This window comes from Daucus carota, chromosome 9, assembly GCF_001625215.2.
Source record: "Daucus carota subsp. sativus chromosome 9, DH1 v3.0, whole genome shotgun sequence".
NCBI classification, from domain to species: Eukaryota; Viridiplantae; Streptophyta; class Magnoliopsida; order Apiales; family Apiaceae; genus Daucus; species Daucus carota.
Window position 1 is genome coordinate 39,754,256 of NC_030389.2, and position 62,882 is coordinate 39,817,137.

The window sequence follows — 62,882 nt, forward strand, 5'->3', positions numbered from 1 at the left end:
ATTGATTATTCTAAAACCCAAACCATAAACCCAAAGTTAACGAGTTTAAATTTATTTATTCCGCTACGTCGCGGCTTCAGGGCCTTCGGCCCTTCAGCCTCGCCTTAATTAGGGTTTAGGCTCGAGGAGTAGGGCCTACCGGCCCTACACCCTCAATCCTAAACCCTAACCGTCGGGCAATTTAATATACAGTAGGAATTAATTATTCTAAAACCCAACCATAAACCCCAAATGTTAACGATTTTAAATTAATTTTATTAAACTGGTTTTCTTGCCTGTAAGACTAAACTTATTTACCAATGCTAAAATAATTATTACAAAAATTCATTAAATAATATTTTTTAAAATTTAAATTTAAGTAATAAATTAAGAATTTCTTTCCCCTAAACAAATAATTCAAAACCAACAAAATTGCGCTAATTTTAAAAAAAATTCAAGGAGAACCAGTTTGTTTGGATTTAATCAGTTATCAAAAAAATGATGATCAAAAATTGAGAAAGAACGAGGGGGAAAATGAGAAGGTTCTACCTCAAGGTACTAATTATTCCGTGAATTTTTGGACTTGTAGTTTTTTGTGAAAAGTTGTATAAGAAAATGCGTATGTATGTGTTTTTTTATAGGTTTTGGTATGATTCTACATGCAGAGAAGTTTTTAAGAGACTGAAATTTTTTTCATAATATAGATTCTAGATACAATAATCTAATCAATTTGATTTATGTGTGTTATTTAAAAGTTTTGGGGTTGAATCATATTCCTTGTAAAATATATGGTTCCAGGGTAGAAGCATTAATGTGCTTTTGTGGATAATTGTTGTCGGAAATTAATGCTTGTTTTTTTTTAAATATAATTGCTGTAGTGCAAGCAAAATTTGTGTAAGTTGTGCGTTACGATAGATGCAATAGTGTATATCATGCCTTTATGTAAAAAATTGATGTTTGAGGTGTAACGTAGTTGTGTGATAAATTCAAGGTACTAAGGAATGATACCAAGATAATTGATAGCTGGAAGAGGCGCGCCAAGTATTTTCAGAAATTCAAAACTGAATATGGAGAAGAAGTGTTCGTGTATGAAACAGTGAGAAGGCTTTAAATATAATGAACAAAGAGCAACAATTATTGCGTAGCTGAAGATTATGCGACTTGACTGAGGAAGAATATAGGAGACTCAAGAAGAAAGGTATAAAGAATTGAAAGCTGGAGAAAGGCGCGGAGGAACTCAGGGAGAGTAGAGGAAGAGGAAAAGGAAGAGGAAGAGGTCAAAAACAGATCGAAGAAAAATGAACCAAATGCGAAACAAAGACTGACAATAAAGATCGCAACTCAAGAAAATCCATTCACAGACTTATCAATTCAATCCAAAAATTGTTCAAATAATGATGCCTAGAGTTGCAATGATGATTAGAAGAAAGAATAAATGTGATTAGAAATAGAAAATCAAAGATTCAAAACGGTCAACCATAATATTTAATTCTTGATGAGTGACAGTTACTCATGCACATGATCAATCAGAAATGATTCCCAGGGGGGGATGGGGGGGGGGGGTCTCTGTGATAATTGATTCCTTGCACTTGGCGTCAGCAAAATGCTCTCTTCAATCCTGATATGAACTCAGATCCTGAGAGACAATTCCTCTAAAAGATTTTGAATGCTGGTGAAAAATGGTCCCTGAAATTTGTTCCGCATGCTGAAACTGATTAGGCAATGAATCCTGAAAATTCAAAGGTAAATCCCATTATCATTTTACTTTCAATAGGCGCATGAGGTTATGACTATAATGATCAATGCTGGATTTTAAAAATTATGATTCTTTGTTAGAGTCATTTGGAAAACATTTCCATTCCTTTAAGTTAAATAAAATGAATATCTTATAGAATCATATTTAGCATATCAGTATTTTCTTATCTTCTTTCTGACAGTATTGGATATGACTGTGTTGTTCACAGCTATCAAATTAAGATATCAGTATTTTGATCTTGGAGTATGTTTATATATGCATTTAACTCCTTAGATATGATCTTCTTATAGACCTAGAAGTTTTTTGAAATCACAGTATTTAACCGTTAAGAAATAATTCTCTTATTAAAATCAAATTGACGCATCACAGTTTTCAGTCCTGACATTATTTCACTGCAATCTCTGACGTATTTACTCTTAATACATATTCTATATAATCAAATGGACATCATCAGTATTTCCAAGCCTGACAGTACTCACTCAATCCTCACAGTATGTTCACTCTTAAGACGTGATCTCTTATAGAATGGAAATTGACATCAACAGTATGTTCCAATCCGACAGAGTCCTGAACTAATAATATGTTGTTCATTGCACTTTGGCGCTACAGCAAATGCTTCTCTTCACAATCCTGAAATAACCTCAGATCCTGAAAAGCCCAAGTTTAAGATATGTTGGATGCGGTGAAGAATTTATCCATGAAAATGTTCCTCATGCTGAAACTTGAGTTTGGGCAATGATCTGAAATTCAGGTTAAATACAATTATTAAAACTGTGCACGTTAATGGACAACTTATTTGCTATGATTGGGTAACTGATTTAATTCCCAAAAATATTCTGATGCTTGAAACTGTTTTAGTAATTGGACTTGTCATACAGGCAAAACTGTCAAGATTAAAAGATGTGACGTTCAGTTGCTACACTAACACAAGTTCCTGGACCGACACAAAAGGTTAAAGATTCTGGGAAGTATTCATGTTTATTAAGGATTGCGACTACATGAAAAGTATTGAGACCATAAGTGGTTATGTTAATCTAGAAGCTATTATTGAGAAGAGAGAGTAAGAATGAAAAGTTGACAAACAGAAAGAAATTCAAGAAAGGTTCGGGCGAATTAAAAATTTTAATATCTGCGTAAAGTGTGTGAAACAAATCCCAAGATGTGGGATGATCCTTCTAGAGCTGAATCTGAACCCTCCCAATAGTGCACTGCCAGAGCAGAAAAGATACTAAAAGATAGAAGGGGCGTAGAAACAGAGAAATGAATAATGAAAGCATGGGCTTTTTCCAGAGACAAATAAACTTCACTCTCTTGGAGGAATGAGACTGAATAGCCTTCTATAAAGGACAACCTCAAGATTAGAATTTCTGACTTAAAATTATTATCATTCCCACAAAAGCTGGACTTGGTTCGCATTTAATTGAATAGTGAGAATGCAATCTACATTGATCCTGACAGTTTCATTACATGTAAATAAACTCTTAACACATAATTCTCTGTGTAGAATTAAATTTGTGATTACAAAGTGGGACTGACTTGTTAAAAAGTTTTTGTTTAAGCTTGGTTAATGTGTTGGCCATCTAATGTCCTTCCAAACAGTACTGGATACCACTGGTTTTCAAATCTGTCAAATTATAAATCATCAGTAGTTTGATCCTGACAGTATACATATATGTATTGTTAACTCTTAACAACAATGGTTCTCTTGTAGAACCAAATGTCATCAAGTATTTGACTTTTAAAGACAGAGATCGCCGTTGTAGAATGAAATTCATGGCATCGTATTTCCAATCACGGACAGTGATTTAATCCTTAAGACATGATTGCTCTTATAGATCAAACTACACATCAGTAATTGATTTTTTAACATATCTGTAGGTCAAAAAACATAGACAGATTCGCTTGCTAGAATCAAATTAAATCACAGTATTTTTGGATCCTGACAGTATTAAATCTAACACAGGATTCTATTGTATAATCAAATAACGTCATCAGTATTTAATTCCTTAAAGACATGATTCTCGTATATAGAATCATATTTGACAGCATCAGTATTTTGGAATCTGGGTAGTTTTTTCATAGCAGCGTCAGTAATTCAACTTTTAGCATCATAAGTAAATGTGAATTTAAACACATTAACTTTCTCAAGTCAAAACATGATTCATTTTGTATTTCACGTAAAACGAAGTAAGAAGTAGATCAGAGAGTCTCTTGTTTTCTATAATAGAGTTTCCACTCAGTTTACTTTTTCTCACTTCTTCATCACCAATATCACCATGGTACTGGTCCTGCTAAAGGGAAAAAAAAAAAAATCGTCGCAAGAAGGTAGTTACTCCAGAGGGCATTGAAAAGCGTGATTCAGGAGTTCAAACTGAAAAGGAAATAAACACTGATGCTGCTGAACCAGTTTGTTGGGATTTAATCCCATTCTCTTATCAACATAATGCTGATCAAGCAATTAATAAAGACGAGGGGGAACATGAGAAGCTTATGGAAATGATGAAAATGTCCAGAAAGGTACTAATCATTCCTTTAATTCTGACTTGTATTATTGTGAAAAGTTGTAGAAGATATATGCGTGTGTATGTGTTTTATAGGTTTGATATGTTCTACATGCATATATGTTTTTAAGATTTAATTATTTTCATAATTTAGATTCTATATACAAATTATCTAATCAATTTGATTTATGTGTGTTATTTAAAAGTTTAGGTTGTGAATCATATATTTTAAAATTATGGTTCCAAGGTATAGGCATTAATGTTCTTTTGTGAAATAATTTATGTATGAAATTAATGTTTTTTTTTGTTTTAAAATTAATGTTCAGTAATGCACTCAAAATTTGTGTAGTTGTGCTTCTACATAGATGCATATGTATATCATGCCTTTATTAAAAATTGATATTGAGGTTAACGTAGTTTGTGTATAAATTCAAGGAACTAATGATGATGACAAGATAATTTATAATACTGAAGAGGCCGCCAATTATTTTCAAAAATTCAAAACCAATGATGGAGAAGAAGTCTTGCTGTATGCAAACAGTGAGAAGGCTCTGAATATAAATGAACAAAGAGCAACAACTGTTGCTATGGCTGAAGATGATCCAGACATGAGTGAGGAAGAATACAGGATACTTCAACAAGAAAGGTATAATGAATTGCAAGCTGGAGAAGGTCAGAAGGATTCAGGAAGAGGGAAAGGGAGAGGGAGAGGAAGAGGAAGAGGAAGAGGAAGAGGTCAGAAACAAATCAAACAAAATGATTCAAATGAGGAACCAGTTTGTTTGGATTTAATCAGTTATCAAAAAAATGATGATCAAAAAATTGATAAAGACGAGGGGGAAAATGAGAAGGTTCTCCTCAAAGGTACTAATTATTCCTTGAATTTTGACTTGTATTTTTGTGAAAATTGTATAAGATATATACGTATGTATGTGTTTTATAGGTTTGGTATGATTCTACATGCATATATGTTTTTAAGACTGAAATTTTTTTCATAATATAGATTCTATATACAAATTATCTAATCAATTTGATTTATGTGTGTTATTTAAAAGTTTAGGGTGTTAATCATATTCTTTAAAATTATGGTTCCAGGGTAGAAGCATTAATGTTCTTTTGTGATATAATTTTTGTCTGAAATTAATGCTTTTTTTTTTAAATTAATGTTCTGTAATGCACTCAAAATTTGTGTAGTTGTGCTTCTACGATAGATGCATATGTATATCATGCCTTTATTAAAAATTGATATTGAGGTTAACGTAGTTTGTGTATAAATTCAAGGTACTAATGATGATGACAAGATAATTTATAATACTGAAGAGGCCGCCAATTATTTTCAAAATTCAAAACCAATGATGGAGAAGAAGTCTTGCTGTATGCAAACAGTGAGAAGGCTCTGAATATAAATGAACAAAGAGCAACAATTATTGCTATAGCTGAAGATAATGCAGACTTGACTGAGGAAGAATATAGGAGACTTCAAGAAGAAAGGTATAAGAATTGAAAGCTGGAGAAGGTCAGGAGGACTCAGGGAGAGGTAGAGGAAGAGGAAAAGGAAGAGGAAGAGGTCAAAACAGATCGAAGAAAATGAACCAAATGAGGAAACAAGTACTACAATAAAGATCGCAACTCAAGAAAATCCAATTCCTTCAACATCAATTCCAATTCCAAAAATTGTTCAATATAATGATGCCTTAGAAGTTGCAATTGATGAAGAAGAACAGAATAAATTGATTAGAAATAGAAAATCAAAAGATTCAAAACAGGTAAACCATAATATTTAAATTCTTGATGAGTTGACAGTTACTAATGGACATATCAATCTAGAATATATTCCTGATGCTAATAATATGTTATTCATTGCACTTGGCGTACAGCAAAATGCTTCTCTTCAAATCCTGATATGAACTCAGATCCTGAGAAGACAATTTCTAAAGATATTTTGAATGCTGGTGAAGAATTGTCCCTGAAATTGTTCCTCATGCTGAAACTGAATTAGGCAATGATCCTAAAATTCAGGTAAATCCAATTATTCATTTTACTTTCAAATAGCAGATGGTTATTGACTATAATGAATCAATGCTGATTTGTAAAAAATTATGATTCTGTGTTAGAGTCATTTGGAAAACATTCCATTCCTTTAAGTAATAATACATGAATATCTTCTAGAATCATATTTAGCATCATCAGTATTTCCTTTCCTGACAGTATTTGGATACTGACTGTGTTTCACAGCTATCAAATTAAGATCATCAGTATTTTGATATTCACTCAATCCAATTTTAACTCTTAATTCAAATTGTCATATAATCAAATTGCATTGATCAGTATTTTAATAGACAGATTCAAAAAAGTAAACCTAATATTTAAATCTTGATGATTTCTTATAGAATGAAATTGACATCAACAGTATTTCAATCCTGACAGTATTCCTGATGCTAATAATATGTTATTCATTGCACTTGGCGTACAGCAAAATGCTTCTCTTCAAAATCCTGAATAACCAGATCCTGAAAACAATTTCTAAAGATATTTTGATGCTGGTGAAGAAATTGTCCCTGAAATGTTCCTCATGCTGAAACTGAATTGGCAATGATCCTAAATTCAGGTAAATCAATTATTATTTTACTTTAATGCAATTATTGCTAATGATTGCTGATTTGTAAAAAATTTGATCTGTGTTAGTATTGGACTTCATTCCTTTAAGTAATAATACATGAATATCTTCTAGAATCAATTTAGATCATATATGTATTTCTGACTAAGTTTTTATATATGCATTTAACTCTTAAGATATGATTCTCTTATAGAACTAGATTGAAATCATCAGTATTTAACTCTTAAGACATAATTCTCTTATTAAATCAAATTGACCATCATCAGTATTTTCAGTCCTGACATTATTTCACTCAATCCTGACAGTATTTAACTCTTAATACATAATTCTCTTATATAATCAAATTGACATCATCAGTATTTCCAATCCTGACAGTACTTCACTCAATCCTCACAGTATTTCACTCTTAAGACATGATTCTCTTATAGAATGAAATTGACATCAACAGTATTTCCAATCCTGACAGTATTCCTGATACTAATAATATGTTGTTCATTGCACTTGGCGTACAGCAAAATGCTTCTCTTCACAATCCTGAAATAACCTCAGATCCTGAAAAGCCAATTTCTAAAGATATTTTGGATGCTGGTGAAGAAATTGTCCATGAAAATGTTCCTCATGCTGAAACTGAGTTGGGCAATGATCCTGAAATTCAGGTAAAATACAATTATTAAAACTTGGCACGTTTAATGACAACTTATTTGCTAATGATTTGGTAACTGATTTAATTCCCAAAAATATTTCTGATGCTGAAACTGTTTTAGTAATTGGACTTGTCATACAGGCAAAAACTGTCAAAGTAATTGAAGATGTGACTTCAGTTGCTCACTACAAAGTTACTGACGCGGTACAACAAAATGTTAAAGATTCTGGGAATATTCATGGTGTTATTAAGGATGCTGACTACATGAAAAGTATTGAGACCATAGTGGCTTATGTATATCTAGAAAGCTATTATGAAGAAGATGATGTAGAAGTGAAGAAAGTTGACAAACGAGAAAGAGAAATTCAAAGAAAGGTTCGGGCGAATGAAAATTTTTATCTGCGTAAAGTGTTGAAATCAAATCGCAAGATCTGGGATGATCCTTCTAGGCTGAAATCTGACCTCCCAATGAGTCACTGCCCCAGAGCAGAAAAGATACTAAAAGATAGAAGGCGTAGAAACAGAGAAATGAATAATGACAGCATGGCTCAGAGACAAATAAACTTCATCTCTGGAGGAATGATGACTGAAATGCCTTCTATTAAAGGAGCAACCTCAAAGATTAGAATTTCTGACTTAAAATTGATTAGTCATTCCACAAAAGCTGGACTTGGTTCTCATTTAATTAAATATGAGAATGCAATCTACATTGATCCTGACAGTTTCATACATGTAAATAACTCTTAACACATAATTCTCTTGTAGAATTAAATTTGTGAATCAGAAGTGGACTGAGCTTGTAAAAATATTTTGTTTAAGCTTGGTTAATTGTGTTGCATCAATATGTCCATTCCAAACAGTACTTGGATACTCACTGTGTTTCAAATCTGTCAAATTATAAATCATCAGTATTTTGATCCTGACAGTATTACATATATGTATTTTAACTCTTAACACATGGTTCTCTTGTAGAACCAAATTGTCATCATCAGTATTTTACTTTTAAGACATGATTCCCTTGTAGAATGAAATTCATGTCATCAGTATTTCCAATCCTGACAGTATTTAATCCTTAAGACATGATTCTCTTATAGAATCAAACTAACATCATCAGTAATTGATTTTTAACATATTCTGTATGTTCAAAAGACATGATTCTCTTGTAGAATCAAATTTAAATCATCAGTATTTTTGGATCCTGACAGTATTTAAATCTTAACACATGATTCTATTGTATAATCAAATAAACGTCATCAGTATTTAATCCTTAAAGACATGATTCTCTTATAGAATCATATTTGACATCATCAGTATTTTGGATCCTGGTAGTTTTTCACAGCTGTCAGTAATTCACTTTTAGCATCATAAGTAAATTGAATTTAAACACATTAACTTTACTCATCAAAACATGATTCTTTTGTATTTCACTGAAAACGAAGTCAGAATTCAGAGAGTCTCTTGTTTTCTATAAATAGAGTTTCATCTCAGTTTACTTTTTCTCACTTCTTCATCACCATCTCACCATGTCTGCTAAAGATCTTCTCGCCGAGTTTGATAGGGCAGTGGAGTCTGATCCTCCGCCACTTATGCCAGATCCGAACGCGGTTCCTCCGCCTCCTCCTCGCCCAACCTTAGGCGAACTTCAGGTCCTCATCACCGAGCTTCAGGCGAGGATAAGGATGCTTGAAAGGCGAAACGACCGCCTTGAAGACAAAATAGATGAGCTGCAGGAAGAAGTGAAGGAGTTGAAGATGGAGAACTCCTTCTTAAGGGATAAAACTGATAACGACTACTAAGTCGTTTGCTTGTAATCCTCGCCCCATCACGGGCTTCTATTAATGAAAATATTTCCATTGTGTAACTTTTACTTCTTTCGTCTTCGACTTTTATTTTCATAGCAATCGATGATTATACCATTGGCTTTTATACTTAATCAACCACAATAGATTAAAATAAATTATTCAAAAACACAACATACCAAAAAAGATTAGATGCAATCAAACATTCATTTTTCATTAATAATAATATATTTAAAAAAGAAGACAGTACATAAAGGAAGACCTATCTAGCCCTATCAACTAGAAGACTCTTCCTCTGCCTTCTTCTCCTCCTCCTCCTGCTTGTGGAGGATACTGGACATCATCCCCGCGAATCGAATGATCCATTCGCGGCGTCTGATGGCAGCAAGCCTCCTTGCCTCGGCTTCTTCACGGAGGCGCTCCTCATGAAGGTAACAGTTCATTGTCAGAAACTGGACCTCGAGATGTGTCTCGAAGTCCATTTCTTCAACAACCTCATCAGGGAGGCTGAGAACATGGTAGCGAACACCCCAAACAGTGACGCTGAAGCAGCGCTGGCAGATGCGGACGGAACCGTCAGAGAGAGACATTTTCAAAAAACAAAAGGGTTGGAGAAGAAGATGAAAGGTTTTAGAGAAGAAAGGGTTTCTGATATGAGTGTTACAGTACGCTTACATGCATGCCTTTTTATAGAAAAATGTATTAAAGAACTGAAGAGACATTTATTTAAAAGGAGGAGGAACATTTAATCAATACGTATTGGGAAGAAACATGAATACTGGTGCAAGTAATTATGATTCCGTAACAGAAGCAAAATTTTGATTTTCATTTTCATCCAAACGACCGTTTATATTATCTATGATTTAAATTAGTAATTATGAATAAAACAACTAATTTAATAAAAACCATGTATGATTTTATTTAGTTTTAAAACTTATCTTTCTTAAAACCAAAAAAAACAAAAAAAATTATTAACAATTGTAATAATGTTTTTATTTAAATAATAAAATATACAGTAGGAATTAATTATTCTAAAACCCAAACCATAAACCCCAAATGTTAACGATTTTAAAATTAATTTATTCCGCCTACGTCTCGGCTTCAGGGCCTTCGGCCCTTCAGCCTCGCCTTAATTAGGGTTTAGGCTCGAGGGAGTAGGGCCTACCGGCCCTACACCCTCAATCCTAAACCCTAACCGTCGGGCAATTTAATATACAGTAGGAATTGATTATTCTAAAACCCAAACCATAAACCCCAAATGTTAACGATTTTAAAATTAATTTATTCCGCCTACGTCTCGGCTTCAGGGCCTTCGGCCCTTCAGCCTCGCCTTAATTAGGGTTTAGGCTCGAGGGAGTAGGGCCTACCGGCCCTACACCCTCAATCCTAAACCCTAACCGTCGGGCAATTTAATATACAGTAGGAATTGATTATTCTAAAACCCAAACCATAAACCCCAAATGTTAACGATTTTAAAATTAATTTATTCCGCCTACGTCTCGGCTTCAGGGCCTTCGGCCCTTCAGCCTCGCCTTAATTAGGGTTTAGGCTCGAGGGAGTAGGGCCTACCGGCCCTACACCCTCAATCCTAAACCCTAACCGTCGGGCAATTTAATATACAGTAGGAATTGATTATTCTAAAACCCAAACCATAAACCCCAAATGTTAACGATTTTAAAATTAATTTATTCCGCCTACGTCTCGGCTTCAGGGCCTTCGGCCCTTCAGCCTCGCCTTAATTAGGGTTTAGGCTCGAGGGAGTAGGGCCTACCGGCCCTACACCCTCAATCCTAAACCCTAACCGTCGGGCAATTTAATATACAGTAGGAATTGATTATTCTAAAACCCAAACCATAAACCCCAAATGTTAACGATTTTAAATTTATTTATTCCGCCTACGTCTCGGCTTCAGGGCCTTCGGCCCTTCAGCCTCGCCTTAATTAGGGTTTAGGCTCGAGGGAGTAGGGCCTACCGGCCCTACACCCTCAATCCTAAACCCTAACCGTCGGGCAATTTAATATACAGTAGGAATTAATTATTCTAAAACCCAAACCATAAACCCCAAATGTTAACGATTTTAAATTAATTTTATTAAACTGGTTTCTTGCCTGTAAGACTAAACTTATTTACCAAATGCTAAAAATAATTATTACAAAAAATTCATTAAATAATATTTATTTAAAATTTAAATTTAAGTAATAAATTAAGAATTTCTTTCCCCTAAACAAATAATTCAAAACAAACAAAATTGCGCTAATTTTAAAAAAAACAAAGAAGCGGGAAAACAAATCAGCATTTATCAGAAACTACAGAACCAACTTAACACACTCTTTCATAACTTCCACTCCACTACACAATCGGCGGTTTTCAAATTCAATTCTCCAACTAAGCTTTCTCATCTCTTTCAGATTAACATCTTCAATCTTCAAATTCTAGTAAAATCTAAATCACATTTCACTAACTTCATCAAAATGCAGACCTCTCCTTTCATGAACACCAAGTGTTCGATAAAAGGGTACGAGTTTGCCCCAAACAATTTCTGTGCACCTTTAGAGAAATCTGTGTTTCCTGATGATTTTCATATCATTATAGACTTTTTGACTTGTAGTCCAATTTATTACGCATTGACTCAACCTACTAAGGTTACTTTCAAAAGTGTAATGCAAATTTGGAGCACTTTAAAGTTTATAAATGGAGGCCAAACAGAGAAATCAAAATTGACGTTCAATTACAATGGCAAGGAGTATGTCATCACACCGGAGGTGGTGGAGGAAGCACTGCATCTTCCAAAATTAGAAGAAAAAACTCCAGAATATATTACAGCTGATGTGCTTATTGCGTTTTTGAAATTACTGGGATATAATGGTGATCCTGACAGGATTGGAGTACTGCAGAGATCTCGCCTGAAGAAGCAATGGAACTTGTACTTTGATTATATCACTAGATGCTTCTTGAACAAGGTTTCAAACTTTGATGCTATTCCATCAGGATCACTTGAAATTGGGTATTCTCTTATCTACAACACTGTGTTTGATTATGGAAATTTCATCCTTAACTTGATAGGTACTAGAAAAGAGGATAAGCTTAAGTATATCTGTTATGTTAGGTTTTTACAGTTGATTTTCAATCATATGTGCCCCTCTGCTGATTTTCCTGATGACGAATTAGTACCTATTAGTAAGATTTCAGAAACAGGGATTAAAGCCATAATAAATGGTGATAAGAAAAATAATTTAGAAGGTGAATGTTTCGTTCCTAAAGAAGTGTGGCAATTTCTTAGCACAAACATGGCAGAAAAATATAATTTGGTTACTACTAGTGTTCCATCATCAACTACTGATATGGCACTAGACAGTTCACCAATTCGTCAAAGCCCAAAGAGAAAAATCAAGGACATCACTAAACAGAAATCAAAAGTAAAAAAAAAGAAGGTTGTGGCATCAGGAATGGCATCAGATAATAAAAAAAAAGAGATGGACTCAACAGATACACAAATGCAGAAACCTCCTAGAAAAAGGAAGCTTAGAATTCTGGATGTTGATTCAGATCGTGATGAAAGCACACCTCCTTCAGTGAATATCAGCAATACAGAAACGATTGATCCTGCAAATTCTGGGAAAAAGGCAGAGACCAATGTGTATAAGAGGAAAAGACTTGTGAAGTGCTCAAACTACGTTCCTACATTACAATTCAATGAACTTGTTGAGGAAAAAGTCAATCCCCTTCCTGAACTTGATGAAATGATGATTCAAGACATGAACAAGACAACTGAAATTGCTGACACTGAAGAACGGATTATGACGCAAGAGGTTTCAACTCAATTACAGGAAGCAGCTGGAAATTTGGATATGGTCATTTATCAACCTCTAATCAGTGTGAACCCTATTCATGAAGTTCCTGTAGAGAAAAATCTTCAAAGTAAGAATTTAAATATCAAGCATGATTTTCATTAAATGGTTTATTTATATAGAATGGATAATTTTATATGATTCAATGCATACTCTTTTTGCCAAACCGTTATTAGTATCAAATTTTATATGTATTTATAGATTTTTTCATATGATTCTATAGTATAATCATCTCATTAAGATAATTTCATTCTATGTCAGTTCCTGATGAGGATATTCATCAGGAACTGGTAACAGCTCATCACTTTTGGAGAATAAAAATTTATATACAATTTATAGATTCTGTAATAGAAGCATTCATATAAAGAATTTTGATTCTATCATATGATCATATAATATAATCACCTAATTAAGATAATTTCATTCTATGTCAGCTCCTGATGAGAATAATCATCAGCAACTGTTAACATCTCATCAGTATTGGAGAATACAAATCTATAAACAAATTATAGATTCTGTAATAGAAGCATTCATATACAGAATTTTATTTCTATCATATGATTCTATAATATAATCATCTAATTAAGATAATTCCATTTTATGTCAGTTCCTGATGAGACTAATCATCAGGAATTGTTAACATCTCATCAGTATTGTAGAATACAAATTTAAAAAAAATTTATAGATTCTGTAATAGAAGCATTCATATACAGAATTTTGATTCTATCATATGACTCTATTATATAATCATCTAATTAAGATAATTTCACTCTGTCAGTCCTGATGAGAGTAATCATCAGGAACTGTTAACAGATCATCAGTATTGGAGAATAAAAATTTAAAAACAATTTATAGATTCTGTAATAGAAGCATTCATATACAGAATTATGATTGTATTATATGATTCTATAACATAATCATCTCATTAACATAAATTTCATTCTATGTCAGTTCCTGATGAAGCTACAACTACAACAAAAACGGACAAAAATGACAAGGGAAAAAATCCTATTGTCGAAGATGAAGATGTCCATGACAATTCTGATTCCTCTGAAGATGAGTCTGACCCAGAGTTGGCTGAAGTTCTTAGAATTTCAAGGAAAAGTATTTCTGGAAGCAGCAGCAAATTTATGCAAGAGCAAATATCTTTTGACAGCTCAGACTTAAAGAAAAAAATGGAAGCAACAACAATACTACACCAAGGTCTTAGGTCTGAGCTCAAAGATTTGCATACTGTAACAGATAAGCTTCAAGAAAATATCAAATCTTCAGAAAACACTTTCGCAACAAAAAGTGAGATGAGCACTTTGTCTATGAGAGTAGATAGTCTTGAATCAAAGTTCACAGATATTACAGGGAAACTTGATGAAATTCTTCAATTGCTCAAAGGCAAGAAGGTAGTTACTCCAGAGGGCATTGAAAAGCGTGATTCAGGAGTTCAAACTGAAAAGGAAATAAACACTGATGCTGCTGAACCAGTTTGTTGGGATTTAATCCCATTCTCTTATCAACATAATGCTGATCAAGCAATTAATAAAGACGAGGGGGAACATGAGAAGCTTATGGAAAATGATGAAAATGTCCAGAAAGGTACTAATCATTCCTTTAATTCTGACTTGTATTATTGTGAAAAGTTGTAGAAGATATATGCGTGTGTATGTGTTTTATAGGTTTGATATGTTCTACATGCATATATGTTTTTAAGATTTAATTATTTTCATAATTTAGATTCTATATACAAATTATCTAATCAATTTGATTTATGTGTGTTATTTAAAAGTTTAGGTTGTGAATCATATATTTTAAAATTATGGTTCCAAGGTATAGGCATTAATGTTCTTTTGTGAAATAATTTATGTATGAAATTAATGTTTTTTTTTGTTTTAAAATTAATGTTCAGTAATGCACTCAAAATTTGTGTAGTTGTGCTTCTACAATAGATGCATATGTATATCATGCCTTTATTAAAAATTGATATTGAGGTTAACGTAGTTTGTGTATAAATTCAAGGAACTAATGATGATGACAAGATAATTTATAATACTGAAGAGGCCGCCAATTATTTTCAAAAATTCAAAACCAATGATGGAGAAGAAGTCTTGCTGTATGCAAACAGTGAGAAGGCTCTGAATATAAATGAACAAAGAGCAACAACTGTTGCTATGGCTGAAGATGATCCAGACATGAGTGAGGAAGAATACAGGATACTTCAACAAGAAAGGTATAATGAATTGCAAGCTGGAGAAGGTCAGAAGGATTCAGGAAGAGGGAAAGGGAGAGGGAGAGGAAGAGGAAGAGGAAGAGGAAGAGGTCAGAAACAAATCAAACAAAATGATTCAAATGAGGAACCAGTTTGTTTGGATTTAATCAGTTATCAAAAAAATGATGATCAAAAAATTGATAAAGACGAGGGGGAAAATGAGAAGGTTCTCCTCAAAGGTACTAATTATTCCTTGAATTTTGACTTGTATTTTTGTGAAAAATTGTATAAGATATATACGTATGTATGTGTTTTATAGGTTTGGTATGATTCTACATGCATATATGTTTTTAAGACTGAAATTTTTTTCATAATATAGATTCTATATACAAATTATCTAATCAATTTGATTTATGTGTGTTATTTAAAAGTTTAGGGTGTTAATCATATTCTTTAAAATTATGGTTCCAGGGTAGAAGCATTAATGTTCTTTTGTGATATAATTTTTGTCTGAAATTAATGCTTTTTTTTTTTAAATTAATGTTCTGTAATGCACTCAAAATTTGTGTAGTTGTGCTTCTACGATAGATGCATATGTATATCATGCCTTTATTAAAAATTGATATTGAGGTTAACGTAGTTTGTGTATAAATTCAAGGTACTAATGATGATGACAAGATAATTTATAATACTGAAGAGGCCGCCAATTATTTTCAAAAATTCAAAACCAATGATGGAGAAGAAGTCTTGCTGTATGCAAACAGTGAGAAGGCTCTGAATATAAATGAACAAAGAGCAACAACTGTTGCTATGGCTGAAGATAATCCAGACATGAGTGAGGAAGAATACAGGATACTTCAACAAGAAAGGTATAATGAATTGCAAGCTGGAGAAGGTCAGAAGGATTCAGGAAGAGGGAAAGGGAGAGGGAGAGGAAGAGGAAGAGGAAGAGGAAGAGGTCAGAAACAAATCAAACAAAATGATTCAAATGAGGAACCAGTTTGTTTGGATTTAATCAGTTATCAAAAAAATGATGATCAAAAAATTGATAAAGACGAGGGGGAAAATGAGAAGGTTCTCCTCAAAGGTACTAATTATTCCTTGAATTTTGACTTGTATTTTTGTGAAAAGTTGTATAAGATAAATGCGTATGTATGTGTTTTATAGGTTTGGTATGATTCTACATGCATATATGTTTTTAAGACTGAAATTTTTTTCATAATATAGATTCTATATACAAATTATCTAATCAATTTGATTTATGTGTGTTATTTAAAAGTTTAGGGTGTTAATCATATTCTTTAAAATTATGGTTCCAGGGTAGAAGCATTAATGTTCTTTTGTGATATAATTTTTGTCTGAAATTAATGCTTTTTTTTTTAAATTAATGTTCTGTAATGCAATCAAAATTTGTGTAGTTGTGCTTCTACGATAGATGCATATGTATATCATGCCTTTATTAAAAATTGATGTTGAGGTTAACGTAGTTTGTGTATAAATTCAAGGTACTAAGGATGATTACAAGATAATTGATAATGCTGAAGAGGCCGCCAAGTATTTTCAGAAATTCAAAACTAATGATGGAGAAGAAGTGTTGCTGTATGCAAACAGTGAGAAGGCTTTAAATATAAATGAACAAAGAGCAACAATTATTGCTATAGCTGAAGATAATGCAGACTTGACTGAGGAAGAATATAGGAGACTTCAAGAAGAAAGGTATAAAGAATTGAAAGCTGGAGAAGGTCAGGAGGACTCAGGGAGAGGTAGAGGAAGAGGAAAAGGAAGAGGAAGAGGTCAAAAACAGATCGAAGAAAATGAACCAAATGAGGAAACAAGTACTACAATAAAGATCGCAACTCAAGAAAATCCAATTCCTTCAACATCAATTCCAATTCCAAAAATTGTTCAATATAATGATGCCTTAGAAGTTGCAATTGATGAAGAAGAACAGAATAAATTGATTAGAAATAGAAAATCAAAAGATTCAAAACAGGTAAACCATAATATTTAAATTCTTGATGAGTTGACAGTTACTAATGGACATATCAATCTAGAATATATTCCTGATGCTAATAATATGTTATTCATTGCACTTGGCGTACAGCAAAATGCTTCTCTTCAAAATCCTGATATGAACTCAGATCCTGAGAAGACAATTTCTAAAGATATTTTGAATGCTGGTGAAGAAATTGTCCCTGAAATTGTTCCTCATGCTGAAACTGAATTAGGCAATGATCCTAAAATTCAGGTAAATCCAATTATTCATTTTACTTTCAAATAGCAGATGGTTATTGACTATAATGAATCAATGCTGATTTGTAAAAAATTATGATTCTGTGTTAGAGTCATTTGGAAAACATTCCATTCCTTTAAGTAATAATACATGAATATCTTCTAGAATCATATTTAGCATCATCAGTATTTCCTTTCCTGACAGTATTTGGATACTGACTGTGTTTCACAGCTATCAAATTAAGATCATCAGTATTTTGATCTTGGGAGTATTTTATATATGCATTTAACTCTTAAGATATGATTCTCTTATAGAACTAGATTGAAATCATCAGTATTTAACTCTTAAGACATAATTCTCTTATTAAATCAAATTGACCATCATCAGTATTTTCAGTCCTGACATTATTTCACTCAATCCTGACAGTATTTAACTCTTAATACATAATTCTCTTATATAATCAAATTGACATCATCAGTATTTCCAATCCTGACAGTACTTCACTCAATCCTCACAGTATTTCACTCTTAAGACATGATTCTCTTATAGAATGAAATTGACATCAACAGTATTTCCAATCCTGACAGTATTCCTGATACTAATAATATGTTGTTCATTGCACTTGGCGTACAGCAAAATGCTTCTCTTCACAATCCTGAAATAACCTCAGATCCTGAAAAGCCAATTTCTAAAGATATTTTGGATGCTGGTGAAGAAATTGTCCATGAAAATGTTCCTCATGCTGAAACTGAGTTGGGCAATGATCCTGAAATTCAGGTAAAATACAATTATTAAAACTTGGCACGTTTAATGACAACTTATTTGCTAATGATTTGGTAACTGATTTAATTCCCAAAAATATTTCTGATGCTGAAACTGTTTTAGTAATTGGACTTGTCATACAGGCAAAAACTGTCAAAGTAATTGAAGATGTGACTTCAGTTGCTCACTACAAAGTTACTGACGCGGTACAACAAAATGTTAAAGATTCTGGGAATATTCATGGTGTTATTAAGGATGCTGACTACATGAAAAGTATTGAGACCATAGTGGCTTATGTATATCTAGAAAGCTATTATGAAGAAGATGATGTAGAAGTGAAGAAAGTTGACAAACGAGAAAGAGAAATTCAAAGAAAGGTTCGGGCGAATGAAAATTTTTATCTGCGTAAAGTGTTGAAATCAAATCGCAAGATCTGGGATGATCCTTCTAGGCTGAAATCTGACCTCCCAATGAGTCACTGCCCCAGAGCAGAAAAGATACTAAAAGATAGAAGGCGTAGAAACAGAGAAATGAATAATGACAGCATGGCTCAGAGACAAATAAACTTCATCTCTGGAGGAATGATGACTGAAATGCCTTCTATTAAAGGAGCAACCTCAAAGATTAGAATTTCTGACTTAAAATTGATTAGTCATTCCACAAAAGCTGGACTTGGTTCTCATTTAATTAAATATGAGAATGCAATCTACATTGATCCATGTCCCCTTAAAGATAGTCCTGATGAGAAGTTAACTGCAGAACATCTTGAGAAAATTGAAAGTGTAGCCATTGTTGAGGATCACTGGGATACAAAGGACATAAAGCAGAAAATGATATATTTTCTACATGATAATACAACCAGGGTGCTGCCAATTGAAGATCTCTTAATCAAGTCCAATAAGGAGCTAAAGTTTGTACAGTATTTACTAAGAGTGACAAATGAAACAACAGCCCTATGGTCTAGGATGATCCTGAATACTATAAGAAGAAGAATGGTGGATGGAGATGGATCTTATACTGGTGAATACACTCCAAGTTATACTGATTACTCGCTGAAAGAAGTCCCTATGCAAAAGAAGAGTGCAAAGGTTTCGGATTCAGAAGGTTCAAAATATCTGCATCTTAATCCAAGAGGGACAATGCCTACGTATATCAGTTTTGATGAAATCAAGTTTCAATTCAGTACAAACACAACCATCAGAGCAGCTCTATTTCAAATAGATGATGATGATGAAGAACAGAAAATCTTGAAAGACAAACTGATCAAATATCTGAAATCAAGGGAGGATAAACGTCTTGCAAGATTTCTAAGTGAAAGCAATGTTTTTCAAGTTGTAAATGAACAAAGAACAGAAGATCTATAAATCATTCTTTGTCTCCATCTGTAAGTATTATTTTTCATCATTAATTTTTGCATCAGTAATTATCATTGTTAATTTGTGCATCTTGGTCCCTTGATAGAAGCAATAAAATAAAATCATATATTTGTACTTGTTCATACTTAACCATGTTCATAATAAAAGATATTTTGAAAAATAAAACATAAAAAATAGACATATAAAGTCTGATTCTATAACATAACCAAATATTGCCAGTTTTTTTTTTAATAAATGTAGTTGATTCCACTTTAGAAGCAAAAAAATAAAATAAAATAATATTCTATATTATTCATGTGTTTCATCAGTATTTGATTACTACATCAGTATTTTATAATTCATATACTATGATGCAACTATAGAGTCAATTAGAAATCACTGTCTCTAGAATAGTTTTTTGTGCATCAGGAATAGATACATCAGTATTTCTCATCAGTATTTTTCATCAGTATTACAACATGACAAGTCAACTGACTCTACATTAGAATCAACAAATCAACTCCAACACAATGATACTTGAAAAATCAATACACAAAATTAATCTAATAAAAAAAATACTGATTATATCAGAAATATTAAAAATCTTCACATTCTGAATCGCCAAACAACAATATTTCTTCATCACAAAATACTAACAACACAAAACATATCTACATTTTGAGAGTAACTACTAACTATACATACTAACTAGTCATATTTTGAGAGTAGAAGCTAGGACTAAGAGATACTTGTATATTAGGAATAGTTGGAATCTGGTGATTAACAAGGAGTTTCTTCGGACAGTTGCGTGAATCATGATACCCAAGAGTATGACAAAATTTACATGTCCTGGTTGGTCTTTTCTTCCCATCACGACTTAACTCTGCACCACCAACAATTCTTTTACGACATCCTTTGTTGTTACTTGGCAGTGGTGGAAGTACATTACTTGAACCTGAAGGCCTCACACCAAAAATCTCTTCCAGCATATCATCTTTTGTTGCCGGACGTTTATCAAATTTCTCTTCAACTCTAATCCTCAAGCACTTCATCTCATCCAACAAATACTCTAAACCTTTCAGGTTATTGCAAACATTATCAACACAAGCTTGATACTCTGTCCATATCCTCATTGCAATTTCTCTACTGATATGCCCATCAGTAGCACATTCGCTTTCATCAGTAAACTTCAATTTGCAAAATCTCTCTGCATTCCTCATCCAACGCTTACATATGAACTGATGTGGGATTTTATCAACACCCCACAAACTCAAACAATAGAAACAATGACGACACAGATAGCCTACTCTGGTAAACAGCTTGCAGGAACAGCTAATATCATATGTTGACAAACAAAATTCAACCTCAAACAACTTACCATTCAAGCTCTTATCACAAAGTAAATATTTATTCACGCCATCAGTAACAATTGGTTGCCCACCAAGACTGATATGAAAGCAACTGGCTTTTATTTGTTTTTGAACCTTATAAAACATACTTCGAGTATAAAGGCAAGCTGCATGCTTTTCAATAGCCTTCTTAGTAATAGATTGTGGAATACAATTCTTGTCAGTGGTGTTCAATTTGTTTTGGTCATGAATTTGTTTGTCAATAGCACTCTCATAACACAAGTAGAACTCTGAAAGAGTATCCCCTTTTTGGACGAAATGATTAAAGTAGAAATTACTGCTCTCTGACCTTGAGGTTGTTCTCAATAAGGCTCCCATTGGCTTGTCCGCAAAGAAAGCAGGAATCCATGATTCCCTCATTGCATATATCTCTTTCAACCAGACATGTTCACTTAATCCAAATTCCTTAAGCACATCATCCCAACCTTTTTCAAACTCAGGAACAGTCAAATGTGATGACCAAACAAACTTATTGAGTTTTTCCATAAATCCCGTTTCTGCACAGTTGACAGGACCAACCTACATTCACAATATCAAAAACAACTGATAAGGGACCATGCAGAGAATTAATCATAAATAACAAAAAATTAACTTAAAATAATACAATATATGATTCTGAAGTGGAATTTTTTCCTAAAACATTTTCATACAAATATGTAATAAGAGAAATCAATAAATTCTACAATAGAATCAAGGATGATTATACCTTGGCAGGGAACTTTTGCATTATATGCCACATACAATAACGATGAATAGAATGTGGGAATGTGTTAGCAATTGCAACTTTCATCCCAAGACACTGATCAGTTATTATACATTTTGGTGGACGGCCAAATGCTTGAAGAAACATCTCACAAGCCCACGTGAAATTTGTTGCATCCTCATGATTTAGTAATGCAGAAGCAAAAGTAACACTCTTCCAATGATTATCTACTCCAATAAAAGGCACGAATACCATTCCATACCTTTCACACCAAAAAAATTGTAAAATTAGATAACAATGAAATTATTCAAAAAACTCATAATTTGCAAAATAAAATTAAACTGCATATCAAACTTACTTATTGGTACGGTATGTTGCATCAAAAGATACAACATCACCAAATACTTCATAACTCCTACGTCCTTGAATATCAGCCCAAAAAAGACGGGTAAGATGACCGTTTGAATCCGTCTGATATTCGAAAAAAAATCCTCCATCTGATACGTCCCTTTTGTTTTGAAACTTCTGTATCAGCATATCAGAATCATGTTTGCCGATATATAATTTTATATCTCTCATCCAGTTTTGAAAATCAACAGCGGTTGCCCCAACTTCAGAGTAGGATCCTGATATCGACTTGAACAAATTGTGAGCTCTATACGAGCCAATGTTTGATTTCGCAGCATCTAGAACAAATCGGCGCTGAAATGAAGTCATAGATCGATTACAAAGTAGAAATTCTTTTCCTGATGGCGATGCTAGACGATGGTTGTGAACTTCGATAAATGACGAAATAACATACGCATTGAAACCATTGTACTTCAGAATAATTTTTGCTCGACAGTCACATCTCTTTGTCACCGTCTTCCTCCTCTTGACTTGCAGTTGAACACTAGTTGATGCATGAGATGATTCTGAATTAACATCAACATCCTTTGTCATGGATGTATCGTGATGACCTCCTTTAGAACAAATTATGTACTTGGTAACTATAATACCATTCCTGACTTTTTGTGTTGATTTACGAACCTCAAATCCACCATCTCTGCCATAATCAGTATAGAACTTAAAAGCCGACTCAATGTCTTTAAACAATTGACCAGGATATGGTTTAAGTTTGTCATCAGAAACTTTAGGATTCCACACTTTAGAGCTTCTACTAATTGACTCATCAAAACCTTCTAAGCAATCCTCAACAAAATCATGAACAGTAGTATCACAAACATTATCAACAACATCAATACAAACAGAATTGCCTGCAAAAATAATAAAAAAATATGTCATCATATAACATTCTAACATATACAGAATTTTGAATATATCATATGATTCTATAATATAATAATCTCATTAATATAATTTCATTCTATGTCAAATCCTGATGAGAATAATCATCAGGACCTGATAACAACTCATCAGTATTGGAGAATAAAAATATATATTCAATTTATAGATTCTATAATAGAAGCATTCATATACAAAATTTTGATTGTATTATATGATTCTATAACATAATCATCTCATTAACATAATTTGATTCTATGTCAGTTCCTGATGAGAATAATCATCAGGAACTGGTAACAACTCATCAGTATCTACAAACAACAACAATATTAAACATCAAAAAATGAATACAAAAAGTATAAATTTGAAAGTTCCTAGCTGTTTCTTACAATAATCATCAGTATCTCATATAATCTCATCAACATTATCTATCAGCAACAACACACACGGATAATTCGGAAAAGCTTATATGATTCTACAGCGGCAACAAAATTTAATAACAAAATCTTATTCGATTCTATAGTAGCACCATAAAAATCAAATTTTTATCTTCAAAAACTTATTTCAGTATTATTTATGCATAAAGTAGATCTATTGATTCGAACCTGATGATGATTGAATGTCAGCAACTTCGCGAAAATTAGCTTGATTTGAGGAAAACTGAGCTTGATTCGAGCAAAACACAGTTTGATTTGACGAAATCTCCATATCCGATAGCTTCAATCCACTGACAACGACGAAGTTGGAGAAACAAAGATTCAGCGCGAGGATGATGAGAGATAGATTGAGAGATAGAAAGAAAGCGAGATGGAGAGCAGAGATCACAATCGCGCGAGATCAGAAATCGCGCGAGATATAGAGAGAGAGAGAGATGAAATAACGGCAAATAACGAAAATAACGGACAGAGCGAGAGAGAGAAAGAGTCAGTTTCCTAATTGAACATTGTTTATGAACAGCCGTTAGATTTGATTTAGATCTAACGGTCCAGATTAATGGAGGGGGTTCTCCACGAGACTCCATATAAGATGGTTCTCCATAGAACAAAGGCCTATATATATATATATATATATATATATATATATATATATATATATATATATATATGTAAATACATATACATATATATATATGTATATATGTATATATATATATATATATATATATGTAAATACATATACATATATATATATGTATATATGTATATGTATATGTATGATTGTATTATCTTCAAAGATGCGTACACAAACATTTATATTAATACAGAAATAGTGCTTATTCTTATAATAACTAAAGTTCTTAAAAACCCCTTTTTAAAATGGTTTTTGTCATTTCCTTGAGAAAAAATACAATTTTAATTCTTGATAAATAAAAACAGTCAATGGTGCCTCTTAGCTTAAATAAGATATTAGTGAAAATATAAATATATTATTGCAATCATTTTGACATGATATGATATGAAGATATCATATTGATTTTATCAATGAGCTTATAATAATGAATCTAAACTTATATAATTGTTATATTTTCTCAGGTAACTATAACCGTCCATTACAACCTTTCATTACATTCTTCCTAAACAATGAAGAAATTGCTCCTATCAAATATCAGGTATGGATACTAATTTTAATGACCTTCTTATTAATATATAAATTCAAATAAAAAATTAAAATTAATTTGGAATTGGTTGTATAAAGTATAATCATGTATATATACATAAACTCGTAATAAATTTGTATATATTCATTATCTATGTAATAATCATCTAATTTATTGTTTATTCATGTTTGCCAAAGCTCTTGCACTAGTTTTACTCTGACTCACCTCCTCCGTCGCTCCATCGCCAAAAAATTGAAGGTCGTGGGAGCAATGTAAATCAAAATTCTCCGGAGATAAGTCGTTTTGAAGAGAGACGAGATGACACTAAAGATCAAAAAGAAAAGGAGAAGAAGAAGAAGAAGAATGGATGAAAAGAAAAAATAAATAGAGAAGAAGATGTATATGTATATTTGTTTCTAAAAAAGATGTATATGTGTATGCGAGACAAGCTGCATAATGTATCTACTCTTGATTTAGTCCATGTTCATTTTGAATAAAATAAGCAGAAGCAATTGGCATCGCTCACACTTATCTATATAATATAATATAATTCTCTCTAAAATAATTAAATGACTTATACACACAAATACATATATATTACAACAACTCACGATTAAACATAATGAGAGGATTAGTTATTAGAAATTTATAAATAAATTAGGAAAAACAAATCAATATTAAGTCTAAGAACATATATAAAATATTATAATTATAGACCCGTCTACAGAGCACACATTTAAAAATTTTAAATAGCTTAAAAAATTGAAAACATATATAATTTTGTATTACACAAGTCCAACCAATAATAGTATAAAAGAGTTATGTATTTTGAGTGTTTAATTATTTGTCCAATGAAAGACAGAGGAGTGTTTTTTTTTTAATTTTGTGTATAATTGTGTTAAAGTAACTGAGACAATTTATGAAGTGGGCTAATCAGGTTCTTATTTTTTTTCACCCCGCTGAACTTTTACATATATATAAATATTAATGGCCTATCAAAATTCCAATTGGGCTGGGCCAACCCCAGCCCCTCTTATGGTCCGCTCGGTATCAATTTTTGAGAAGGTTTAGGTTTTCTTAGGGGTCAACTCTTTTGTCCCCATGTAGAAATCCCGATCAAGAAGAGTTTGTTTCTTGTCTTTTTTGCTTGCGTTGTGATCAAGAAGAGTACGTTTCTTGTTTTTTTTGCTTGCGTTGTCAATTTTGAGAATGAGTGTCACCCTCTCTCTTGATTTCCATAAAAAATGAACATAAAATTATCCTTCTCCATTAATTTCATAAGTCCATCATTTCTACTCCTGTTTGGTAAAAAAAAAAACAGTGAACTTTTGCTTGCATATATATATATAGGAATTTGAAGGGGTTATTCTATATCCTTCTTTCAAACTTTCATACTCCTTTGTTGGGATTAATCGGGCTTTCAAATTTTCTAGGCCCATCCATTCACACCCTGCTAGCATAGCAGAGGGGAGTGTTTAAGCAAAACATTACATGATAGTGCACAAGAACAGTTGACCTGAACTCCATAAAATAAGGAAAATATTTAAGTACGAGTACAAAATCATTCACAAAATTAGTATGTTTTAAGTTTAAATTAGGATATGACTCTTATATGTATTACCACTATGTATTAATAGTACCAATTAAAACATCCCACCTCAATTTGTCATATAAATTTGTGCTAAATTTTATACCGAATTTTATGAATGTAGCATTGTTTAAAAAACAATAGTCATGTGATGAGATGAGAGTATTTTATTACTTTATCAAAATTATAAATCACATCTATTATGTTGGGGACGAGGAAAAGAATAACTTTATCCATGTCTTACTGGATATAAGCACGCCACACTACTTCTTAACAAGTGGTTCCAATTTTCTGGCTCATGTAAAAAACAACAAGAATCCCCATAGATTTTCTCTAATGCGATTAGTTTTACTCAAGAATCCCATCATCCTTCTTCATAAATGAACAGAGTAACACCGACTTCAAGTAAAGAAATAGCTGCATCAAGAATAAACTTTATTATTCTGCCTATTACAAGCTACTAGCATTATACACTAGAGGGAATGAATTTATTAGTAAACTATACCAAGAAACAATCATATGGCGTGCAAATTTGGCTTAAGTTTAAGTTGCTCGAGGTTTCAACTTCGGGAGACACAGTATAAATCTAATAGTGAAACTTTAATCCAACAAAGTCTGCAATTCATAAGAGAAGTTACATTCAGAAAGCAGAATCATAATTCACTTTAGAGCATTAACATAGAACCGGAAACTAACTACGAGTTACATATAATTGAAGAAGTATTTCAGCTGCCACTAAAAACTAGCTAACCTATATCAAGCAGCCTGGGAATCGGTTGGTAAACTATATCAGGTAACAATTACAAGGCGTGCAAATTCAGTCAACCCAGCAAATTAAGTAAACCTGGGAAATCAGCAAACATAGGCTTCAATGCTTTTTTTGTGTGTGTGAAGGTTGTGACATGTAGCAAGCTAAACATATGTTTCTATTTAGTTCAAGTTGCTCAAGGCTTCAACTTGATAAATCTAACAAATAAAATTCAAACCAACAAAGTCCCCAATCAAATATAGAAAGTCCCGAATCAAATATAGAAGTTTCATTTGGAAGCATGATCATAATTCTCTTTAGAGCATCAACAAAGAACCAAAAACTACTACGAGAGTACGAGTTGCAAATAAATGAAAAAATATTTGAATGCAACTAAAACTCTCAGCTATAATTTGATAGTGATCTAAACCAAGTAAAACTTTTCTGAAATATTTGCAGCAACTATGGAAGCAAGGCAAGCGCATAATTATTTGCCGGGTACAGGATATACATTCAAATATGCTCACTTTTTACATTACCAGTATCAAATTAGAAAGCGGCATACCTTGGAAGACACTGACTTGCAACTTACATAACTAGACAAGTATTTAATCTTCAAAAACATATGGCATTCAGAATATCGTTTGCTCCCCCAATTCCTGACCAGCCATCCCTTCTCTAAGTACTCTTTCAAAGAACTCTTCCAGTGTGTCCTTTCCATAACTTGGGGTTTTGTCAGCATTGTACTCTCCCGTCTCGGGATCCAAAATTAACATACTCTCAGCAGCATAATACCTTCCGATCTTCCCAAACTCAGCTGCATCTTCCATTCCAGGAAATATCTTGACAAGGAAATCAAGAACCCCGATAGCAAAATCCATCACCTCAATCGGCACTTTAATAAAATTAGGTTTTTTTCCAACAAGCCTAAATAACATCTCTCCTTGCTCTAATGGTGTCAAAGCCTTCCCAGGTCCACCAATCGGCAAAACCTGGTTTATCTTATCTTCACTCAACACACAATCCGAAATAAACGAAGCCAAATCCGCCTCACTCATGGGCTTACAAGCACACAATTTCCCGTCCCCAAACATCACATAAGGCTTCCCATCCTTCACCAATTCAACCTGTCCTCCTAAACTCTTAAAAAACGCTGTTGGCCTAACAATACTATACGTAAACCCATTATCCTCCTCCGCTTCTTTCATCAACTCAGCCTCAAACTTCAGCTTAGCACGCTGAAACTCAAGAAGCGGTTTCTGCACACAAATTGCTGACAACAAAACAAAATGTGAAGCCCCATACTTCTTCCCAGCAACTAAACTATTCTTCGTGGCCTCGTAATCAATTTTCCAAGAATCTTTAACCCCGCCCGAACGACTAGCAAGACAAGAAACAACTACATCAACTTCAACACCTAACCCCTCCAAACTCTTGTCCAAAGAATCCAAACTAGTCACATCTGAAAAACACACATTAGCACCACTCAAATTCTGCAAAGTCTCTTCTTTGCTATTCACACCCTTAATCCCACTCCTCTCTCTCGAAACAGCTATAACATTAAACCCTCTATTAATCAGTTCTTTAACTACAAATTTCCCAATATACCCGGTGGACCCCACAACCAAAACACTGATATCTCTTGGATTCTTGGTTCTAAATGAAGGGCTGGTTGATTCAACAACTGGGCTTATCGAAGCTGAAATGGGCTTAAGCTTAATTCTAACAAGTTCAGATCTTTTTAATGAATTTAAAGAAAATGAAGCAATTGGGGTTGATTTTACCTGAATTTGGGAGATGAAATCTGAAGAGAATAGCCTTTTGAAGCTTTGAGCTTTGGGCGAATGAAGTGTGAAACAGTTTAAAGAGGCATATATTGACATTGTGCAGATGTTTTAGAAAAAAGTGACTTCTGGGAAAAAAAGTGCTGTGAAGTAGATGAAGCTGATGTGTTTCATGGTGGATTTTGAGTTTCTAGCAGCCCATAATCTAAACTGAACGGCTCTCGTTAGGCACAAAATCTGTGCTAAATCCATTAACAAGTCCTTGAAAGTATTTATATTTTTCATTTTATTTTTTTTCGTGTTGTATAAAATTCTTTTTTATATTTTCTAAATTTATATTTTAATTTGAAAAATTGATTACAAAAATATATGATACTCTCTTCGTCCCCTCAATTGTTTACATTGGGGGACACAGACTCGGCACGCATTCTATACTCTCATAAAATATAGTTTGATAAATTATTTTGAATTTTTTCCTCTTAAATAAATATTGAATATCCATATTTTTATACCAAAAAAAGTTAAATAACTATATTTTATATGAGTCTTAAATGCGTCTCGAACAATGCAAAAAAAATATAAAGAAATGAGAGGAATAGAGAGAATATATATTTTTCAAATGTATATGTAAAATAAAATAAACAGGGGTGTTTGGTCGGGTTTAAAACCCCAACTTCCGGTTTTATAAGTTAGAAGTAGGTATTCGTATCGTTTGTGTAAAAAATAATAAAGTATTTATAAGAAGTTGAGAATATTGGGACCATTTGAGTTATCTTAAACGAATTGACTTTCGGCTTAACTTAAAGAAGTGGAGTAAAACTGAAAAACAAGTTAAAACTTATAAATTATTAAATTATTTGGAAAAGAAGTAGAAGTCGTGGGAAAAAAAAAAAGCTAATATAATCAAATTTTTATAAATACTTCTAACTTTTTTTGCACAAACGGATCAAGAAAAACAAAAACTACTTTTAAACTCCTGCTTTTTGTAAACAAACACACACTAGATTTTGTTTTATGACTTCTACATTTTTCTCAAACAGTTTCAAATGCATTTTGTTCATGATTAATGAGCCCGGTTAACGGCAATCGAAATCTCACCCATACTGTTAGGAATCAATAATTTTTGATAATAACATAAACATTTTGTAACATGTCTTACTTAGGATCTTTATCAAATTTCAGTTGTAATTGTTATAATTCTTGTCTTTGGGAATTATCAACGGATGGGTAGAATAGGATGGCTAATTGTAAATATCCAATGCCATGTAATTTTATCTAAGTGAAGGATATTATACTGATGAGATGTAACTATTCAACTGATGAAGACTGGACCATGTTTCAACTGATGAAAACCAAGCATTCAACTGAAGACAAAGTACTCAACTGATGATGCTAAGGAATTCAACTGATGAGACTGGAACAGCATTCAACTGATGAAGTTTGTAATTCGTTCAACTGATGAGTCTAGCGCAACATTCATCTGATGAAGTCAAGAGCAGTTGAAAGTAACCAGAACTTTCAACTGATAAAGAAAAGAGCAGTTGAAAGTGACTAGAGTTTAAGTCTGACAAATCACATGGATCGAATTACACTAAAATAGACATGGAAGCCTGATTAGGAAAATAAAGAAAAAGCAGAAACATTCTTATCTCATGCAATGCAATTTGGATCAAATCAAGATGATGGTCAAAGATGAAGACATCTCAGAAAGCATGCATAAGACAAAGATGTGCAGCATCGTTTTTAGATTAGAGTGCATTTTGTAATCTAGCTAAAAGCTTTGTAAAACTTGGAGTATATAACCAAGTTAGAAGCATCAGTTGAACTTGTTCGAAACACTTGAGAGAAAATCTAAGAGTTAGAATTTGTTTGAGTGATGAACCAGCAGCTGTACGAATTGTAATCAATCCACATATTCTTCAATATAAAATCTCACGGGTGGATCATTCAATCCACCCGTATTTTTAATATTTGGTGTTTTTAATTTGCTGTATTTATTTTGTTTGTTCTTGAATCTTTTAAATCTGTAAAAGATTATATTCAACCTCCTCTTCTACAATCTTTCTTATAGTTGGTGTAAAATAACATACATTATGTTTAGATTAGCAAAATTTTTGTGAAATGGAACCTCATTCGCTCTTGAAAAGTATCACTCCTTTGACACACTTTGGGGTTATCCTTTCCCATGTCCCAATTCTCATAACCCTCATTCTCATTCTTATCAACCATTCAAGTACCATCTTAATCGCTTATAAATCTTAACTTCGTTTCAACGTAAGTCACTTCTTCATTTTAAACAACGATCAATTATTTTAAACTCACTCACAAAATTTCATAATATAAATGAGGTGTGAAATATAATGCATCATCTGTTTTCTTTATTAATACTTTTCTCAAAAGGGTTAATTATCAAACTCATCACTCAAGTGGACAAATGGTATCAAACTCATCACTGATCTCCACGGGGTCTCAAGTGGCTCACTAACTCGCTTAATGGTATCAAACTCATCACTGTCGTTAAAATAAGTAACGGAAGTTTAGACGGAATGACACATTGGCTGTAGGGTTTGACATGTGGCATGCCACATAAGTTTACATGGAAATAAAGTATGCAATCTTTATATTAAATTACTTTTATGATATAATTATCTAAATAAATGCATGCAACTAAATTTTACATTTAAATGATTTTTATATTTTAAATTATAGATAAAAATATTAGTTTTATATACTAAGAGACATAATCAATAAAACTATTAATATTAAATATTATATCAATAAAACTATTAATATTAAATATTATATATAATAGTGTGTTGGAGATGATCAATAAAATATAAACTAATATTTTTATCTATAATTTAAAATATAAAAATCATTTAAATATAAAATTTAGTTGCATCCATTTATTTAGATAATTATATCCTAAAAGTAATTTATTAAAAAAATTGCATACTTTATTTTCATGTAAACTTATGTGGCATGCCACATGTCAAACCCTACCGCCAATGTGTCATTCCGTCTAAACTTCCGTTATTTTTTTTAACGGCAGTGATGAGTTTGATACCATTAAGCGAGTTCAGTGAGCCACTTGAGACCCCGTGGGGATCATGATGAGTTTGATACCATTTGTCCACTTGAGTGATGAGTTTGATAATTAACTCTTTCTCAAAATGTCTTTGATACCATTTGTCCACTTGAGTGATGAGTTTGATAATTAACCCTTTCTCAAAATGTCCATGGACGTAACTTTCTTTTGAAGTTTAGAATCAATTAAAACTTATGAAATTATTTTGATTTTAGTAAAATTGGAATTAACTAACCGAGAATTGGATAATCAAAAACTATGGGTCGTTTGGTTCATGGGTATGTGGAATCAGGTATGGGGTTTGTCAATTCCAAACCCATACCTGGTGCTTGGTTGGTGAAAATATAATTTCAAACCCATACCTTAAACCCCCAAGGTATGAGTTTTTGATACCTAGGTGTGGAGGTGAGTATGAGATGGAGGTATGGGTATCCATTCATTTTAATTTTTTTGTCTCTATTTAAGTAATCAAATATTAATGTTTTATACAAAATTAAATCAATGATGCAAAAATATATAACAATAATAATTTTATTAATTTTTTCAATTAATATAAATTAATAACTTATTTTTTACAAAAATTACATATATTGATTCCAGCACTCAACCAAACACATGATATCAGATATGATACCTCAAACCCATACCAGCTTAACCCGATTCCTCATTCCAACCCGATACCACTCTTCGAACCAAACGAAAATATTCTGAAATAAGTTTTATTTTTAAATAAGAAAAACGGTCAATATAAATATCCATTAATATCATTTTATCATATTAAAAACATGTGTGTTCTAAATATTTTCGATTTATTCACTCGATTAATTTTAAAAATTACTGATTAAACTCTGATTTAACCGAAATTCTAAATTTGTTGAAAAATTCTTATTATTCCTGAAAAAATAAATTTATTTTGATTCCCGATATTTATGAACATATCAGCTACGCATAAAAGTTTCTTCGTCCAAAATTATGCTACGCTGAGTGTTTCTGTTTAGGTTCTTCTTCAAAAACCGAATAAATTTTTTTGTTTACTTTCGCTTATTTTTCTCGCCACTGTAATGTTGTAGTTTTACAGGAACTGTTTCACTACTTATTTATATACTTATTTATACAGTGAAAGAGAAAGTTGAAGAATTACAGTCCAAGTTTACATCTTTCTGCTCCGCATTTCCACACAAGCACTGCTCAAACCAGTAAGTTTCCAGTATAATTTTTTATGATTCTTTTTCTATTACTTCACTTGCATTTAAGCTCAAGTTTCAACCTTTAATAAATCTGATCTATATATCACAGCAAAAGCCAGTTATTTTGCACTGTATAGCAACTTTACTTTGTTTTTTCTTGCTTTTTAAATGTGTGTATTGTTGTTTGTTTGACCACCATGATTTGTGGGGGCTAAACTTCAATATAATCATTGTTGCCCCTGCTTTGTTAGGCAAGAAAGCTAGTGTTCTTGAATTAGCGTATATTAGCTGTATTAATCAACTACCCATTTGGGTTTTTAAGGCATTATTTTGTTTGTTTATTCAATGGTTTGGTTGTGATTTTGACTTGTTGATTTTGTGGAGAATTTTGGGTAAGGTGGTGATTTGTGTAGAATGTGAAATGAGAGGTGAAGTTTGGGGTTTTGAGAGATGGGGTGTGTGTTCGGGAAAGATTTATCGAGTTCTAGGCCGAGTAGTTCCGGGGTTGTAGCTGTAAGGGAAAGGGATAGAGTGGTAGAGAGTGATTTGTCGATTCCGGTTGAGAGAAGAGAGAAAGTTGTGGTAGAGAATGGCGAGGGAAGGGAAGGTGATGGTGATGTTCATAATGGTGGGGATCAGGAGCGGAAAGAAGGGAGGGTTCGGGGACGTGGTGAGAGGAGACGAAAGGCAAATCCAAGGTTGAGCAATCCTCCGAAGAATGTACATGGTGAGCAAGTGGCTGCTGGATGGCCTTCTTGGCTTTCGGCAGTTTTAGGGGAGGCAATCAATGGCTGGACTCCTCGTCGGGCAGATACTTTTGAAAAGATCGATAAGGTAATTTTTAGTGATTTGGCTGTTAGATTTTAGTTTTATGTTGATATTATTGTTAATTTTGTGTTTCTTATTGTGATTAGATTGGGCAAGGAACGTATAGTAATGTGTACAAAGCTAGGGATACTGTTACAGGAAAAATTGTTGCGCTGAAGAAGGTCCGGTTTGATAATTTGGAACCTGAGAGTGTTAAATTTATGGCTAGAGAAATTATAATTTTGCGTCGCCTGGATCATCCGAATGTTATAAAATTGGAAGGCCTGGTGACATCAAGAATGTCGTGTAGTTTATACCTTGTGTTTGAATATATGGAGCATGATTTGGCTGGACTAGCTGCAAGCCCAACAATCAAGTTTACGGAGCCACAGGTTATACTTCATCCACTTATCTGTTTGCTGGTCTTTGAAGTTTCCATAGTTTTGATTGTCTTATGGTTGGGTAGTATCGTTGATTTGTTATTTTTTCCTTCTTATGCCACGCTTGTATGGATGCGGTAGGTAAAGTGTTACATGCATCAATTATTGTCAGGTCTCGAGCACTGTCATAACCGTCATGTGTTGCATCGAGACATTAAGGGTTCAAATCTTCTTCTAGACAATTCTGGGACACTTAAAATTGCTGATTTTGGTTTGGCTTCCTTCTTCGACCCCAAACACAAGCAACCAATGACCAGTCGGGTTGTTACTTTATGGTATCGACCCCCGGAACTTCTTCTTGGGGCCACTGATTATGGTGTAGGCATTGATCTTTGGAGTGCTGGCTGCATTCTAGCTGAATTGTTGGCGGGAAAGCCTATAATGCCTGGTCGTACTGAGGTAAATAATCTAAAAAGTTTTTAGATCAACTTTTTTAGCTTGGGGATTTCAATAGCTTTTAAAATTTTAATACTAAGATTATCTGAGTGGTGTCCGTACATGTTACATAATGGAAGTACAATTCTGCTTTTTGTCTTGTGGTATTAAGATTATTAGCATGGTGATAATAAAATTAAGTTTGAAACTGTGATAAAAGAAGGCATTTGTGTCTATCAGTTGACAATGGTAACTCTAGAAACATTGTTTTTCACTGTAATAAATATTTAACTCATTAGTCACACAGTTGGGGGTCTCAGATATGTTACAACGGGCACATGAAATCAGTCTATGGTTTAGTAGATGTTGATTTTAAATGTCAATACATTGGTACTATTTTTTTAGATGCACATCTTTCTGAGATCATGAGCATCTTTTTAGGACATTGTCTTCAGAGATTTATAAAGAACACCATTATGCTGTTTTTCGCATATTCTGTGACTAGCAGGCTATACTTTACTTTCATGTCTACCGACTCTATGATATGGCTTAGAGACCATAAAATTGTGAATGTTACTATCTTTCTAGTTTAGTTGATGTGCATGTTGTATTCGTTCTTTATGGTTTATATTGTATATCCAATATTTGGCTGTACCTCGATTTTAAATTCACAGCAAATTGTTTTTAATGCAAGGTGATTTATTGTGCATCACCATCAACGGAGTTATATCCTTTTTTTTGTTTTAGATTGCAATAGTGTTTGCACAAGGTAATTTTTTTATTGTTGGGGATATTTGTCCATTCACGATAGTCTTTGTTTGTGGTGCATAGGTGGAGCAGCTACACAAGATTTTCAAGTTATGTGGTTCCCCTTCTGAAGAATATTGGAAGAAATCGAAGTTACCACATGCAACCATATTTAGGCCCCAACAGTCGTACAAACGATGCATAGCTGATACGTTTAAAAATTTCCCAGCTTCATCACTGCCGTTAATTGAGACTCTGCTCTCAATTGACCCAGCTGAGCGCCAAACTGCAACAACTGCACTGCGGAGTGAAGTGAGCTTTCATATTCTAACATGAGAGTGATCTTATGTGTCACACCTATGCTTGTTATATTTGCAGTCTGAATACCAAAAAGAAACTTATTTTTATACTTAATGCAATGTGTTCTTATATAATTCATCACTGGTTTACATTATCTTCTACTATATGGAGTAGGAGATATCTCTAAAATAAGACTTACCTTAAATTGTACTTTGTAGCAAAGTAATATATGTTTGGCATTCGCTGGGAATGCTTGGATCTTATTTTATCAGTCCTGAGAGATTTTGAGTATTCTCCTTACTTCCCCAAAGGATTCTCACAAGAAGAGTTTTCCCTTGGCTGGATGAAAATTACATAATTGGGGTATAATTTTGAAGATTTTAGGAGATTCTAGTACTTTTATCTCGGAGATCAACACCTGATGGGTTATTATAAATCCAGTATAATTTACGATTGTCATTTTTGTCTTTTTAGTGAATTAGGTATATAATCTAGTCCATATTATAGCACTTATAGCAAGAACTAAGCAACTCGGATAAGCTGTGTGATGTGTATTGATTACTCTAAGTTTATCAAGTCGGTAGCTACTTGTGATAAATTGTTAAGGCCAATGCCTAAATGTTGTATTAACCTCTATAGAGATATGCTATTTGTATACATCATCCCGTCAATTTGGTTAATATCTCTATGAGAGAGTGTTGTATTATTATTCCCACCATAACTCTCTTCTCGTTTTCCAGTTCTTTGCTACCAAACCTTATGCTTGTGACCCTTCAAGCCTTCCGAAATATCCTCCCAGCAAAGAGATGGATGCAAAATTACGGGATGAAGAAGCTAGAAGGTGTGTCTATTATTCAAGTTTATGATGTACCTACTTGTGTTCTCATTTTTTTTTCTTGTATCTTACAAAAGTTTGAACCTATGGGGTGATAATATAATACTTGTTAATTCTGTATTTGTTCAATGGTTGGAACTATGACTGGTAAAGGTTCACTAAGATTAAACAGTATGTCTTGCTTTATATATGTTTAGGCCATTTAGTGAGCCTTGGACTTTTTGTGTGCACTTTAAGGTGCATACACAAGAGGTAACTGTATGTTAGAAAAATTCTGATTTTTGTTCGCTCAAAGATTAAGCTTTGAATATTTATACAACACAAAAACATGAAAAAAAGGAAGTTTTATATAGATGAATCTTATATACGCCATAAAGTATGAGCAAAAAGTCAAAGGTTCACAAAATTTGCTACATGGAGAGATACAGAAGATGAAGTTGTTCGTATGTGTTTGTTCTTCTATTCTGATTGTGACTTGATGATTATAGGCTGAGGGCTGCTGGAAAACCCAGTGCTGATGGTGCAAAGAAAACGCGTACCCGTGATCGAGCAGCAAGAGCAGTCCCTGCTCCCGGAGCTAATGCCGAGCTGCAAGCAAATCTTGATGTATGTCCAGATAAGCTTTTCTCTAAAAAATTATACAATTTAAGTTTCATTATTATAGTCTATTTTTGGTATACAGTTTCTCTGGACATGCAACAGTATCATATAGATGTATAAACTACAGATGAAAAAGCATTTTCAGTTTCTCAATTTTCATTGTTATTCTTTTCTACTCATAATTAGAAACAAGTCTTGAAGGCTGGACTCAAATCACTATCACTATGACCCCAGGCTTATCTTTTTTGGATCTGTATTTCTGAATGACAACCTTTTGGTTATTTTCTTTACAGTCCGCATTGGGGAAAAAAAAATACTATGTGCAGAAATATTTCATTTTCTTGAATAATAATTGCTGAGAACAGAGCTCCTAAATTGTTCTGAAATGTGGGCACGGTCACACACAACCTATCTAGTGTGTACTAGATACATTGTATTGAAGTTGTCTCATTGATCTAGTCATCAAGACATTTAGTTGGATGCGTAATGTCGATCAACATTTGATGTATTAACGCTATGCCTCCCCCTCTTTCCATATATATATGTCTGGGAAATCTGATGCATTTTTAAGTTGCGCTGTTTATTTAGATCAATTATATCTGCACTCAACTTTGTTTGATTCTGACTACTTGATTATTACCCCGACAATTTATTTCCCTTATACAGAGGCGGCGCCAAATCACCCATGCAAACGCAAAGAGCAAGAGTGAGAAATTTCCACCTCCTCACCAGGATGCAACCCTGGGTTATCCATTGGGATCTTCACAAAGCATTGATCCAGCCTTTGATCCTCCTGACGTTCCATTCAGCTCCATGAATTTTTCATACGCAAAAGCACCCATGCAAACTTGGTCCGGCCCATTGCAGGATCCTGCTGGTGGTGGAGACCCGAGGAGGTATAAGCCATCAAAAAAGGATTCGCAGAGAAGTACGAGTTCTGTTCGGACCAGACAATAGAGAAAGGTGTACTCTTTCCATATTACAAAAGTCTTGTTATGATCTTTAAAAGCCTATTGACACAGCAATACTAAACCCCACAAACCAAATTTTGATCAGTTGTAAAATTGAAAACTCAACAATATCGATACTTGAAAGTTGAATCACTTAAAATAAATGAAATTTCTGCTGATTTCAGAGTTCAAAAATTACTGTCAATTACATTTAGAGGTTAAAATGAGATTAGCAAAATGCTATTTACACATTTATCAGTTTCTTATACTTGTACGGTGAGATCTAGGAACCAAGGTAAGTGTACTGTTCATTCTTTTTCTTCACGGACAGTGTTTTATAGTAATGTAATCTCGAATTCAAGTGAAATCGAGGTTATTATATTAGTTTTTTGAAGAAAGAGGGTATTATATTAGTTAATATTATGCGTCCATATCAACCATTCTTTTTATATCTATCATGGTTGTAAAAATTTGGAATCAGAATTGATCGGTTTATATTTATTATAGTTGTAGATTTAGAATCAGAACTGATTTTCAGGATTTATAAGAGATTTTTTCAATTAATAAGTGATATTAAGTCAAATCAGAATCTAATCAGATATTTTTTAAAATTAATCCATATTTAAATCTAAACCATGATATAATATTGAAAGAAATAAACAATTTATGAATAAAAAAAGGTTAAGAACATCGAAAAATACTTACAAATGAAAAGACAGAAAACTTTCAACCTGGTAATTTACTTTTAATCCAGATATAAAAACATTAATCCTTAGTTCTGATGGAGTATATATATTTTTCTTATATTTTTGAAAGCATAGTATATTTTTTTAAAACCTGATGGAGTATATTATTTATAAAATAATTCAAACATACATACGGAGTACATATTTTACAAAATTAGAAACGTAATATAATGAGCTAAAGGTTAACTATAAACCCTAATTATATTATGCGTGATGGCCCCTTCGAAAAAGAAGAGTATTCAATCTATAAAGGGCGAGAAGAGAAAGAAAAAATTGAAGAAGAAGACTCGACCTTTTTTTACTCATCCTTATTATACTATGCGGGATGGCCCCTTCGAACAGGGCAAAATTAACCAGGGTGACATGGTTGATGTATCAGAGCTTCTCTTGACAGGGATTTTCTCATCACATATAATCACCGTCATCGTCAGGTGTATATCTCTCTCTATGTGTGTTACTGTTACATCATATATAAATAAATAAATTCACGTGTTGAACTACTAGCTCTCGTTTTTTCAGAGTAACCTTCAGACTTATGGCCAAAATTTACATCGATTTTCAAAAAATTGGTCAAGGTTTTCAAATTCTCAAAAAAGTGGCCAAAATTTGGCTCCGCGTAGCTCCCGCTTTAATGGGGATCCACACTTTTAGAAAAGGAGCCAAAGTTTGACAATTTTTGTGAAAATTTGGAACTCATTTTTTACCGTTAGTTACAACAGCCTCACTTTTAAAAAGCGGAGCCAAAGTTAATCACCTTTTTGAAAATTTGAAACTCTGACCAAATTTTTAAAAACGGTCAACTTTGAAGTTTACTCTTTTTTTAATTAGAGATCAAAGATACCCAAGACCCTCCCACTTTCGAATCTTTCTTAAAAATGTTTAATTTTTATATAGTCTTCAAATGGGCTCTATAAATTTTTATATAGTCCATAAAGAACCACCTTCAATGATTTATTTATATCGGTTTTTCTAGTGTGTGCCTATAACAACCAGGTTTTTATTATTTAATTAGTTATTAATATTATAAAATAATAAAATAATATTAAAACAATCTTTGGTTTATATTCTAAATATTATTGTGGATATGCATAATCGACTAATTAGTTGGTTAAGGATTAGGATGAAACTGTAACTAAACTTTAGATGAGGCATAATATTTTGAATATTTTGATGCTAATCTTTAAAGCATACTTATCTTTATTTACTATAAATTTCGAGAACACATCTAAGTCATCCACAACAGAGTTAAATATAATTATTCTACTGGTGGCAAGCGTGAGAGAGTATGCATGCGGTAGTAAAACACAGTACATGATTGGATAGATTTTGGTGCAATGTACAAGGTGTAGCATATTATTAAGGAAGGTGCGACGAGAAAGTTACATACTGGTAATTCTTGGTAAATGGTGGAGGTTTGATTCAAATCTTCATACCCAAATATATTTGTTACACTTATAAAATTATATTAATTGTGTTGAATTTATTTCAGGTTCATAATTAGTATACTAATTATACGCTGTGCTGCATTCATCATTTTGAGAGCATTCTATTTCGGTAAGCAAAATACCTCTTGTGTATCTAATTACCAATTAATTTATTCATTTAGTTTTGTATTTTTTTTACATCAAAATACATTTGTACATATTCTTCCTTTATTTGGGTTTTATATTAATTTATTTATTTATATAATTGAAATCTGGGTACATATATTTATGATATTTTAATATGGTGATTATTAATGTGAATTTCCTATTGTTGGTTATTTTCTTAAAGGTTTATATGTGGGGTTACATGTATTGTTTTTTTTGAAATACTCTGGCAATATCCTATTTTATTGGAACTGTAACTTTGTTACATTTGGTACTTGTTGATAATTCAGTGTGGTTATAAGGTGTCCAGACTCATGTGCCGAACCCTATTACGTAGATACGGGAGTTTGGGCAGTGTACTAGTGTTTGGAGGATTGATTGTTTATAAAGTAGAGTTTGCCTTATTATATATTGGTAAATTAGATTTTGATAATGTGTTTTGCTAGTTATTTTAATTAAAAATAATTGAGAGTCTGATTTCAAAATCACTGCATCCTTTTATTGTGTTTTAAAATAGAGAGAACTGTATTTATTATTTTTATTTGTAATAATTATGACTTAAATCCTCACCAAATTTCTTGTTTCATAACCATGTTCTCGAGCTTGTGTTCCGTTACTAAAACTAGTACCATTCTTTAAAACAATAATATTCTTTTGTTTATTATTAAAGTGTGAGATTATTTTATTTTTATTAAATTAAAGGTAAGTAAGTATAAGCATATGTGTATATGTGCATGCATCTGAACTTCAAGATGATTGTGTGTAGTTTATTCTCTTGCTATATTATATATGCAATATGTCGCTCCTGGAATAATAGTTGGAAGACACCTAAATTATTTTGGTTAGTTGTATTTTACGTGATATATATATACTATTTATAGTGACAAGATTGAACTTGGAAATGCATAAAACTGATATGTTTGAATTAATTTAAATTGATTATAGATTCATAAGGAGGAGTAGCTTCAGTTTTGATCACAACTAAATTAGTGTTGTTATATCAGGTACGGATTCTATTCTTTTCTCTCTTTTACTTAAATAATAAATATTTATGATATTTATTATTTTGACATTCTTAAAATCTCTTTTGTTATTGCACATCACTCTTTTCACTTGGCCTTCATATATTTGAATTATTGTTGCCTTGACTCCTATTGTTTCCTTTCGTTTTATGATTGTACCACTGTATATATTTTGTTCATTGAGTCGGCAACTTTTGTAATTGTTTGGGCTCTTAAACTTATCCGTGTGGGTAAATCACGGACAATGTTCACATGGAGTTCGTAGTAAAGGTGAACTAGACACCAACTCGTATCGGTGATTTAAGCATACGAGCACGTTTCTGGGGTATGAGACGTGAGAAGATCATGATTGTTATTGTTTTGTGGAATATTTCATACATTCTTTATTTCTTCTTGTGGATAACCGAAGAAGAAATCATTGTTCTGTATTTGCTCGGTGATTGGAGTTGAGCAAGTACAGTTTTGTGTAAGAGACCCGTATTGTGTCATTTATTCATCATTGAGTCTTATTTATAGTTCATTGTTTATCTCGATTATTGTGACTTGAGGTACTTATTTGTACCCATTTATTGTAATCATTGTTTCGAGATTATTGATACTCTTTGCACCTACACTATTTTTATATTCGTACTGGGCATTGGCTCACTCTCGTTTGCTTTCTTTCCGCAGGTAATCAGGGGTAGCGGGGATCGTGATGAGTGACACCCACCTTTAGTTGCTTTCGTTGTTAGGGGCTATAATAAGACTTTAGAGCTTATATTTCTATTGATTTCAGACTTTGTTGGATTTATTATCATGGAGTTTCAGACTTTATTATCCATATTGACATTTTGGTTGTTAAATTATTATATTATTTCTGAATGAATTTAGAATTATTTAATCGTTTAGCCCCATTGTAAAAGTGGGGTGTTACAGTGCCCATGGGCACACACTAAGCACCAAAATTTATAAGTTTGGTGGATTTTGATTGGTTAATGCTTCTTTATAATGGTGGACCCCCCTGCAAATTCACCAACCACACCAATCAAAATCCACCAAAATTATAGATTTTGGTGCTTAGCATGTGCCCATGGGCACATACTAGACAAACCCTATTTATATATTATAAAATCCAGGCTGCTCCTCAAGTTTCAGTTTTTATGCTTCACTATATCGTTAGTTTATTCAACTAACCATTTTACTCTTGAGTCTTGACCAGACAACTACCACTTTTACTCACTTAAAAAAAAAAGTTTAGTATCAATTCTTTGATTCATTTTATATTCATTTTTTGCTTTTGTTCTTATGATTTATCTTATAATGTTCAAGTAATGTATACTATAATTTTTTCAGGTCCAGGCTTAAGGACCTGAAAGGTAAGGTTATTGTGTTGCATTTTGTGCCAATAGGTTTTTGGTCCGAATCTTATATGACATATGATACCACAATCTTGCTGGATATATACCGTGAGTTGCAGCCTAAAGGTGGTTTCGAGGTTGTCTTTGTTGGAGTTGAGGTTGATTATTTTCCCGACCCTGACCTGGATTGCCTTGGACAAAAATTTTCTACTCTCGAGGATTGTTTTGAGTACAAATTTTCTAGCATGCCATGGCCTGCTATCCCATTCTCAGATACTAAATCTAGGAAATTATTTACAAGATTTCCCCTCTCAGCTGGCTATCTCTCTTTTGATGTTTCGGCCTCAGTTGTCATTGATCCTACAGGCAAGGTTTTGCGAACGAACGCAAACAATTTGTTTGAATCTTACGGAGCTCGGGCTTATCCTTTCACTCATGAAAGAATGAAATGCATCTTATATGAGATCTACGAAGCCGGAAAGCGTCCCTCTGTTATGAAACTCCTGGCGTCTCCTGAACGTGATTTTCTCATCAACAAGAATAATCAGGTATACTGTTTCTAGCAACATATGAGATATCCATCATATTATATTTTAATCTGTTTAAAGTAATACTCCCTCCGTCCCCCTGAGTAGTATACATTGGGGGACGGAGACGCGGCATAGACTTTAATGCTCCTGCAAAATATAGTTGTGCAATCTATTTTTAAAATTTTTCTTTTCTGAATTAGAGTTTTGATGTTATATTTTTATACAGAAAAAGAAAATCTCAAAAATAAGTTACGGAACGAAATTTTATAAAAGCATTGAAGTGCGTGTCGAGCAGTTAAAAAGAAACGTATAGAATTAAATGGGACAGAGGGAGTATCTATTACCCTTATGAATTTCTGTTGTTGAATATGTATTCTGGATACTTCTAACTTCTCTTCTTAATAGGAGGTCCCTCTTCGCGATCTTGAAGATAAGGTCGTCGGCTTGTATTTTTGTAAGGGTGATGATGACCATCACCTCACAGAAAAAATTCTGGAGGCCTATGAACAGTTGGTTAAAGTGAAAAACTTCGAAATTGTGCTTGTTTACATTCACTACTCATTTTTGGGGTTTCAACATACAAGCGAAGAATCATACTGGAAATGTTTCGGAGAAATGCCTTGGTTGGCCCTCCCGTATAAAGACCCGGTTTGTAACACGTTGCAGCAGGTTTTCAATCATCCTAAGTATGCAGATCCAGACGGGTCAGAGCCAAACCCTAATCTTGTGATTATTGGACCAGAAGGAAAATTTGTTGAACGGTTTGGTGCTGACATCCTACTGAAATATGGAATTTCAGCATATCCTTTCACCCGCAAAAAAGTTGCCAAGTTAGAGGCTAAAAAGATGAGGAACAGTAATCTTTTCAATGGTGGAAATAAAAACATTCCTCTCGTACGAACAGATGGGTCCATAGTAAGTTTTTTTTTTGCATTTTTGTGCTTGGTTCTACGATCCCTACTCTCTGCTTGTTTCTCAGTAGTTGAATAAATTCTGGTCATTGACATTTGTTTTCGACTTTACAGGTTCAGTTGTCACAACTTATGGGGAAGAGAATCATGCTTATCGCTGAGAATGGTATAGGGCTCAACAATCCAGATGCCAAGTTTTGGCGGATTCTACGAGCGAGGTATCTCCAAATGAAGGGCACAAGTGATGAGTTTGAAGTTATTCACATCTGTACAAAAGAAGGATATTCTTATGGTAAGAATATTGCAACTACACCATGGTTGACGCTTCCTGCACATAGCAAGGGATCAAGTGGAAGCAGTCTGTTAGGAAATTTTACTTCTGTTGGGGGGCTTTTTGCTTTTGATCGTGATGGAAGCCTAGTCAGGAGAACAAGATACCCATCAATTAAATGGGAGAAGATGGACTTTCCCTTTTATTCTGGTGTTTGGAAGGAGGTGTTGAGGGATATAATAGGAAGGTACCAATGGAACTCTTTAAATTAGTATATGGGGTTTGCTCTGAGCCTCTTACTAATAGTATCAGGTTAAGGTGTTTTAATTTATCTTTAACAAAAACATGGTTATTGTATTGATGTTATGCCAATGTTGGTACTATGAAGTTTTAAATGGAAGAGGGAAGATGATTAATCAGTGATGAAGTTTGAAAAACGGAGAAGTGATGGCTAGAAATCTAATTTTGGAGGTCGGATTTCATTAATCCTTAGTTTTGATGTAAATATAAGGGAGATTACAGTGTCTTTTAATGAAAAATCATTCCCAGCTATTTATCTTCGCTGATAATACGTTACTAATAGATTGTTTCAAATCATTATTCAAACGGATATATATCAGCATTGCTATCAGCAAACTCATTCAAAAAATGACATCTTATTCGTTTTGTTATTAAATTTTATTTGTATTTGAGGTATATCATGTTATGTTGATAAGCAGTAGTATTTCATCATTGCTACACATTTGAAACTATGATTGCTTTTTCTTCTTTTTTTCCTAGACACGACTGATTTTTGTTGTTCTGTTTATCTCTATGTTTGACACGTATGAAGTGCTAACTCTGGATCCAAATAATAAAAACTTTAAAAGAAATTTAAAGAATTATGTTCACAAAAACAGCACATAGGTCATGAGACTATACTTATCTATTCTCCCCATGAATTCACCGTTATTAAGATACGAGAGTTTATCAAAATCTCTCAAATTTATAAACTTCTGCGCTTAGCATGTGCCTATGGGCCCACACAAAACAAATATCTTTCAAAATACGAGATGAAAACAGTGTGCACGTAAACAAAACGGGGTGATTAATTAATGCTCACATTAATGCATATACTAGTACTCATGTACATGTACACAATCACACATGGATTAAGCAATTTTGAATTGCATTTAGCAACACCATGGATAAAACCTACTAAGGCAGATGGCAAACGCCTGGAATGCCGATATTGGATACCGGTAATCCATTGTAAACACATCCTTGTCCACTTTACCAAATTGTAGGATAACCTCCTCATGTTCAGGTGTGATCCCTCCACCCTCAGCCGAAGCAACTAGCTGAAAGTTCACCACCGAGGCAATTGTTACGCGTCCATTAAAATTTAAACACCAGCTCTGTAGCTGCTCATTCCATATGGGAGATTTAATTTTTAAGATGAGCTGTCCATCTCTCTGACTACATAAAGGTCCAGAAAAGATATCGTTCGTGCTGTTAGGTAAAGATGGAGGGGTGTCAATGCTACTTTGCCGGAACTCAGTCTGTGTTGGAGCCACACCTCCTGGTTTAATAGCAGAAGGGGAAATTGTGTCCATGACGCAATGCATTCTTCTCCTGCTGAATCCAACAAAGTAATGTAAAGTATTCCAGTCAAACCAATACGTTTTACCCATGGGGTAAGCTGTATTATATCTAAACTTTGAACAGAACATAGCTGCTTACCCTTCTACTTATAACCTTATTCTATAAAACTTCTTTTGAAATGTATGCAATAGATTCACCTTTAGAAAAAAACTATATTTCCTGTGCAGAAAACTGTTGTACCCTCTTTTCACACACACTGCGGATTGTATACATGCTAAAACTATTTTAATCTTACATTTATATACTCTGATAGATTTGTGCAGCATAATTTCTTTGTGATTGCTATATTGCTATTTTTCTTTTTCTAAATTGCTATAATACCATTCATAAACGATAATAAAATAGAATGATGCATGAGGATTTTGCTTACCTGGTTTCAAATGAAATGTGCGCTACTGGATAGCTTCCAGAAGGAACACAAGGCAAAACTTGTTTTGATCCTATTAGCCTCGTGAAACGACTCCTTGTCATTTTAGCTCCCGTATGAAATGGCAGAGCATCATATACGGAAAACTTTGTCATTAAGTAATTAGATCTTTCACCAAGGAAGAACAAGGGGAAAAAAGAACAATTAAAATGGCAGAAATGAATAGGATTCAAATATCAAACAGGTTAGGTTATAGAACACACTTCAGCTTTCCAATATATGCACAGCTCCGTTTTGACATATCATCAGCATTGAGAGAGATGATATATTCTGTGAGAGTTGCATGTCTGGACTTTCGAGCACCAAGAAGAAACTTTCCATTTTCAGCCAGCGCTATTGATGAAGATCAGATAAAGAACAAAAGTCAAAGACAGTACAGTAAGGAATGGAGAAACCTAGCCGAGAAATGAATACCCCACCAAGGGTCCAATACTTGTCAGTTGTCGCAAAAACATAAACAAGAGATATAGGCATACTCCGAGAAACTGGAAAACCGTTCAGCATTAACATGTCAAAGTTTTAGTATTTGGTTCTCTATTTCATACCATGTCTATCACATTGAATTATTGAACAGAAGTCAACTTCACAGCAACTGATTTAATATAAACAACTGTTTTGATCACCGAAAACGATAGCCCATATAATAAGATGGTTTTGCCGCACTGTTGCCAAGATATTCAAAAAACTACAGAAGCATATATTAATGCACACCTTGAGATAAACTGAGGTACAAATTATATGAATGTGCCAACCCACTCCCACTCCCTTTTCTAAAACTCCTTTTTATAAAACACCGGATAAAGGAATCTCTAGGACCAGGCTGCAAATTAATTATTGAACATAAAATGAGAAGAAAGAATGAAATGCAAGTACTAAAACTAGAATTGACATTAAAATTAAGATAAAACATGGTAAAACATGTTACTCTAATGCGGGTCACTGTATTACAATACAATGTCAACAATCCTAGAGTAACTATTTTGAAGATTGATAAAGCACAAAAATGGGAATCAATCTTTTAGAAGAAGGCATATACAATCAGCTTCATATTTACAATGGTCAGCGTAAAAAAATTCGAAACAAAACTTGAAGCAAACAATTGGTTGATATTGTCTGCATTTCCTTATTTCTTTTTCCCCAAAAAATTGTCCACGTTATGTTAATATGGTAAATTTCATGTAAGTTGGTTGATAAATTTAAAAGATGATACGCATATTTTGTAGAATTAAAGTTGGATTTCGATTAATGGACAAGAAAAACAGCACGGAGGGAGTATTTGGTTTAGGATTACAAGAGGGGGAGGGGCAGGTCACAGGGCCTTGGAAGTTTCTCTTTTGGTGTATACTGGTACTTTCCACACCCACAATTCATTGAACTGTCTTTTTCCGTTGTTCCGCTAGTTCTGGAAAATCTACAATTTATTGTATTGTTGTTCAATGCTGTATCGCCTTTTTTTTTGCCCCATATTTCCAAAAAAATCCAAAATGCTTCATGAAAATCTTGATATCCCGGCATTACAACAGAAACACCTGTCTACATCCTACTATATCTGTTCCAATCACAAATTGTAATCCTGGCCATATACATGCACTTTACTTGCTTTAAAATTTATCCATGTTATAAGTAATTATATACTTACATCTAAATAAAATCGAAACACATTCATATAGGCCTCCCGTCCTACTATATCTGTTCCGATCACAAATTGTAATCCTGGCCATATACATGCACTTTACTTGCTTTAAAATTTATCCATGTTATAGATAATTATATACTTACATCTAAATAAAATCGAAACACATTCATATAGGCCTCCTTTTGTTTCAGTGATTTTATAGGTATTTCAACTTCTACGGAACTATGTTACAACTAGTTCCATGGAAAATAAAGTATAAGTGTTTTGTTCACCACTATGTAACTGGTACTCACTTGTTTTCTTTTAAGTCGTTTAACGTATTTTAACACAGATTAAGAAAGTTCATTATTACACTAAAAAATCATTTATTAGCCCTTTCTTTTCCATTTTTGCACTCATTTAGTGTCTTTCCTCTCTCTTTCTTCTCCTGACTCATAGTATTATATAAGGGTATTAAAAGTCATTAGACAACCCAATTGTTCTTGAAAAGAGAGAACGGCCTATCTATACTATACTATAATAAGCCAACATGGGTATAATTTGTAGTCCAAGATTTTAGTTATATTTTTTGGTTTGGTACTCTCCTTTTGGTACTACAAGTCTACAAATGTGGAGTCTATTAGTATTATATTGTTAAACAGTTTCAAATACTAAAAACACTTATAACAATTCATTATCATATAATATTTCATTAAAAAATTATGATAATGTTATAAATAAAATTATAAATATACAAGATATTTAACAAGAACATTCATATAACTCTTTTTAACTAACACGAACCATTACATAACCCTTTCTAACTCTAATCTTAAAAGTTATTGTTGTCAAAAAAAACCAAGATTACAAAATTATGTTGAAATTCGATTGATTAGATTACTGAATCTTTCAAAGATATTACACGATCCGCTATATTTATTAGAGTTTGTCCATTTTCAAATAATCGGAAGAAAATATAGTCAGTTGAATAATATAATTTAATTAAAATTCAATCCATTAATACTAAAATACTAATAAAATGATGTTAAAATTTAAATTATAAATAATAAATTATGAATTATATACCCGCCCGTGCTTCGCACGGGTTAAAGGCTAGTATTTATAACAAATAGTGACATTTTCTAAAACGGACTAATAAAAGAAAATAGAGGGAGTAATTTATTAAATCACTTAATAATCTAATCACCATTTGACTTAAAAAAACCATAGGTCACCTACATAACTTGAAAATCTTAGAACCCTAAGTTCCTCTATCCAACTTATAGCTAGCCAACCAAATAGTAAAGCATTTAGGTTCCAAGGTACTTGCGGTTTCATAACTGAGGCACATTGAAACAAATGAAATCATAGGCGTCAATAGACGCACATAACTAATCCGTTTGTTTGCATGAAAAACACGATTTCAAATAACAATTTCCCAACAAACAAACAAAAAATCTTTCCGGCAAATGATTTCTCAAAACACAACTCAAGTCCTTTCTAATCTTCTTAATCAAAGTCATAATTAAACATCTCAAAACCAATATTCTAAACATCGGTGAACTCAGACAAGCACTCAGAGATTAGCAATCAACTAAATCATAGTACTCCCTCCGTCCCAAAATACATGTCGCTTTGACTTTTTGCACGTAATTTAATGTGCAAATAAAACATACTTCTATATATTATTTTTTATATTTCCTTTTTCTAAATAAAAGTATAACATCCATATTTTTATTCAGAAAAAGAAAATTTGAAAAATAATATATAGACATATGTTTTATTCGCACCTCAAATTACGTGAAAAAAATCAAAGTGACATGTATTGTGGGACGGAGGGAGTAACTTATAGAGTAATTCAGCGACGAGACCGATTTCCTTGAAATTTCCTAATTTCTATTTCGATAACCGGCAGTTATTTTTCCAAAAACTAAATAATTTATCTATGCTCAGTTGTCCCGAATAACTGGTTTCGACTATCGCTCGTCCCGAAAGTATTTGAACAAATAATAAAACCTAGATATTCAAAAAAGAACACAAACAAACGCGATAAAATCAGAAAAACTCGAAAACAAACCTGTTTGACCGAAATCGGAAAAGTCAAGACTCCCGAAACTTCCGGAAGCCTAACAATCTCCTTGATCAACACGTTCCTCCAACTCCGACACACTCCGGCACACGCCACCACGCTCCTCCTCATCGGCCACTCACTCTCCGACGCCTCCACCTTCATCAACACTTCTCTCAACAAATCCTCCGGCATTATCGCCCACCGGCAACTGCTCTCCGGCCTAGGCTTCGATCGGAATCCGATGTAACTAAGTTTCATCTTCGCGTGGAGTCAAACTTACAGACTGTAAATTATAGATACAAGTGTGTGTGTGTGGTGGTGGGGGGGGGGGGGGGGGGGGGGGGGGGATGTTAATTTGTACCAAGTACTTAACTTATCGTTGCTTCTTCGTCAAACGACTCAAACCAACAGAATAACAATAAGTTGTTGTGAAACGGCGTCGTTAAGGAGTGTTAGTACTTAGTTGAGAGAGAAATCGGTGGATTTAATTTAACAAAAAGCGCAAGCCGAGCAAGATTGATAGCTCAAGGTAGGGGTGTACACGGGTCGGTGAAATCGACAAAACCAATCCAAACTGATCATATTTTATCCGAATTAATAAGAATTTTTTTGACTTAATTGCTAATTGAATTAAAAAAATGAATAACACGATTTAATTGGGCTGGACAAAGATCTCAGGTTTTTTAACCGATCCAACCCAACCCGATTAGAAAATATTAAATTACATATAAAAATTATTCACCCCACCCCACCCTAGTTTTAAATACAATAACAATAAATTGTTGTGAAAACGGCGTCGCTAAGGAGTGTTAGTTGAGAGAGAAATCGGTGGATTTAGATTTAACCAGTGTTGTAAAAAGCGGGAATCGGATTTAATCGGTGAAGTCACGGAACAAGAATTAATCGGAGATTAATTGAATTGATCGGAGATTAATCGGATCAGTTCGGCGAGCCGGGGAACAGGGATTAATCGGTGATTACGTCAGTGACTTTTAGAACAGAGGATTTAACAAAAAGTGCAAGCCGAGCAAGATTGATAGCCCAAGGTAGGGGTGTACACGGGTCGGTGAAATCGACCGGACCAATCCAAACCGATCATATTTTATCCGAATTAATCAGAATTTTTTTGGCCTAATTGTTAATTGGATTTAAAAAAAATGAGTAACACGATTTAATTGGGCTGGATAAGGATTTCGGGTTTTTTAACCGATCCAACCCAACCCGATTAAAAAATATTAAATTACATATAAAAAATTGTTCACCCCACCCCACTCTAGTTTTAAATACAATAATCATGTTTATGTCAAACATAAAAATTTATGTTCGACATAAATATGGTTATTGTATTGATGTTATGCCAATGTTGGTACTATGATGTTTTAAGTGGAAAAATGAAAATGATTAATCAGTTATCACTATGAAATGGATGAAGTTTTAAAAAGTGGAGAAATGACGTTAGAACTCTAATTTTGGAGATTCGTCTCTTAAAATTATAAATCCTGCGGAACTATTCGGCTTTCATTAATCCTTAATTTTGATGTAAATAGAAAAGAGGTTACAGCGTCTTTTAATGAAAAATCATTTACCATTCCCAGTTATTTATCTTCGCTGATAATGCGTTACTAATAGATTGTTTCGAATCATTATCAAAACTGATATATATCAGTATTGCTAATTTGCTATCAGCAAACTCCTTCAAAAAATGACGTCCTATTCGTTTTGTTATTCAATTTTTGTATTTGATGTATATCATGTCATGTTGATAAATAGTAGTATTTCATCATTGCTACAAATTTGAAACTATGACTGCTTTTCTTTATTACTATTTTTTTTTAGATATGACTGATTTCTGTTGATCTGTTTATCTCTATGTTTGACACGTACGAAGTGCTGACTCTGGATCCAAATAATAAAAACTGTAGAAATTTAAAGGAATTATCTGTCCACAAAAACAGGGCATAGTTCATGAGACTATACTTATCTATTCTCCATCTTCACCTCCCTTGTCTGCTGGTAATTTTGTGTTGTACAAAACAGAAGCCTGTAACAAAAACTGAAGGAATTTCCGAATAAGAAGCCATGAGAGCTGCAGATGATCCTTGGAGAGAAGAAAGAAGCCAGGGCTTGTTAGGCAACTTCTGTAGTAGCTTTTGCAACTCTATCTCTTCATGGTCTCTTTCTTCTACTTCTACCAATTTAAGTATATTTTGTTACTACTATATATCACAAATATATATCATACGATTTCTTCAACTCAACTGAGCATGAATCTGCAGTACCCCTAATAATATGTGTCTATTTTCACTGTTTATTGCAGTCTCTACTTGGTTTGTTGTTGCTGGCTCTTACAGGACTGTCTTCCTGGCCTTCGTCGTCCTGCTCACCACAGAAATCATCCTCCTGACCCTCCTGGTCATCATCCCAGGCCAACTGATCCTCTTGTTGGTCCTAGTCCTGCTCCTTCTCGTTTTGGGACTCCCGGAGGTCTGCCTGGTGTTGCTAACCCGCTGGCTGGTCCTATGGGCGGGACTCCCGGAGGTCCGCCTGGTGTTCCTAACCCGCTGGCTGGTCCTCCGGGCGAAGATCCGGTCAGGTTTGAGCCACCAGGCCCACCTGAACCCCCTGGTCCTCGCCGCTACTGATCTTTAGGTTTCAATTATATGTTGTGTATAAGTGCACTGGTATCAGAATGTTTCCCGGAACTAATGCTTCAATGAAGTGCAAATGTATGTACAACTTTCAATTTACCAAGTTCATGTGATGTGCTTGATTACATGAAACAGGTATTGTAATAATAAATTTACACTAATAAACAGGAACTGTTTCCAATGATTACCTCTAGAAATGTTTGTTTCTCTACAAAACAAGTGCTGAAGATAAGGCAACAAGACAAGAGAATATATTTCAGTGACTGATAAACATATAAGTTTTTAGATACCACAAGTATTTTAAAAAGTTAAGACAACAATCACATTCGCCAAGAGTACAGTGGTAAAGACTGGACTAGAACAAGTCTCACAGAGCTCGACCGGCTACAAGCCTACAACTACTATGAAGAAGAACCCAAATAAAGTTAAATATCGAGAAAGTAGGCACAATTGGTGCATGCCTCTCTTGATGTCTGGGCAATTAACATTAATGGCAGAAGAACAAACCATATGAACAAGCTATCTTGGGTCCTGTGTAATCTACGCCTTTGTCAATAAGATGTGAGGCCTTTGTCTATGCTGAAACAAATGACATGTTCCACAGTATTAGCACATGGAAATACTAATTTGTGTTTCTAATTTATGCCACAAGTATGTTAACATGACAAAGGTTTAACTTCAACAGATAAATTACTACATATATTTTTTCTAGCCCCACTTGGCTTGTTATCTTTTCAAGCTGATATTATTACAACTCCCGTTAATTTCCACAAATGGTCAAATTCAAACCAAAATGAAGGTCATAATTAACTTCTATAAACCATATTCAAATTTACCTAATCAACGATACAAATATTAGTTTCATAAGGAATAACAACCTGAATTGACATCCCAGTTAGTTTAATAAGGAATAAAAAATTGAATAGACATCCCAGTATGAATTTGTTAGGACAATAAAGGACCCTCCCCTCTTCTAAATGTTATTGGAAGAAACTATGATCATCCAACTTAATCAAATCCTGATGTTAGTTCAAAACCCAGCTTTAGACCTCTTCATCTAGTAGATAAAAACCAAAGACAATATTCAAAGATGAAAAAAAAAACAATAGTAGCATTGTGTTGGTAGTGGGAGGAGTGGAATTGAGCAGTGTGAAATATAGGTATGTTTACTTTCCATCAAATCAAGTGGCGGAACAGACATTAGAAACATGCAGTGCTACAGTGGGGAATCCAGAAGTGACAGCATACTCAAAACTAAAGTACAAGCACCCTAGAAAACAGGGAACTAAAAACAATCCACAAGCTAAACCACTTTCTCTTTCTTATTTCCGTGTGTTGTGTGTTTGGCAACATTAACACTAGCTAATATATCATGGCTCCATTAAGCATGAGAATAGCTACGTTAATGTAGATCTTGAGAGATGTGTGTGTGTGTGTGTGTGTAAGAAGTTTCTAGGGTTATTCTTACCTGTAATTCATTCACAAGCAATCTTTGTGTCAAAGCTACTAAGGCAGATGGCAAACGCCTGGAATGCCGATATTGGATACCGGTAATCCATTGTAAACACATCCTTGTCCACTTTACCAAATTGTAGAATAACCTCCTCATGTTCAGGTGTGATCCCTCCACCTTCAGCAGAAGCAACTAGCTGAAAGTTCTTCACCGAGGCAATTGTTACACGTCCATTAAAATTTAAACACCAGCATTGTAGCTGCTCATGCCATCTGGGAGATTTATTTTTTAAGATGAGCTGTCCATCTCTCTGACTACATAAAGGTCCGGAAAAGATCTCGTTCGTGATGATAGGTAAAGATGGAGGGGTGTCAATGCTACTTTGCCGAAACTCAGTCTGTGTTGGAGCCACACCTCCTGGTTTAATAGCAGAAGGGGAAATTGTGTCCATGACGCAATGCATTCTTCTTGGGCCCCTGCTGAATCAAAAAAGTAAGGTAAAGTATTCCAGTCAAACCAATACGCTTTACCCATGGGGTAAGCTGTATTATATTAAACTTGGTACAGAACATAGTTGCTTACCCTTCCACTTATAACTTATTCTATAAAACTTCTTTTGACATGTATGGAATAGATTCACCTTTAGAAAAAACTATATTTTCTGTGCAGAAAACTGTTGTACCCTCTTTTCACACACACTGCGGATTGTATACATGCTAAAACTATTTTAATCCTACATTTATATACTCTGGTACATTTGTGCAGCATAATTTCTTTGTGATTGCTATATTGCTATTTTTCTTTTTCTAAATTGCTATATTACCGGTCATAAACAATAATAAAATAGAATGATGCATAAGGATTTTGCTTACCTGGAACCCAAAACATTTAATTCAAATGAAATGCGCGCTACTGGATAGCTTCCAGAAGGAACACTAGGCAAGACTTGTTTTGATCCTATTAGCCTAGTAGAACGATTCCTTGTCATTTTAGCTCCCGTAGGAAGTGGCAGAGCATCATATACGGAAAACTTTGTCCCTAAGAAATTAGATCTTTGCCAAGGAAGAACAAGGGGGAAAAAGAACAATTAAAATGGCAGAAATGAAATGATATGAACAAAAAAAATGGCAGAAATGATTAGTATTCAAATATCAAACAAGTTTTTTTTTTTTGTAAGGAAATATCGAACAAGTTAGATAAGAGAACACACTTTAGCTTTCCAATATATGCACAGCTCCCTTTTGACCTATCATCAGCATTGAGAGAGATGATGTATTCTGTGAAAGTTGCATGTCTGGACTTTCGAGCACCAAGAAGAAACTTTCCATTTTCAGCCAGCGCTACCGATGAAGATCAGATAAAGAACAAAAGTCAAAGACAGTACAGTAAAGAATGGAGAAACCTAACCGAGAAATGAATACTCCACCAAGGATCCAATACTTGTCAGTTGTCGCAAAAACATAAACAAGAGATATAGGCATACTCGGAGAAACTGGAAAACCGTTCAGCATTAACATGTCAAAGTTTTAGTAAATGGTTCTCTATTTCATACCATGTCTATCACAATGAATTATAAAGCAGAAGTCAACTTCACAGCAACCGATTTAATATAAATCACTGTTTTGATCACTGAAAATGATAGCCCATTAATAAGATGGTTTTGTCGCACTGTTGCCAAGATATTCAAAAAAACTACAGAAGCAAATATTAATGCACACCTTGAGATAAACTGAGGTACAAATTATATGAATGTGCCGACCCATTCCTTTTTATAAAACACCGGATAAGGGAATCTCTAGGACCAGGCTGCAAATTAATTATAGAAGATAAAATGAGAAGAAAGAATTAAATGCAAGTACTAAAACTAGAATTGACATTAAAAATTAAAAATTAAGATAAAACACGGTAAAACATGGTACTCTAATGTCCTCATTTCCTTATTTCTTTGTCCCAAAAAAATCGTCCACATTTTTTTAATATGGTAAATTTCATGCAAGTTGGTTGATATAGTTAAAAGATGATACGCGTATTTTGTAGAATTAAAGGTTGATTTTGATCAATGGACAAGAAAAACAGCACGAAGGGAGTATTTGTTTTAGGATTACAAGAGGGGGAGGGACAGGTCAAAGGGCCTTAGAAGTTTCTCTTTCGGTTTATACTAGTACTTTCCACACCCACAATTCATTGCACTGTCTTTTTCTGTTGTTCCGCTAGTTCTGGCAAAGCTACAATTTATTGTATTGTTGTTCAATGCTGTATCGCCTTTTTTTTTTCTTTCATATATCCAAAAAATTCCAATGTTTTTCATGAAAATCTTGACATCGGCATTACAACAGAAACACATGTCTACGTCCTACTATATCTGTTCCAATCACAAATTGTAATCCTAGCCATATACATGCACTTTACTTGCTTTAGAATTTATCTATGTTATAAGTAATTATACACATACATCTAAATAAAATCGACACATATTCATATAGGCCTCATTTTGTATTAGTTATGACTTATCTTGTGCCCCAGGGCACAGGTTAGCCATTCCAATAATCTAATCACCTTTGACTTTTAAAAAAACCATGGGTCACCTATGTAACTTGAAAACCTTGGAACCGAAGTTCCTCTATCCAACTTAAAGGCCAGCCAACCAAATAGTAAAGCATTTAGGTTCCAAGGTACTTGCGGTCTCATAACCGAGGCAAATTGAAACAAATGAAATCATACGCATCAATATACCCACATAACTAATCCATTTGTTTGCATGAAAAACACGATTTCGAGTAACAATTTCCCACCAAAAAAAAATAAAAATCATTCCGGAAAAAGATTTCTCAAAACACAACTCAAAGTCCTTTCTAATCTTCTTAATCAAAGTCATACTTAAACATCTCAAAACCAATATTCTAAACATCGGTGAACTCAGAAAAGCACTCGGAGATTAGCAATCAACTAAACCATAACTTATAGAGTAATTCAGCAACGAGACCGATTTCCTTGAAATTTCCTATTTCGATAACCGGCAGTTAATTTTCCAAAAACTGAATAATTTATACTCTGCTCTGTTGTCCCGGATACCTGGTTTCGGCTCTCGCTCCATGAACAAATAATAAGCCTAATTATATCAAAAAATACACAAACAAGCGCAAGAAAATCAGAAAAACCCGAAAACTCGAAAACAAACCTGTTTGACCGAAATCGGAAAAGTCAAGACTCCCGAAACTTCCGGAAGCCTAACAATCTCCTTGATCAACACGTTCCTCCAACTCCGACACACTCCGGCACACGCCACCACGCTCCTCCTCATCGGCCACTCACTCTCCGACGCCTCCACCTTCATCAACACTTCTCTCAACAACTCCTCCGGCATTATCGCCCACCGGCAACTGCTCTCCGGCGCCGGCTCCGCCGACGTCTGAACATTCCGGCTAGGCTTCGATCGGAATCCGACGTAACTCAGTTTCATCTTCGCGTGGAGTCAAACTTACAGAATCGCAGATTTATAAACTATAAATTATAGATACAACTTACAAGTGTGTGTATGTATATGTGAAGAGTGAGAATGTTATTTTGTACCAACTACTTAACTTATCGTTGCTTCTTCGTCAAACCAACAGAATAATAATAACTTGTTGCGAAACGTCGTCGTTGGGTAGTGTTAGTTGAAAGAGAAATCGGCGGATTTAGATTTAACAAAAAGTGGATAAAGTGATACTTCCCAGCCTAAGGCTCATTTTACCGAACACGTGTTCTCATATTTTTATAAAATATAATTTTAAATTAGTTAAAATAAATAGTTTTAAATAAAAAATAATTTTAAGATTTTTTTTTAAAAATAAATTATGAAATTATATTGTATAACAATATTAAAATAATATTAAATAATGAAAGAAAATTGTCAAGAAATAATAGGAAAGAAATGAGTATATTTTTGTGGAGCTTGCGTGTTGGAATCTATTTGTTTGATTTTTTAAAGATATTTATTTCATATCTGATTGTTGTTTATATGGAAATACGATCATTTAGTTTAATTACTACTATACTGTTTTTCTGTTAGAGACTTTGTGTTGTCATGTTTTCTCTCACAATATTTCTTCAGAGTTTTTCTTGTACTTCAATAATTCTATATTTTTTTTGTAGTCCTGCTAAATTCGAAGTCATAATATAATATAGATAAAGGCAAAAATATACAGAAAAAACTCTATAATAACATACTCAATATATAAAATATATGTCATATAATACTTTATATATAAAAAATATTAAGAACATATGCCGTATTACAGAATATGAGCAGAACATATTTATAAAATTATTTTTGATTATAAAAAATGAATCATATATTTTAAATTCGTTATTTAAAAGATATATTCAAATTATATGATTAAAATTTAAAAATACGTGTTAAAAATTAAAATCGAAAACCACTTGTTAGCACACGAGTTGAACAACTTATGCAATTAACAACGTTTTCTTGGAATAGTTAGCACTGAATGCTTAATAATAAACTCGATCCTAATGAGTTAGTTAGAAACTGATTGTTAAATAATACAAGTCCATTTATTTTGAGTGTGTTTGGTGTTGATAATGTACTCCATGCAATAGAGTAGACAATTTGCAAAATGATAGTCTTGTTAGATTCAACCGCAAATCTACCTATATACCTAATTAAAGAATTTGCAAAGGGCACTCTGTCACTAAAAGAAAAAGTTGGCCAATTCGAATTTATATTCATCATTGGAGTCAGTTGAATCAACACTGTTTTTTTTAGCTTATTGCATTTTGTAACTCCACATTTTGGCTGATTAGCAAATTAGATTCGACACTTTGAAATGTGACAGTTTGTAACCTTAAGTTTTATTTAGCTTTCGGTTTGTAACCCTGGCCCACACATCCGTTAAAAACAGCTGTTAATTTTAACTGTTTGAGAGATGACAGTGTGTATATTAGTTTCTAACAGCTACTTTACTCCACGTGACCTCTCAAAATTTATGTATCATATTTAGAAATTATTTCTAAACACACACAAACAATTTAAAATAATTTTTAAATTACGTATTTAGATATAGAATCTGAAAATTTATTTATTTCTACATAAACGATGTAACTTATATTTAAATTTTAAAGTAAATACATATATTAAAAATTATTTGTAATTTAATATATATTGTTGTGCGTGTTCAGAAATAATTTTAAAATATAATACATGAATTTTGAGAGGTCACAAGGGATAAAGTAGCTGTTAGAAAATAATATACACACTGTTACTTCTGAAATAGTTAAAATTAACGGTTGTTTTTAACGGATGTGTGGGCCAGAGTTACAAACTGAAAGCTAAATGAAACTTAGGGTTACAAACTGTCACGTTTCAAAGTGTGGGTCTGATTTGCTAATCAGCCAAAGTGTGATGCTGCCAAGGGCAATAAGCTCTTTTTTTTCATGACCTAATCTTATTTATATTTCTTTATTGGTAAAAGAAAATGTTACTCAAAAATTATTTATAAGCAATTTTTTTGTCTTCTTATTACAGCTATCTTGGCTGATGATCCCAAGCCAAGACAAAAAATTCAAGTGAACAATATTGGTGTGTCCCTTTTAATCTTTACCTCCTCATCAATCATTTTTTAAAGCAAAAAGGAAGTTGCATGAAAGCAAAAAGGAAGCATCCACTGAGTATGAATCTATGGCCTAATAATTGAGTTTCACATTCTTTAGAACATTGTTGTCATCATAAACGTGGAAGGCCGCAAGTCCCCAACCGTTGCTCCCTCCGTCCCATCCACCGATTTGTATACAAATGGTTGGGACACGGAAACCAAAAAATTGGATAAAAATAGTAAAGTTAGATGAAAAGTAGGTATAGTGGTAAAACTCATTTATATTTAACAATAGATTTGAGATAATAGAGAAAAATAGTGGGTGTAATAGTGTTTATATTATTATAAAATGGAGATAGTGGAAGAAATTAGTTGATGAAATAATGTTTTATATTATAAAAATTTACTACTTTTGGAATATATACAATTGATGGGACGTCCAAAAAAGAAACCGTATACAATTCATCGGGAGAGAGTATTTTCCACCCTAAAATTCTACAAATCTACAATAACACAATGCCATCTATGCAAATCATATTATTATGTCCCTCTAATCCCACAAATCCTGCACCGTATAGCTGAATTATCTGATTTGTCGATCAACGAGTTTTAGCGTGAAAATAATAATAATAAATAAATATTTATCATATTTGTTTGAGCGTAGACAAATTAGATATTCTCTCACTTCTCTATTTTTTGGAGGGAAGATAATAAAAATAATTGTTCATGTCTGTTTGGTCGAGTTTATTTTAAAAAAATTTAAGGACTTATCTTAAGAAAATATATTTTTTATTTTTTTAGATAGAAATTTTAAGAAAATGTTGTATTCTTTATTTAGCAAAGAAAAAGACTTGTTTCAGAAAAAAAAAACAGACTTTTATCTCTCAAAAATAAGGTCAATCACACATTGGCATAAAATCTAAGGCATGTACTCTACTCCTACACGTGTTCGTGAGGATATAAAAAGCGTGCATTGAGTGGAACCTGGATCTTTTTCATATCTCATGGATCCGGGGCAAATGTTACGCAGACACATGGAGAACCATATTAGCTGTTGATCCCAGCAAAAACCTACACCTCTCAAGCAAAGTGATTCGTCCCACTGATCACTAACAACAATTGTAATGAGGTGGTGTATTATAATTAATGGAATCTACAATCATAAAGAGAATGGAATGTGATGAGAGGGAGATACTTGATGAATGATGATGAAATGGCACAAGCTAATCAACTTATACACCTCAAAACAATCTGGACAATCATAGAATAAATATGGAATATATGTGACAAAACCATGATTTCATAATGTTCCGTTCACAAAAGATTTGTGTTAATTTAGTGATGCAATTCGGGGCATATAATATTTAATTATTTTTACTAATGGATTACACACGCACACACAGGACGCCAGACTGGCAAGGGGCACCAGAGCTCAACCACCGTACCAACACCCTGTTACTTTTGCTCATTTTAACCAAAAAAATTAAAGTTGAACTAGGATTTCAATCTAGATTAATCTCCTTGTTTCCGCCTATGTGAAAGTTGGAACAACAGTGTTCATCTGCAGGTTCACAACAGAACGGTGAAAGCTAATAGTAAATTTAGGTGCCTACACGGCTACACACATCACAAACTTAGAGCAAGATATCAGTCTGCCACTGTCGAGGCTTCGTGTCTGGATTTTTTATTGCAGCTTCGGAAGACAAGATAGAAGATATACGAAAATTTCCGGATTCCAGGAATCTGTACAGGAATTCACCGAACTTGTTATTTAAAACAAGGAGGAAAGCAAATGAAGAGAAAGTAAAGTTATCTCACTTTCACTCCTATTCGTGCTCCCGAGTTCTTTAAAAGGACGAAAACAAGTGAAAGTGAGTGCAAATATAATATAATTTCACTCCAAAACTTTCACTCTAAAAGTGGGATGAAAGTGTTCACTTACATTCACTTGCTTTTTCTCCTGGAAAAACTCGGGAGTAAGGCATTAGCTTCACCCGAACTTAAATGACATGACTCAACTTAAGGTTAATAGTCTCAGCTCACCACATATATGCATAACTCTTGTTCCTTTGTGATTATACAAGGTCACTCCAACACAGGGACGAAGCCAGCAAACATTTATAAGGGGGGCCAAAAAGTTTTCTTTAACACAGTGAAATTTTTCGTCAACACCGTAAAATATTTAATATAAAATAAATACAAAAATACTAGTAAAAAAATTATAGTAGAACCTTGCGTTCTTTTAAACCAGGAAATCAAGTATATAGTTGTGTCAATTAAAATATTTAGCTATTTCTCTTTAGATATATAAGAGTATAAAATATCAGGAAACTCATCATAATAATTCTAAATTATACGATAATCTTTAATTAGCAAGTAAGACACATTAAATGAAATTATATTTCAAAAAAAATGATATTGTATTTTAAACAAAAGTAAAATTTTTACAATATCACAAAAACTAAATATTATGCTTATTAACCTTACAAAAAAAATATTATACTTATTTAGAAGATGAGAAACTATAGTTTAAACAAGTAAAAACTGATAATGCGCGAGTACTATTCTACGAAAATGAAGAAAGTGAGGTATAAGTTTCTCGGATAAGAAAGACCTCCACCAAAAATTCTTATTTTTGTAAAAGAATTATATTGACGTTTACCTTTATCACATATCACATTTCACGATCTTTTTCTTAAATAGTATAATTATATATATATATATATATATATATATATACACACACACACACATATTTTTGTTTATTTTTATTTATAAATTTGATCTAATACATAAATTAGAGAAATCTAAAAATTAACACTTCATCTTACAATGTTAATTATCTCTTAAGACCGAACAAATATTTTTCTGGGGGGGCCAAATTTTTATATT

General features: G+C 33.3%; 6 protein-coding genes across 13 annotated transcripts; 2 read left to right on the top strand and 4 right to left on the bottom strand.

Moving 5' to 3' along the window:
• Positions 1–20,397: 20,397 nt before the first annotated feature.
• On the bottom strand, positions 20,398–24,052 carry LOC108201271 (protein FAR1-RELATED SEQUENCE 5). Its single transcript, XM_064085465.1, has 4 exons — positions 23,695–24,052; positions 22,164–23,061; positions 21,809–22,067; positions 20,398–21,621 (listed from the first exon to the last, which is right to left on the bottom strand). The coding sequence occupies exons 1-4, from the start codon at positions 23,795–23,797 to the stop codon at positions 20,398–20,400; spliced, it is 2,484 nt and encodes an 827-aa protein (XP_063941535.1). The 5' UTR covers positions 23,798–24,052.
• A 2,371-nt stretch (positions 24,053–26,423) lies between these two features.
• LOC108203180 (divinyl chlorophyllide a 8-vinyl-reductase, chloroplastic) lies at positions 26,424–29,044 on the bottom strand. 3 transcript variants are annotated; one of them, XM_017371958.2, is made up of 4 exons: positions 27,588–29,044; positions 27,026–27,118; positions 26,780–26,889; positions 26,424–26,691 (listed from the first exon to the last, which is right to left on the bottom strand). In XM_017371958.2, exon 1 carries the CDS (start codon positions 28,903–28,905, stop codon positions 27,655–27,657), a length of 1,251 nt encoding a protein of 416 aa, XP_017227447.1. In that variant the 5' UTR covers positions 28,906–29,044; the 3' UTR covers positions 26,424–26,691; positions 26,780–26,889; positions 27,026–27,118; positions 27,588–27,654. The 3 variants fall into 3 exon arrangements, with proteins under 3 accessions (XP_017227447.1, XP_017227446.1, XP_017227448.1); XM_017371957.2 differs by lacking the exon at positions 27,026–27,118; XM_017371959.2 differs by lacking the exons at positions 26,780–26,889; positions 27,026–27,118.
• Positions 29,045–32,939: 3,895 nt separating this feature from the next.
• On the top strand, positions 32,940–45,093 carry LOC108202631 (probable serine/threonine-protein kinase At1g54610). 4 transcript variants are annotated; one of them, XM_017371121.2, is made up of 11 exons: positions 32,940–33,090; positions 33,466–33,915; positions 33,996–34,280; positions 34,410–34,727; positions 35,535–35,762; positions 36,491–36,591; positions 37,074–37,191; positions 37,852–39,312; positions 40,371–40,435; positions 41,416–41,474; positions 42,162–42,357. In XM_017371121.2, the coding sequence occupies exons 2-8, from the start codon at positions 33,532–33,534 to the stop codon at positions 38,140–38,142; spliced, it is 1,725 nt and encodes a 574-aa protein (XP_017226610.1). In that variant the 5' UTR covers positions 32,940–33,090; positions 33,466–33,531; the 3' UTR covers positions 38,143–39,312; positions 40,371–40,435; positions 41,416–41,474; positions 42,162–42,357. The 4 variants fall into 4 exon arrangements, with proteins under 4 accessions (XP_017226610.1, XP_063940413.1, XP_063940414.1 ...); XM_064084343.1 differs by lacking the exons at positions 32,940–33,090; positions 41,416–41,474 and having other exon boundaries at positions 33,104–33,915; XM_064084344.1 differs by lacking the exons at positions 32,940–33,090; positions 40,371–40,435; positions 41,416–41,474 and having other exon boundaries at positions 33,104–33,915.
• Positions 45,094–45,611: 518 nt separating this feature from the next.
• LOC108202492 (tubby-like F-box protein 3) lies at positions 45,612–50,624 on the bottom strand. Of its 2 annotated transcripts, none has more exons than XM_017370906.2 (5): positions 50,305–50,624; positions 47,324–47,432; positions 46,816–46,945; positions 46,556–46,720; positions 45,612–46,155 (listed from the first exon to the last, which is right to left on the bottom strand). In XM_017370906.2, the coding sequence occupies exons 1-5, from the start codon at positions 50,554–50,556 to the stop codon at positions 45,714–45,716; spliced, it is 1,098 nt and encodes a 365-aa protein (XP_017226395.1). In that variant the 5' UTR covers positions 50,557–50,624; the 3' UTR covers positions 45,612–45,713. The 2 variants fall into 2 exon arrangements, with proteins under 2 accessions (XP_017226395.1, XP_063940417.1); XM_064084347.1 differs by having other exon boundaries at positions 45,612–46,158.
• Positions 50,625–52,211: 1,587 nt separating this feature from the next.
• On the top strand, positions 52,212–53,127 carry LOC108202494 (uncharacterized). The gene is made up of 2 exons (XM_017370908.2): positions 52,212–52,469; positions 52,616–53,127. The coding sequence occupies exons 1-2, from the start codon at positions 52,378–52,380 to the stop codon at positions 52,938–52,940; spliced, it is 417 nt and encodes a 138-aa protein (XP_017226397.1). The 5' UTR covers positions 52,212–52,377; the 3' UTR covers positions 52,941–53,127.
• Positions 53,128–53,169: 42 nt separating this feature from the next.
• LOC108202491 (tubby-like F-box protein 3) lies at positions 53,170–58,005 on the bottom strand. 2 transcript variants are annotated; one of them, XM_064084346.1, is made up of 6 exons: positions 57,578–58,005; positions 56,118–56,205; positions 55,610–55,739; positions 55,272–55,451; positions 54,415–54,878; positions 53,170–53,525 (listed from the first exon to the last, which is right to left on the bottom strand). In XM_064084346.1, exons 1-5 carry the CDS (start codon positions 57,857–57,859, stop codon positions 54,422–54,424), a joined length of 1,137 nt encoding a protein of 378 aa, XP_063940416.1. In that variant the 5' UTR covers positions 57,860–58,005; the 3' UTR covers positions 53,170–53,525; positions 54,415–54,421. The 2 variants fall into 2 exon arrangements, with proteins under 2 accessions (XP_063940416.1, XP_017226393.2); XM_017370904.2 differs by having other exon boundaries at positions 54,415–54,875; positions 57,578–57,999.
• Positions 58,006–62,882: the final 4,877 nt, after the last annotated feature.

What these genes read in the sequence shown, in the direction of transcription:
- LOC108202631 (XM_017371121.2), top strand. Translation starts at nt 33,532, where the DNA reads ATGGGGTGTGTGTTCGGGAAAGATTTATCGAGTTCTAGGCCGAGTAGT. An exon ending in TAATGCCTGGTCGTACTGAG is followed by an intron (nt 34,728 to 35,534) that starts GTAAATAATCTA and finishes TGTGGTGCATAG; the next exon opens with GTGGAGCAGCTACACAAGAT. An exon ending in AGCTGCAAGCAAATCTTGAT is followed by an intron (nt 37,192 to 37,851) that starts GTATGTCCAGAT and finishes TCCCTTATACAG; the next exon opens with AGGCGGCGCCAAATCACCCA.
- LOC108202492 (XM_064084347.1), bottom strand. Translation starts at nt 50,556, where the DNA reads ATGAAACTTAGTTACATCGGATTCCGATCGAAGCCTAGGCCGGAGAGC. An exon ending in GTACCTCAGTTTATCTCAAG is followed by an intron (nt 46,946 to 47,323) that starts GTGTGCATTAAT and finishes CTTCATCAATAG; the next exon opens with CGCTGGCTGAAAATGGAAAG. An exon ending in CACATTTCATTTGAAACCAG is followed by an intron (nt 46,159 to 46,555) that starts GTAAGCAAAATC and finishes TGTTGGATTCAG; the next exon opens with CAGGAGAAGAATGCATTGCG.
- LOC108202494 (XM_017370908.2), top strand. Translation starts at nt 52,378, where the DNA reads ATGAGAGCTGCAGATGATCCTTGGAGAGAAGAAAGAAGCCAGGGCTTG. An exon ending in TGCAACTCTATCTCTTCATG is followed by an intron (nt 52,470 to 52,615) that starts GTCTCTTTCTTC and finishes TGTTTATTGCAG; the next exon opens with TCTCTACTTGGTTTGTTGTT.
- LOC108203180 (XM_017371959.2), bottom strand. Translation starts at nt 28,905, where the DNA reads ATGTCAATATATGCCTCTTTAAACTGTTTCACACTTCATTCGCCCAAA.
- LOC108201271 (XM_064085465.1), bottom strand. Translation starts at nt 23,797, where the DNA reads ATGGAGATTTCGTCAAATCAAACTGTGTTTTGCTCGAATCAAGCTCAG. An exon ending in TGACATTCAATCATCATCAG is followed by an intron (nt 23,062 to 23,694) that starts GTTCGAATCAAT and finishes TTATTTTTGCAG; the next exon opens with GCAATTCTGTTTGTATTGAT. An exon ending in TGCAAAAGTTCCCTGCCAAG is followed by an intron (nt 21,622 to 21,808) that starts GTATAATCATCC and finishes TTGTGAATGTAG; the next exon opens with GTTGGTCCTGTCAACTGTGC.
- LOC108202491 (XM_064084346.1), bottom strand. Translation starts at nt 57,859, where the DNA reads ATGAAACTGAGTTACGTCGGATTCCGATCGAAGCCTAGCCGGAATGTT. An exon ending in TTCCGATTTCGGTCAAACAG is followed by an intron (nt 56,206 to 57,577) that starts GTTTGTTTTCGA and finishes ATTAATTTGCAG; the next exon opens with CCTGGTCCTAGAGATTCCCT. An exon ending in GTACCTCAGTTTATCTCAAG is followed by an intron (nt 55,740 to 56,117) that starts GTGTGCATTAAT and finishes CTTCATCGGTAG; the next exon opens with CGCTGGCTGAAAATGGAAAG.